The 69201-nt window shown below is 40.8% G+C and overlaps 1 protein-coding gene and 2 pseudogenes across 1 annotated transcript; 2 read left to right on the top strand and 1 right to left on the bottom strand.

The window, feature by feature from the left end:
- Positions 1-8896: 8896 nt before the first annotated feature.
- On the top strand, positions 8897-10258 carry LOC137758661 (TLE family member 5-like; annotated as a pseudogene).
- Positions 10259-13664: 3406 nt separating this feature from the next.
- On the bottom strand, positions 13665-43470 carry LOC137758570 (NADH dehydrogenase [ubiquinone] 1 beta subcomplex subunit 8, mitochondrial pseudogene; annotated as a pseudogene).
- PTGDR (prostaglandin D2 receptor) lies at positions 43469-50881 on the top strand. The gene is given in 3 exon segments (XM_068527714.1): positions 43469-44467; positions 44469-44512; positions 50785-50881. Coding segments are annotated over 3 exon segments (1140 nt in total).
- The last annotated feature ends 18320 nt before the right edge of the window (positions 50882-69201 follow it).

Here is a 69201-nt window from a genome sequence, read left to right as displayed (position 1 = left end):
CATGGACAAATTCTTAGAAAAGCACAACCTTCCAAGACTGAACCAGGAAGAAATAGAAAATATAAACAGACCAATCACAAGCACTGAAATTGAGACTGTGATTAAAAATCTTCCAACAAACAAAAGCCCAGGACCAGATGGCCTCACTGGAGAATTCTATCAAACATTTAGAGAAGAGCTAACACCCATCCTTCTCAAGCTCTTCCAAAATATACCAGAGGGAGGAACACTCCTAAACTCATTCTATGAGGCCACCATCACCCTGATACCAAAACCAGACAAAGATGTCACTAAGAAAGAAAACTACAGGCCAATATCTGATAAACATAGATGCAAAAATCCTCAACAAAATACTAGCAAACAGAATCCAACAGCACATTAAAAGGATCATACACCATGACCAAGTGGTGTTTATCCCAGGAATGCAAGGATTCTTCAATATAGGCAAATCGGTCAATGTGATACACCATATTAACAAATTGAAGAATAAAAACCATATGATAATCTCAATAGATGCAGAAAAAGCTTTTGACAAAATTCAACACCTATTTGTGAGAAAAACCCTCCAGAAAGTAGGCATAGAGGGAACTTACCTCAACATAATAAAGGCTATATATGACAAACCCACAGCCAACATCGTTCTCAATGGTGAAAAACTGAAACCATTTCTCTAAGACAGGAACAAGACAAGGTTGCCCACTCTCACCACTATTATTCAACATAGATTTGGAAGTTTTAGCCACTGCAATCAGAGAAGAAAAAGAAAAAAAAGGAATCCAAATCGGAAAAGAGGAGGTAAAACTGTCACTGTTTACAGATGACCTGATACTATACATAGAGAATCCTAAAGATGCTGCCAGAAAATTTGTAGAGCTAATCAATGAATTTGGTAATGTAGCAGGATACAATATTAATGCACAGAAATCTCTTGCATTCCTATACACTAAAGATGAAATATCTGAAAGAGAAATTAAGGAAACACTCCCATTTACCACTGCAACAAAAAGAATAAACTACTGAGGAATAAACCTACCTAAGGAGACAAAAGACTTGTATGCAGAAAACTATAAGACACTGATGAAAGAAATTAAGACAATACAAACAGATGGAGAGATATACCATGTTCTTGGATTGGAAGAATCAACATTGTGAAAATCACTATACTACACAAAGCAATCTACAAATTCAATGTAATCCCTATCAAACTACCAATGGCATTTTTCACAGAATTAGAACAAAAAGTTTCACAATTTGTATGGAAACACAAAGGACCCCAAATAGCCAAAGCAATCTCGAGAAAGTAAAACGGAGCTGGAGGAATCAGACTCCCTGACTTCAGACTATACTACAAAGCTACAGTAATCAAAACAGTATGGTACTGGCACAAAAACAGAAATATAGATCCATGGTACAGGATAGAATGCCCAGAGATAAACCCATGCATATATGGTCACCTTATTTTTGATAAAGGGGGCAAGAATATACAATGGAGAAAAGACAGCCTCTTCAATAAGTGGTGCTGGGAAAACTGGACAGCTACATGTAAAAGAATGAAATTAGAACACTCCCTAACACCATACACAAAAATAAACTCAAAATGGATTAAAGACCTAAATGTAAGGCCAGACACTATAAAACTCTTAGAGGAAAACATAGGAAGAACACTCTATGACATAAATCACAGCAAGATCCTTTTTGACCCACCTCTTAGAGAAATGGAAATAAAAACAAGAATAAACAAATGGGACCTAATGAAACTTAAAAGCTTTTGCAAAGCAAAGGAAACCATAAACAAAAGAAAAAGACAACCCTCAGAATGGGAGAAAATAGTTGCAAATGAAGCAACTGACAAAGGATTAATCCCCAAAATATACAAGCAGTTCATGCAGCTCAATATCAAAAAACCAAAAAACCCAATCCAAAAATGGGCAGAGGACCTAAATAGACATTTCTCCAAAGAACATATACAGATTACCAACAAACATGAAAGGATGCTCAGCATCACAAATCATTATAGAGAAATGCAAATCTAAACTGCAATGAGGTATCGCCTCACACCGGTCAGAAAGGCCCTCATTAAAAAATCTACAAACAATAAAAAAAAAAAAAAATCTACAAACAATAAATGCTTGAGAGGGTGTGGAGAAAACGGAATCCTCTTGCACTGTTGGTGGGAATGTAAATTGATACAGCCACTATGGAGAACAGTATGGAGGTTCCTTAAAAAACTAACAATAGAACTACCATATGACCCAGCAATCCCACTACTTGGCATATACCCTGAGAAAACCATAATTCAAAAAGAGTCATGTACCACAGTATTCATTGCAGCACTATTTACAATAGCTAGGACATGGAAGCAACCTAAGTGTCCACTGACAGATGAATGGATAAAGAAGATGTGGCACATATATACCATGGAATATTAGCCATAAAAAGAAATGAAATTCAGTTATTTGCAGTGAGGCGGATGGACCTAGAGTCTGTCATCCAGAGTGAAGTAAGTCAGAAGAAGAAAAACAAATACTATATGCTAACACATATATATGGAATCTAAAAAAAAAAAAAAGGTTCTGACGAACCTAGGGGCAAGACAGGAATAAAGATGCAGACATACAGAATGGACTTGAGGAGATGGGGAGGGGGATGGGTAAGATGGGACGAAGTGAGAGAGTGGCATTGACATATATACACTACCAAATGTAAAATAGATAGCTAGTGGGAAGCAGCCGCATAGCACAAGGAGATCAGTTCAGTGCTTTGTGACCACCTAGAGGGGTGGGATAGGAAGGGTGGGAGGGAGATGCAAGAGGGAGGGGATATGGGATATATGTATACATATAGCTGATTCACTTTGTTATATAGCAGAAACTAACACAACATTGTAAAGCAAATATACTCCAATAAAGATGTTAACAAAAATAAAAAATAAAAATAAATTAACTTATGTGAAATTCAAAAAAAAGACCAAAAACAAAAACAGTGAGACGGATAATGTAGTTCCACATAAACAATTTAATTTCATCTGTTGTGTCTCTAAATCAAAGAGTAGATTTCACAAGATTGTGTGTATTTTACCCTGCCCCTGTTATTATATGTGCATAATGTCATGGTTAAGAATATTCAAACATTGCTATTTTAATTCTATCACCTCTAGTGTCCTTTTATTTTTTCTTAATTTACATATAGTTAAATTTATTTTTTTCAGTTTTGAGTTCTTTGAGCTTTGACAAATGCCCAGAGTTGTGTAACCATGGCCTGAATCAAGTCAAACCCTTCCATTACCCCCAAAATTCCTTTGTGTTGGACTTTGTAGTCAACCCTTCCCTCTCAGTCCCTGGCAAAGATTGATCTTTCTATTCTGGCAGTATTGCCTTTTCCAGAATGTAATATAAATGGAATAACCCAGTGGATAGTCTTTAAATCTGGCTTTCTTCCCTAGTATAATGCACTTGAGATGCATCCATGTTTTGTATGTATCAATAATCACTCCTCTTCATTGCAGAGGAGTAGTTTATCCTGCTTTTATTGCTTGAGTAAAGTGTTTATCCATTCGTCAGTTGAAAGACTGGTTTGTTTCCAAGTTTGCTACTCTAAATATTCACATATAGGCTTTCATATGAATATATTTTTTCATTTCTGGAGTAAATTTTAGTAATTTTTCAAAACATTGCATTGTTTTAAAATTTTTATCCTTTAGTTTACCAGGTGAAATGCAGAAAGCTCAGACATAAAGAGGACAGCTGTGAGGATAGTTAATTAAATTTGTTAATTTTCCCCTTCGCTCTGTCCTGTGGCAACCTTTTAAAGCTCTCCATAATTGACCTCTGATTTCCTTTAGGATTAAACCCCCTGTCTCTTTTAGAAACAGAAAACTATAAGACATATTTTATTTTTTGTACTTAGCAGCTTTATTCCTAATAGCCAAAAAAAAGGAAACACCCAAATGTCCATCAACTGATGTGTCATATCCATATAACAAAATGTTATCTGGCCATTAAAAGGAATGAAGTACTGATATATGCTACATCATGGATGAACTTTGAAGAGATTGCTAAGTGAAAGAAGCCAGTCACAAAAGGCCACATGTTCCATTTATATGAAATACCCAGAAAAGACAAATTCATAGAGCCAGAAAGCACATTAGTGGTTGCCAGGAGCTGGAGGAAGGGGGGAAAGGGAAGTGTCTGCTAACGAATATGGAATTCCTTTTGCGGGTGATGCAAATGTTCTGGAAGTAGATAGTAATAATGATTGCACGACTTTGAGACACATATTTTTAAATTCAGCCTTGGCTAGAAATCGTAGTTGAAGGCAAATAACATGTCTCAATCTGCAGTTTATTGGAGAACTTCAAGAAAGTAGACCCTGTAGACAGCTGCTTTGAAGAGACAAGACTGAACCAGTCATTTTGTCTTATTCAATAAGAGTAAAAACTGGAGAATATTTAGAAGACTTTTACTTTGAAAAAATTGTGAATGTAAATATTAAACTACATTAGAGTAGTGACACCATATTGTCAGATATATACATATTCTGTAAGTTGTTTACACATTTTTTCTATCGAGTTATGATTGTAAGAGTTCCCTTTAAATCATGTCTTAAGTAATTAGTGTTGTCTTACATAACCCTAATCTTGTGGCTAAGCTACCTTTAATTATTTGTTATGGAAACATTAAATTTACTCATTATATGTTCATTATAGGAAACTAAATTTGTTAAAATATTGTTTTGTACCATACTAAGTTTAAATAAGATGCTATAAGAAAGTGACCCAGATATGTAGTGATTCAAATGAGAGAAATTTATTTTTCTCTGGTAATAGTCCAGAGGTAGGCAGATAATGTAGGCAAATAAGCGACTCCATTCCATGGGGTCATTTGGGTATCTAGGCTCCTTCTCTCTTGCTGTTCCATAATCATGTAGAACAGGAATCAGTAAGCTTTTTCTGCAAAGGGCCGCATGGTAATTATTTTAGGCTTTGTGGGCCATACATTCTACGCCATAACTTCTCAAGTCTTGCATTGTAGCATGAAAGCAGCCATAGACATAGAAATGAGTGGGTATGGCATTATTCCAATAAAACTTTATTTACAAAAACAGATGGCAGGCCACATCTGGCCCATGGGTTAAAGTTCGATGACTCTTGTCCCAGAGTGTGATCTTCGTCTTTGAAGCTCCATTCATGCTCTGGTTTGTGGGAAGGGATAAAGAGGCAGTGAAAGGCAAGACATTACTTACAAGTGGACACATCATTTCTGCTAACATTCTATTGACCAAAACTTAGTCACATGGCCACACCCATCTAGTTCCAACTGAGGCCTGTGAATGTCTCTACCTGGGCAGTCATGTACCTAAGTAAAAAGTGGGGGCTTCATTATCAAAAGAAAGAAGAGAGTGGATATTGGGGAACAATTATTAGGCTCTGTCACTCACCTCAAGTTGTAATACACAGCTAGCGCTGTGGTCTTTAATGATTTATAGCTTCTCTGAATCATTCTGGAACTTAAATCTGCGACTGCCTTTGCTTATTAGTCAGAGGTATTCAAGAACCTCCCTCTCTTCATTTTCTCCCTATGAGCATCAGCAAAATCAGAATCCCAGTCAAGCCAGAGTCTGAACAAAAACTGAAAGACTCACAGAAGTGGTCTACATTGAAAGGAGAAAGAAGATGTGCAGAGGTAAGAGACCACAGCTCCAGAAAGGAACAGAAAAAGGTGGAGAAGCTTGTGGCCTTAAGACTTTCCAGTTCCCATGAGGCCTAGGTGCTTCCTGCTTTCAGTTCTGTGCATCTTCCTTGAACTCCCTTTGTGCTTGAGCCTCCTCAGGTGTGTGACAGGTAAAGTTTTTGAAAAATTGCATGTCTAAAACTGCTTTTATTCTATACTCATACTTGATTGATAGTTTGGGGATGAAATTCACTTCTCCTCTGTAGGTTGAAGGCATTACTCCATTTTCATCTAATTTCCAATGTTGAAGTCAAGAAGTCAAAAGCTTTCGCTTTATCCTTAGTGATCTAAAACGCCACAAGTATGTGCCTTGATGTGATCTTTTTTTCAACCATTTTGCTGGGTTCTCAGTGAACTCTTTAAATTTGAAAACTTTTATCCTTCAGTGCTGGACAATTATCTTGTATTCTTTCTCTGATAGTTTCTTCCCCTCCATTTTCTCTTGTTCTCGCTTGCTGTGGCACCTATTAGACTGATGTTGGACCTCCTGGGTTGATCTCTTATTTTGTTTTATTTTCTCTCCTATTGTCTATCTCCTAGTCTTTTTGCTCCACTTACAATTTAAAGTCGATGGTATCCTCAATTTTAAATTCCAACCCTTTAAGTTTTTATTTGCTATCTTATTTTTAATTTCTACAAAGCTTTTTTTGCTGTTTCTGAATATTCCATCTTTATATAGCATCTAAATAATTTTATTATGGATAGCATATCTTCTTATTCCAAAGTATTCTGCTGCTGCATCGCCTCTGCTTCCTCTGAGAGGTTTCTCCTTGATTATTTTGCTTTCTGTCTTAGATGTTGGAGGACATCCTCAAATATCTGGATGTCCCATGGATTTCCATTTCATGCACTCACTTTAAATAGTCCAGGTGACATTATCCCCATTGTAAGAGTGGGAAGCCTGAAGCTCTCTAGGACACCTGACCATGCAGAGGGGAGCTGAGCCTGGCACTCAACCATCTCATTCTTAGTCCAAGCTAAGCCCACTGTATAATGAAAGCACCTCTGAAAGTCAGTGCCCTGAAAATGTCTGTGGTGTCCCTATACAAGAATTAATCTTAGGCCACTTGCTTAAAAGCTGCTCTCGAAAGAAAATTCACTCGAAGAAGGCTCTTTCTATGTTTATTCTTTCTCTAGAGGCAGCATTCATAGGACAAGAATAGATTTGTCTCTAGCAGAGAAACCCAAGGATGGGTCACAAGATGTCCTGTTTACAAGGAAACTCCTTCAGGGGGTGACCAGAGGCTGGAGTCTCTAATTGCCAGAGCAGCCCAGTGTGGCTTCAGGATGGGGAGGAGCGGTTCTCTGGCTGAGACATCTCACTGTAAGTGGAGAAGAGATGGTCCAACTTGGAGATGCAGATACTGTAGAGAAAACCCTTGTAAAGCATGGAACCTTCCTCAACTGGACAACAGGCCTGTTTAGGTGGAACGAGACCAGCATATACTTTTCTTTAACATTAATAGAGATTTCCTTCTTCCCAGAGACAAAGAACCAACAATGGTAAAGCAGGAATTACCCAGACAGAAGGAATAACCCAAACCACAGTTCCATTCTCCGAATTGGCACAACTCAGTAAGGAGGGAGAAGTTGACTTTGTGCAAAGTTTCAGTGTTTCACCAAAAATTAAAGAGACCAGATAAAGGCAACCCAATCCAGGAGCTATGGCAGCTGAGATGAAAATAAACAAGAAAGCTTCAGGTTCTAAGAAGAAAGGATTACAACATGTCAATTTTAGGATTGTTGATTACATGGAAACCACTGAAAGCACTGATATTTTCATTCGATGTCCAAAACACCTAGGAACAAAAACCTTTTAAAGTATGAAATTATCTCCCTGGGGAATATGATGTGAAACATTTCCATTTCCGGTTCTACAGTGCACTTGTGCATGCAACTTTCTCCCAGAGTAGGATAGAAACAAATGCTCATTAGACCTCTTTGGGCTTGCTTCCAGCAGAGGAAAATGTTCTGGGTGAAATGGCATGCCAGTAAACAGCACTGGACCTGGCATTTATTTATCCTGAAGAATTGGGGTGGGAAGTTGCTTTCCTTTCTCAGCATAAGCAACTGCCCTGGGCAGCCAAAGAGGAAATAGGAGGGCGGTGGGCTGGAAAGGGTCTCTAAGTTCTGGTCCTGTTGCTGTCACTAACTAGGTCTTATTGGGCAAGTCACGTAATCACTCACAACCTGTTTCCTTATGTATAAAAGGAGACAGTTAATAGTTCAAAGCCTTTTTTCACCTCCAGTTGATCTGGGAAGCTTTGAAAGAATACAGATGCCTGGGACTGAATCAGAACTTCTGGGAGTCTAGGTTTTTAAGGCTTCCCCAGTGGTTCAGATGAGACCACTCCATAGGCCAGTATTTTAGGAGTAACTAAACAAGATGTTCAAGATCCCTTCCAGGTCTAAAATTCTCTGATGGGAAGGTAGAGAAGAGAAGGTCAGGGAGAGGTGCTCTTCTGCAGCCTCTGCACCACCTGGGAGCTTGTTAGAAATGCAGACTCCAGGGGGAGGAGCTCAAGACGGCTGGAGTAGAAGGGGTGGAGCTCACCTCTCCCCCCGCAAACACATCGAAATGCAGGCTCTTGGGCCCTATTCCAGAAGTTCACTGAATTCTTATCCATACGTTAACAAGATTCCCAGTGATTCATAAATACCTGAAAGATAGCCCTGCTCTATTCTACATAATCAGGAGTGAACCTGCCTACCTATAGGCCAATGGGTCGTTTTCCTGCCCAGTCTCTGTGGCTTGGCCAACCCAGGAACACAACACGAGGGAAACATGCAACTTCAGGTGGTAACTCTTACTGGGGGCCATGCTCCTCAAAGAATGAGATTTTAGGACATTGCCACCTCAATATAAGTCCCCTTTCCAACTGGTCATAAATGCCTGTGAAAGCAAAAGTGAGGCCAAAGGGAGAGCTAGGCTGTGTGTGTGTGTGAACATGTGTGTGTGTTGCATTATTCTTCCAGTTTATCAACCAGATAAAATTTCCCAGAAGAATTTCTAGAAGTGAGGTTGACAGTGTTGAGGAGAAGGAAATTTTAACTTGTGTTTGACTGCTAGTCCTTGATTATGGCAGAGGGAAATAAAATATATTGCAGCTCACTTTCTCAGAGGTTTGCTATTCTTACCCACATCCTGTCTTGAGAGTTGATCCCCAATGGAAGAAAAAAAAACACCTCCACACAGAAAAGACCTATTTCTGCTCTTTGGGGAGGGAGAGAAGTCTGATTTACAAAATTTGGATAAGACATGTAAAAGACAGAATTTAAAAACCAGGAAGCAGGAAGCGGGTGAGGCCGGGCACCGGAGGCTGCGGCGGCGACCCCAGGAGCTGCGGATCCGCGCCGCCTGGACAGAGGCCCGGCCACCTGGCGCCACGAGCAGTCCTAGCCTGGGCGCACAGCTGGGAAGCATCCCGCGCCCCCCACCGCGACTAACAAGGTGTTTCCACAAAGCAGGCATCCGGCTCATCGCACCTACCCCAGCAACTCAAATTCACCACCTCAGACTCCCGCCAGCGTATCAAAGATGAGTTTCAGCTGCTGCAAGCTCAGTACCACAGTCTGAAACTCAAATGTGACAAGCAGGCCAGCGAGAAGCCGGAGATGCAGAGTCATTATGTGATGTCAACTACAAATTGGCATTTTCCATTGGCACTTGCCATCTACCTCTACAAGGATTAAATCATGCGCCGCTGCAGCTGCTGACTTTCAACACCCCCTGAAAGGAGTTCAGGTGGAGAGCAGAAATGAGGCACTGGGTGCTCTGGGAAAAACTGGCAGAACAGACCTTCAGATAGTTAGATATTTTCAGGAGACAATTTTATGGGCCCAGATCTTGTATCTCCTCATATCTAGAAAAGCACTAAAATCCTTCACGGTGACAACTGCTCCTTGTGACCACCAGTAACCTTCACGAGACTAGCAGCAACCTTCTACAAAAATATGTGCTTGATTGCCTGTATTCCCCCTCCACCAAAATCACATATATACTGACCTTCCCGCCTGCCTCTTTGAAGCAGTTTCTCAGAGCTATCTGGGATGCTGTCTTCCGGGCAGCAGTCCTCATTTTGCTCCAAATAAAACTTAACTCGCAACTCTCACGTTGTGCATGTTTTTTTTTTTTTAAGTCGACAGTGAGGTACTACGAAATGTCCTACGGCTTGAACGTGAAGACGCACAAGCAGGCTGAAATCTTCAAGGGGCCGAATGGGATATGTGCCCAGGTCCTGCCCTACATTCCCCAAGAGCAGAGGGCCAAGCAGGGCACTGCTCCTGAGCTGAACCCCATCAGCTGACAGCAGCTCCAAGCCCACCAGCTGTCCCAGCTGCAGGCTCTGGCCCTGCCCCTGACCCCACTGCCTGGGAGGCTGCAGCCCCCTTTGCTGCCGGCAGCTAGCGCAGGCACCGGCCTCCTCTCGCTCTCTGTGCTGGGCTCCTCGGCTCACCTCTCCAAGGAAGATAAGAACGGGCATGATGGTGACACCCACCAGGAGGATGATGGCGAGAAGCCGGATTAGTGGGTGGCTGGGATGTGGAGGGTGGAGTACAAAGGCGAGTCAGATACAGAGAGAGAGAAAGGTTCAGCTCAAGACACGTTATAGCTCGGGATTGGCTAAACTCTGGTAGTATTTATGGTAGCCGCCTGCCGGGGCCCTCACCCTGCTTGTGTGCCACCCGCTGGCTTTGCTCCTACCCCTGACTCCCGGCCTCCCTCTTCCTCCCCTGCAGCCTGAAAGGGTGAATACCTGCTCATACCACAGATTAGGCAAGCTGAGGCCTGGAGGTGCAAGTGGGAGGCCAGTTCAGAAGGGAGCAAAACCGCAAGAGGTCCAACACCACCTGCACTTCCCCGATTCACACATGTGTAACTGACAGTCCTCCTGCCGGGCCCCTCTGGGCACACCTGGCCTCCCACCCTGGCACTGCATGGAAACACAATGCTAGCTGCCCCTCCCCGCCCTGGACGTCCCACATCTCCCCCTCCCGCCCACTCACCCTCCACTAGTTCCCGATGCCCACACCCACCTGGTCCTCCCCCCTCCCCCACGAAAGAAAGAGGGGCTGGGGACAGCAAGCTTAGCCCCCAGAGCAGGGTGGGGTGGGTGACGACCCAGAATTCCCTTTCTCCCCTTCCCGAATAAAGATGAGGGTACTCTAAATAAATAAATAAGTAAATAAAATAAAAATAAAAACCAGGGGGAAAATGATTCAAAAAATCTTCCCACAGACGCATAGCACAGGAGATCAGCTCAGTACTTTGTGACCACCTAGAGGGGTAGGATAGGGAGGGTGGGAGGGAGGGAGATGCAAGAGGGAAGAGATATGGGAACATATGTATATGTATAACTGATTCACTTTGTTATAAAGCAGAAACTGACACACCATTGTAAATCAATTATACTGTAATAAAGATGTTAAAAAAAAAAAATCTTCCCAGACAGAAGAAAATCTATTGCTATTTTTTTCTTAAGAAAAAAGCTCCCAGGGACTTCCCTGGTGGTGCAGTGGTTAAGAATCCGCCTGCCAATGCAGGGGACACAGCTTCAAGCCCTGGTCTGGGAAGATTCCGCACGCCGGGGAGCAACTAAGCCCGTGCACCACAACTACTGAGCCTGCGCTCTAGAGCCCGCAAGCCACAACTACTGAAGCCCGCACGCTTAGAACCTGTGCTTCACAACAAGAGGAGCCACCACAATGAGAAGCCGGTGCACCGCAATGAAGAGTAGCCCCGCTCACTGCAGCTAGAGAAAGCCCACACACAGCAACGAAGACCCAACGCAGTCAAAATAAAATTAAAAATTAAAAATTTTTTTTAAAAAGCTCCCAATTTCATCCTTTTATGGCATTCCACTGAAATAAATTTCTTAAGAGAAGCCGTAAGCCCCATGGGTATTGCAAGAGTGGTGTTCATTACAGGAAACAGATGATGTCCTTCCTATGAATGCAAATATTTCTTCTGCTACTTTGAATATGTGCCATTTTTACTTTGCCTTCCAAGCTAAAACTGAACTTTTTATGGGAATTTTTTCATAGTTATTATTCATAGAAATTATTCCTGATATAACACAGGAACAATGTCTATAACTCTCCCAGTTTTGTAAAAGAAAGAAACCCATGTCTAAGAAGGGTAGCACTTTTTTATCTCTATACCCATAAATCAAATCAAAATTTGGCAGTCTTGCAAATGGGCTTCCAGGTTGCCTGGCCCTAGGATTGAGGACAAGAAAAAGGTTCTCCCCAGGTCCACGCACAACCTCTACCCTCCAAATCCACCACACATATCCCTCCACTTACATTACCTCCACTTACATTCTTGCTTCCTAAGGATAGGTGAGCCAGTGGCCGTTCAAAACACTAATATTGATATAAATTTCTCAGATCATTATCTTTGGAGATTGAACAGACTGGAAAGTTTGGAGAGGAGGTTGGAGGGGGAGGGACTGAGTAACAGGCATGAGACAGATGGCATTCTGCAGCAGACACCCTGAAGGTAAGGGTCAGGTTTGGACAGTAGAAAGGCAGCATGATAGTTTGGAGATTCGAGGGTCAAGGAATAGGGTTCATGCAAGGCAGCAGAATGCTACAGAAAGGTTAGAGAACATCAAGTTCACACTGCGTCGTACCTCAGTCTTCTGATGGCTGACCCAAGCCCCTCCTCTGTATGTACATGGTAGATTGCCAACCCTATCCTAGGCCACTTTTCCTAAGTGACACTGACTGAGCAGTGTAAGGAATAGAGATGTGAAGAAAGACCCTTACCCATGTCCTGACTTTCATCGGATCCAAGCCTCAACCTTGGCTGCATTCTCTTTTCTCATTTCAGGTTTTATTTTTTTTAATAAAGAAAAATCTAAGTTCTACACTGTTAAATATGTGTTACACATATGTACATGTTTAAACAGGAGCATTCACATCACATTGACTTGTGGATGTCATGACTCTTCCTACCATCTCTCTAACATATACACATCTCTCACAAACAGAATAACCAATAAAAGACTTTGCAATCTTGGATTTAATATTTCGTGAGTCAAGAATGTCTCTACCTCTTGGGGCTGCCCATTTCACTACTTGGCAGCATTTTGAAAAGATAACATCTCTCCCCTCATATTGAATGTAAATATGCTTCCATGTAGCATTTCCTTTTTGATCCTCATTCTTCCCTCTGGCTCCAAACAATAAATTTAATTTTCATTCTGTGACACAACCCTTCAGCTATCTGAAGAAGGCAATCAAATCCTCATAGGACTATCTGTCACTGTTCAATGCATTAAGCTATCTTTTGTTCACATGCCCAAATGAAGGAAATGATTAAATCATATAAAATTTCTCATAAAACCCTGGGCAAGCCCTCTCCTGGTAAGTCCAACATGATAATGCTTGTTTACAACTCTTCGCCTTACCTTATGCCAACTTCCTTGATTGTCATAACATGTCTTAGTCAGCTTGGGCTGCTAAAATAAAAGTGTTACAGACTGGGTGGCTTAAACAATAAGCAGATACTGAAACCAAATGGATACTGGTGAGAGTCCTCTTCTGGGTTTCAGGCTGCCATCTTCTCATTGTATCCTCATATGGCAGAAGGAGGGAGAGAGAGCTCTTTGGGGTCTCTTTCATAATGGCACTAATCCCATTCGTGAGGCCTCCACCCTCATGACCTAGTTACCTCCCAAAGGCCCCACCTCCTTTTACCATTACATTGGGAGTTAGGATTTCAACATATGAATTCAAGGGGGACAAAAACACTCAGTCGATGACACCACCACAGACTTAACACTGTACTGCCTCCTTCTTGATTTGTTTCTACAAGACAACTCCACAGTTGTATTAGAACCTCTTTTAGTCTTTTTCTTTTCTTTTTTCTTTCCACACCACTGTTTCATTAGGGATTTCATTAAGGTTCAATCTCTAAGGATGAGGGAGTTACTTAGGGTGCACAAAGCCTCCCCAGATCTCATAGTGAACCACCAGCTCAGGCTCTTTGGTGGGATTGTGGACCCCTTCCAGGTGCAGATTAGTATAAGGATGCTGCTTTGGCTCCACGCACGGGCTGGTGGGTGGGGTAATTCTCCCCCACCCAAAACATGAACCACATGAAGGCCACGAAGCTGAAGAGCTGCTTACACACAAGATTCCAAGAAGCAGGCCTGGAGGACGTGTGCACACAGTTCCTGATGTACACGTCCAGGTCCCAGTGACTTGGTTCAACCTCAGGTCTGGGTGGTCCCAGACACACCATGGATCCCTCTCCTGCTGTGAACTGTCAGGGAGCTTTGGGTAGTCACCATACCCCATGCCATCATCAGCCAGGGCTCATAATCTTCCACCTGCATATTATACTTCTTGGCTGCGGCTGCCCGTTCTTCTGAGGTCTTGGGATAGGGCCCTGGGAGCACGTCCTTTATAATGTGGGAGGCTGTCTGTGCTCCCAATGACACCACATTTCAGCCTGCCCTCTGCAGCCCTCAGTCTCCCAGGACCAACCCCCAGCCGCTGCCATCTTCATCTTCTTCCCTGGAAACTCTTTATAGACAATAGTCCTAAACCAAATGTCTATTTAAGACCCTATGGTTCAGGGGCTTCCCTGGTGGTGCAGTGGTTAAGAATCCGCCTGCCAATGCCGGGGACACAGGTTCCAGCCCTGGTCCGGGAAGATCCCACATGCCGCAGAGCAAAAGCCCGTGCGTCACAACTACTGAGCCTGCACTCTAGAGCCTGTGAGCCACAACTACTGAAGCCCACATGCCTAGAACCCGTGCTTCGCAACAAGAGAAGCCACCGCAACAAGAAGCCCGCACACCACAACGAACAGTAGCCCCTGCTCGCCACAACTAGAGGAAGCCTGTGCGCAGCAACGAAGACCCAATGTAGCCAAAAATTAATTAATTAATTAATTAATTAATTAATTTTAAAAAACCCTATGGTTCTAATTTAAGCTGGTGATTTTTTTTTTCCCCAACAAACACATGAACATGATTAGCAGTGCTCTCTTTCTTTTAGTGAATTAGATGGTGCACTGATCACATTATTTTTTAGACTAACGAGTCTCAACTTTGTTAGTACATTATAGTTACTTCAGGAGCTTTTAAAAATCATGATGCCCAGGCCATATTTCAGCCATTTAAGTCAGAATCTCTGGGATGGAAGTCAAGTATCAGTATTTTCAAGTACCCCCCAGATAATTCCAATGTGCATCCAAGGTTGGAAACCATCCAGAAGGGGAAAGAAATGGAGGAAGAGCTCGATGAGAAAGGCCAGCCAATGTGAGAAACGTGAGGTTTTGGCTGATTGACTTGATGCCTGCTTGAATGAATGGTTGGTTGAGGGGAGCTAAGATCTCACATGCCTTGTGGCCAGAAAACCAAAACATTAAAAAAAAAAAAAAAGAAGCAATATTGTAACAAATTCAAAAAAGACTTAAAAAAAGAGAGAGAGATAATGACTTAGTAGTATGCTTGAAATACTAATGACAAGTCAAGAGAAATTGATTAAAACAAAGAAAAATAAGTGTTTTAAGATATGTATATTACTGTGCAACACTATGATTGAACTAGACTCTCTGCTGAGAATGGTGGCACTTTGGTTCCTGACATGCATGGAAAGTCCCCAAAATGTGGGATAGCTTGCATTAAAGGTTAACATTCATGTAATCCTGAAGTTAGAAAGCCCCTTAAGCAATCAGCAGGGGTTCGTTCCCTTCCCCTCCACAGGACAAGATTCTAGAGAGAAATAAGAGAGAACCAGACATTCCAAAATCCCGAAAAAGTGTTTATCATTTTCTTTGGAAGTATGCTTCATTCCCTAGCCAGACTTAACGTGTTTTTTTTTTTAATTCTTTGTTTTTGTTTAACTGAAACCCATGTTGCAATTTAAACCTATTTCCTCATTTGGTTCTCAGAAGCAATGGAAAATAACAAGTTAATTTCTTCCTCATGATACATCAAGCCAATCCAAATAACCCTAAGCCATTCAACTTTTTCTTTGAAATCCATTGTCTGCAATCTTTTCTTAAAATTCTGAATTAGAATTACATTCTGAATACTAAAATCCTAAGTACTAAATCTCAAAATACTAAAAAACATTAATATGCTTTTATAATAACTAATGACTTAAGAAAAGGGAACAATGAAAAGCACTGTTATATGTGCAATAAAAAAGATGTTTAAAATTATTTACAAAAAGTTAAAGTCCACACAAGGGATTTTGCCTATTAGATAATAAAATACTCTATCAAACTACAAAAGATTAAAGCAGTACAATCCTGGCAAACAAATCAACAGAATAAAATAGAGTCCAAAAAAGAAAAAAAAATCCATTAGTGCTACTACTACTAAGCCATAAAGGTGCCCAACATGATGACATTAGTAAATTCCCCTTGGGTGCCAGTGCCACACATATACTGTCTCCATTAAAACCTCACAACATCAGGGAAGAGGCAGAGCTAGCACTCAGCAAGCAAATCCAGACCTCTCTGCCCCCCAGCTCTGTGCTCTTAATGAAAATATGCCAGTGCCTTCATTTTGAATCAGTAATATTTAAAATTGGAAAAAGGGCGCTGGAGCAATTCACTAAAAAATGTGAGAAAAAGTAAAGTTAGATTACTTTCTTACATTAAAAAAAAATTGGGTGGACTAAAATCTGAAATGTAAAAAAAATAATAATAAAATGTACTATGTTAACTGTAGAACAGTCTTATAATCTTAGACCTTAGAAGAAGGTCCTTACTAGAATGGCACCAAGGTTGGAAACCCAAAAGGATAACTGATGTATTTGACCACTGGTACAGAAGAAGACACTCTAAAGAAAGTTAAACAAATCTAGAAAAACTCTTGCAATGCATGTGAGAAACAAAGGGTGGATATCTTTAGTTATAAAATGCACTTACAAATAAATATGAAAAGTATCAACATCCCAATTAAAACTGGGAGAAGGATATGAACAGACATTTCAAAAATGAAGAAAGCTAAATTGCCAACAAACATATACAAATGTACTCAATTTACAATCAAAGATATGACACTGAAAATACCCCTTCTAGGGAGAAAGTGTGAGCAGATAGAGGCATCCTCATACACTGTGGGTAGACACAGAAACTGGTACAAAGAAACATTTCTTCATCCAGAGAATAAAGGAGGTGAGTTAAGTAATCTCTAGATTCTTTCCAGATCTGAAATTCTAACAGTCTTTATTTCTCTGAGTTATGCCAGTGCTGTATAAAGGCTTTAGCAATCAATAAAATATATTTTATAAAAATAAATTATCAAGATATATTTCCCTCTCCAGCGATTTGAATCAATTTTGTGACCCATACAGAAAACCTAATTGCACCCAATACAAACATTTACCAAGGTATTTTATGCCAAGGATGTGGAAGCACTGCGAATACTAGAGGCAGCCAGGAGCTGGGTGGACAGAGGAAACCAAGAAGTAAATAGACAAGGATTCTCAGGGTGAAAAGCTTTCCCAGAGCTATGGGTGTGGGAGCACATGAGACAGGCATTTAAACTAGCCTCCGGGATAAAGGGAGTTGGAAACATTCCTCATAGGCTCAGCTCCCAAAATGGATCTTAAAGGGTAAGCAAGCTTTAAACATATGAAGGGGGGATGGCTTTCCAGGGAAGAGAGCAACATATGCAAAGACAAGGGGACACTGGAGAGCATGGTGAGTCTTAGGACCTCTTAGTGTTTCCTGAGGCTGCAAGACGTGGACAGCTAGGAGCCAGAGAGGAAAGAAACAGGTTTTAAATGTCATCATAAAAAGCCAGGATCTTATTCCTATGGTAACTGTAAACCATCAAAGCAGTACCCTAATAAGATCTACACTTGAGAAAAAACTCACTCCAGGAGATTCCCATTTCCAGTAAGATAGCAGACTGAGATAACCAGAAAAAATTCCAGGTACAAAAACGTAAAATGGGTTAAAGTTTTAAAATTAGTTTAAAAGTATAGTCAAAAGTCACAAAAGACTAAGTGAAATCGCTAGATAATAAACACGAAGAGGGAACTGAAAATTCAAGTGGTGAGTGCCTCAGCTGATGCAACACTCAGTTAAAAGGGTGGGAAATTTTGTGCTATTTCAGGAACTTGAGCTTAACTGACCCCAGGCGAGGTGTGGGCCTGGGAGAAGCAGGGAGTTGGAGCAAAGACTCTTTGAAGAGCTTCCCCCTTCAGTGACCTCATCCTTTCTCACCTACTCAACAGCACTCCAGCAGTGCTTCACTCTCTGCTTACGACATCAATGTTTTATCCTTACTGGGTCATTCCTATCAGCACACTAATAATATGCTGTTATCTCGAACATCTTAAGAATCCTTTCTTTGACCTCAGTTCTCCTGCCACCCACTGCCCCATTTCTCAGTTCCTCTGTGCAACACACCTCCTCAATAAAGTTGCCTCTACTTAGCATGTCCAATTCCTGAAAAAATTCTAGGTACAAAAACTTGAAATGGTTTTTGTATTCTCTCTTAAACCCAGGCCAATCAGGCGGCATCCACACCCTTCACTAAAATTGCTCTTGTCAAAGTCACCATGAGCTTCATCTTGCCAAACCCCTGATCCTTAGTTTACACAATCTGGCAGCATCCTTGACATAGTCAATCATTCCTCTTCTCGGGTACACTTCCTTTACTTGGTTTCGAGAACACCGTATTCTCTTGGTTTTTCTTCTACTTTGCTAGCCACCTCTTCCTGGTCTCTGTTGTTCACTTTCCCTCTCTTTCACTCAGTGCTGGAGAGCCCCAGAGTTCAGTTCCCTTCCCACTTCTATCTGCACTCACAACCTTGAGCATCTCACCCAGTCTTATGGGCTTAAATACCAAGAAGCAGACACCAAGATGGGATTAGATGTGCAAGAGATTTCTATGCTGTGAAGCATAAAGGAAGCAGGAGTAGGCTGAGAGAGGCTTCAGATCATGATGCCACCCCTATGAAAATAGAGGAGGAAGGAGGGAGGTTTGGGTAGGAAGAGTCTCAAACTGCAGCTCAGTTCCAAGAAAATTTGACCAGGCTGATGGGGAGTCCTTGACTTTCCCATTAGAGTTAGTCCATGCCCTACAGGAATGGGTCTGCACTAGTACCCAGCTGTGCTCCATTACAGCTGGAACAGCCTCTGTGTGAACATGGTGGTGGATACGGAGGGGTTGTCAGTCAGGAACATTCCCCACAGCAGGAGATCTGAGTGGTCTGTTCCCATGGCAGCCACAAGTCCACCCTTTCACCTACATAGGTCTACTTTTCCAGGTAGGTTTGGGGAGCAGCTCTTCCATGGTTCCCATGGCCTCCAGTCTTAAGGGAAAACTTAGAGGAGAGGGAATTGTTGGAGTAGTTTCCAGGGCATAACTGGTACTCATCATCTCCTTCCTCCATTATCCAGTCTAAATTTCCCTCGCCCTCAGCTATCACCTTAGCAGGTCTTGGTGGCTTCCCTGGTGGTGTGACCCAAACCTTCATTCCTGAGGCATCTTCTCAGGTTGGGGTAGCTGCACGTGTCCATTCACAAGTAACAAGGAGCCAGGGAGCACCCAGAGGCTCCCTAGTGGATCATCTAGCTCCACATGTCTTCCTCCTGCCCCCTTGTGTAACAGCAGCTCCACTTCCTGCCAAGATAGCGACACCTCTCCTTGCCTGCTTGGCCCTGGATACAAGAAATCCAAAGGGCTTTGACGGTGGCCATAGTCCCTGGCAAGGGGGAGCCTCTTTGGGAGACCAGGATCTCTAACCCTGCAAATCCCAGAGTTGCAGCGTCAGGAAGGACAATACCTGCCAGTGGATCATTGGGAGTGATGGGGTGGGGGGGTCACTCATGCTTCCACCCTTTGGTTCCCCAACCCATATATTATTTCAAATGGGGACACAGTGCCATACAGAGGTCTCTGATTTAATACATACGCTGCATCCTAAAGGATAACGCCCCATCCTCTCAGAGTATTGTTTCTGAGCTGATTCTTCAGCTGTGCCTTTGGAAGACAGTTTCAGAATTCTCTGAGGCCTGCTTCTTCTGGGAAATGTGGTTTGTGATACAACCAATGGATTCCATGGGCATGGGTTCACTCCCATATGTTCTTCACTATGAAATGATTCCCCTATGCTGCGTGGGATCCTATGCCTGTGGATCGGACATTCTATAAGCCCCCAAATAAGGATGCTGGCTGAGGCTTTCTCTATGGGCAGGCGAGGCAAAGCATGCCTAGAATAAGCATCTAACCCTGTGAAAACCAATCACTGATCCTTTCAGGATGAAAGGAGCCTAATGTAATTGACTTGCCACCAGGTGGCTGATTGGTCTTCTCAGGTAATAATACCATATCCAGGTGCTCAGCACTGGTCTCTATTGCTAACAGGTCAGACTTTCAGAGGCCACAGTAGCTAAATCAGGTCAGTAGCCCTCATCTCGATCACTGTGGCACACTCCATTTGTGTGCCCATCAGCCAGTTCTGGGGTGGCTGATTATGAAGTCTGCCTAATGCCATCTGGCTGAGCCAACCTGTCTACTTGATTGTTCAGAGTCTCTTCCATGGGGGATGCTTTCTGGTAGGCACTACATGTGACACAAAGATCATCACACTTTGTGCCTCCTCCCGTCAGTCCATCCATACATCTTACACCAGATTTTCCAGTACATTTCCTGTCCAGAGAGCCAGCCCATTGGCCACTGCACAGGATCTATGTGCATCCTCACCTCAGGCCATTCCAGCACAAAGTAGATGAACAGGTGCACCTCTCACATTCCATCCTTGGGAAGATTTTCACTCTCTAATGTCTTTCAAGGCGACTCCTGAATGTGGCTATAATTTTCAGCTTACACAATATTCCAAGCCAACTCATTTGTAAAACAAGCTTGGGATTATGCCTCCACCTTTGGCTGCTCACAAGGATCTCTCCATATGGCCACAAGTATGAGCTGGGGCAGAAGCATTGGTGCAACTGTGGGGTGACATGGGGCTCTGGACTATCTGCTCATACAGCTTATTCATGCCCTCTGGTCCTACCTGGACTTGATCCCAGATGTACCATTGCCCTCTCACTATGCACTGCTGCTGGGCTCCTCTGAATTTAAGACTTGATGGGTTTGATGACAGGAATCTTGGTCACTTTTATTCATTGATTTATTTATAGCACCTAGAAAATGCCTAGGATATAGTAAGAGCTCAACAAATATTTACTGAGGAAATAAAGAACAGAAATGAATGTAATAGTGAACAAAGAGTTAAAAGAATTTTTTTCAAAAGTTAGTTCCTTGAAAAGACTAAGTCAATAAAACTTTAGTAACATTTATTAATTTAAAAAGGGAGACAGTAAAATAAACAATGTTAGGAATCAAAAAATGAGACAGAGGTACAGACATGGTAGCTGAAAAAATTAATCAACTACTTCTCATCTTTACTGCTACCACCTTTACTCTTCCAAACCACCTTTCTTGAACTGCTACTTATTTTCACTGTGTCCAGTCTGTCCCCACCCCCAGTCTATTTTCTACATAGCTACCAGAATCATCTCTTTTTTCAACTTTTTACTTTAAAATAATTTTAGACTTACAGAAAAGTTGCTGAAAATAGAAGAGTTCCTCCACCAAGCTTCTCCCCATGTTACATAACCATAGTACAATTATCAAAACTAAGAAATTAACATAGGTACAATACTATTAACTAAACTGCAGACCTTATTCAAATTTCACCTATTTTTCCACTAGTGATCTTTTTCTGTTCCAGGATACTATCCAGGACCCCAAATTACATTTAGTTGTTGTTTTTCCTCAGTCTGCTCCAGTCTATGACATTTCCTTAGCCTTTACATGTCTTTTATGATCTTGACACTTTTGAAGAGTACTGAGCAGTTAAAGAAGTAAAATATATCACATTCAGAGAGAGAAAGCCACTAAGAAAACTTTTATGTTTTTTAATTTGAAAGCTTGGATTTGGGAACAATTCCTATAAAAACTAGTCAAAGCAAACTCAAGAAGAAACGCTGAATAGGCCTAGAGCTTTTCAAGAAATTAAAATCTACCTCCAAAAAAAAAAAAAAAAAAGGAAACAAATAAACAAACTTTAGATCTAGTCAGTTTTATAGGTGAGTTCTAGCAAAACTTTAGGAAACACATATATAATCTCAACCTTTCAAACTGTTCCAATGAGTCAAAAAGGGGGTCAACTCGCCCATCTCATGTTATGAGGCAAGTAAATGCTTGATACTAAACCTAGACAAGAGCAACAGGAGGAAAGAAAAATCTAGACCAACCTCCTAGTGAATAGAGAAGAATGATTCTTTCTGATTTATGTGGGTCCAAAAATATGATCATCTCAAGATATATAGGAAAAACATTTGACAAAAGATGTATAGCCTTTTTAAAAATCTCTTGGCAGGCTAGAAATACATGGGAATTTCCTTAACTTAATAAAGAGTATCCACCAAAAACCTAGAGCAAACATTATACTTAATGATGAATCATTAGAAATATTTCCTTTCAAAAAGGAAATAAGGCCAAGATGCTGGCTATCACTATATCCATTTAACATTTTACTGGCAGTCTGAGGAAAAGATAACAAGGCATACTTATTGCAAGGAAAGAAACAGAACTGTCATTACGCACAGATGGTATCACTGTCTGCACAAGAATTCAAGAGACTGAATGGATAAATTATTTGAAATAAGAAAGCAGACTAATTTTAGAAATTAAGAAGCAGATCTGATTTGGTGGTTGAGTAAGAGAAAGAAGAAATAAGGATGATACCTGGTGTTCTGACTTGGGAAAATACGTAATGTGGTACCATTTACTTAGATTGCTAATTCTACAGGAAAGTGAGCCTTGAGTCAGGGCAGAGATATTCTAGGTGGGTAGCTTCCTGAAGAACTTATCTATAGCCCTAAAGATCACTGGAAATACAAGGAGATGGAGGAAAGTGTCATCAGAACCTCTACTGAAGAGATTACTACATGTAGTTGTACAGAATACTCTGATAAGCCACTTGAGATGTGGGAAAGACTCCTCTTCCCGCAATGGAACATTCTAGTAAAAGTGGCAACTCACGGGACTGACTCCTAAGGAGGGAGGTTCTGATTAGCCCCATGGGTTTTGCTTTTCTTAATGGGATATACAAGTTTGGGACAAGCTGATTTGGTCAGGAAAATAGAAGAGAAGCTGGGGCTTTGGAACACTGACAATTCTTTCTCTGCCCTTCTCAAAAGTTCTCAGTCTCTATTCTAAATAAAGGTTGAGGATATTAGCTAGACTTATTGTGGTGGTCATTTTGCAATATACACAAATCATTAGGTTGTACCTGAAACTAATATATGTTATAAATTATATAATCAATCAATCAATATTGAAAGGGTGACATGGAGGGACAAATTAATAACTAGCTAAGAGGCTCATGTATCTCAGTCTCATGCTGGGTGGTGGAAGCCGATGAGTTCTGCTCAGTATGTGACAAGTGAAATGTGACAACTTCACATAGTTGGTTGGATATGTGTGTCTGGAGCCTGGAAATGCATATTTGAGAGTTAACAGCATATGAAAGAGAGTTGAAACCATGGGCATGGATGGATGGATCATGTAGAAAGTATGTAGAGAGCAAAATGAGAAGAGACACACTCCAAGAATGGAATGCTGAAGAAGAGAAACTGAGAATGTGTAGCCAGAGAAGTAGGAAGAAAACTATTTCAGTATCTTTTTTCTTTTTTAATTGAAGTACATTTGATTTACAACGTGTTAGCTTCAGATGTGCAGCAAAGTGATTCACCTATATATATTTATAAATATATATATTCTTTTTCAGATGCTTTTCCATTATAGGTTACTAAAGGATATTGTATATAGTTCCCTGCTATACAGTAGGTCCTTGTTTTTTATCTATTTTATATATAATAGCATGTATCTGTTAATCCCAAACTCCCCCTGCCTTTTCTCCTTTGGTAACCATCAGTTTGTTTTCTATGTCTGTGAGTCTATTTCTGTTTTATAAATAAGTTCATTTCTATCTTTTTTTAAGATTCAATATATAAGTAATATCATATGATATATGTGTTTGTCTGACTTACTTCACTTAGTACGATCATCTCTAGGTTCATTACGGCAGTATCTTGAAAGGATCCAGGAGAAGAGGGAACATTGAGGAGAAAATGTGCATCAGTGACAAATATTTGCAGAGTGAAAAGAGCTCACTGTCAAAGCCACACAGGCAAATTAATTAAATTCGTTCTACTCTTGTTGAATATGGTGATCTTAAAGCAATAAGATTTAACCCTGACAGATTCATTTCCTAACTCATTTGTTCACTCATATTTAACAAAGACCCACTGTGTGCAAGATTTGTACCATTATCTCTCTTTCCTTCTCTCATATTGAGCCAAATTCAAACTCTCTCAGTAGTTTCCTGAGATTCTGAGAACAGGCACGGACTCAATATATAAATTTTCCTTTTTTACTTGATTAATTCCTAAACAACTTCAGCTCAGCACTTCATTCTTATGTGTGTTAAAATCAAATAGCTTAAAAAAAAAATCAAATAGCTTTTCTGAGGTTACAACCTCTGGTTTTCTATATATTTCCCCAGTGTTTTATATTCATTAAAAACATATGAAGAATCCATGTGCTCATGCTTTAGCTTTTCCCATGCAATCTTATTTCAGAATCATCGAAGCAAACTCTGCTCAGTATTCCCTTGAGATCATCTATATTCTTTATAAAGATATTTCCACTGAATCTAATGTAATGCCTTCCTCACTGGATTAGGATACATGGCCCCATATTAATGTTTTCATGACCACCTACTACTCAACACCTACTAGGTATCCTTTTGCAATCCAAGAACTTAAAATATTGTAAGGAATATAAATTATAGAATTATAATACAAGGCAGAAAATGCCAGGAGAATGAGCAAGAGACTATGAGATTTCATTGGAGGAGAAATTAGCTTTGGCTTGAGTGACCTGGAAGAGTTTCACAGAGAAGGTGGCATTTAAGTGGGTCTTAAAGAAGCAGAGGGATTTCAATAGGTGAAGTTGGGAGGGGCAATGGTGTAAGCAAAATCAGCAAAGCACAAAGAAAGTCCAAGAAATGATATGTAGGTACACCTGGTGGAAGAAAATATATCAGAGACAAGAGGGGAGAGATATAAGTGCTGACAGCTAACTCAGTACTTATTAAAGCCAGGCAGCCTGCAAAGTGCTTTACGTTCATCATACCATTGAATCCTCATACAACTCAAAAGGGCAGCTACCATTCCCACTTCTGTTTATCAGACAAGGAAGCCAAGGTACAGCAGGATCCAATGACAAATAGGAAGTGCCTGAGCCAGGATTTGAACCCAGGAAGTCTAATTCCAGAGCTGCACCCTGGGCCCAACATTGCTGGAGAAGGGAGAGGGACTATAGGAGAAATGGGCAGAGGTCCAGGAGAACACTGGGTCATGGATGTGAACGGAGGAGTTTCAAGAAGGCAAGGGTTGTTCATAATTGTAAATCTCTCAGATAATTCACAACCCCAGACTGAGAAAAAGTTTTTGAGGGGCTGATTAGTTGGCTCCAGGAGACTTCGGGAGCAATGTCAAAGGAGCCAAAACACAGGGGAGTAAAGAGGGAGTAGGTGGTAGGATTGCGAGGCAGCGACCATGAGCCATTTTTTTCTAGGCTTTTGATGCCCAAGGTAAGGAGCGAGAGGACAGCAGCTGGAAAAGAGTGATCAGTCTGTGATTTTGTTTTTTGGGATAATTTATGTGAAGGAACGTTAGTGGAAAGTGTTAGAGAGAGAAGACAACTGAAATGCCAAAGTCCTTTTGGGGAATGGGGGGATAAAGAGATCAAGGATGCAGGGGAAGGCTCGGAGAGCCATAGAGAGGAGGAGAGAAAACTTTTTCTCTGAGCCAAGAGGAAGGGAAGACAGGAAGTGAGGTAGTGAGGAGAGGTTAAGCAAGCCTACTTCTGATGACCCCAATCACCCTGGTGAAGTAGGAGCCAGGTCCAGCGCTGAAAGAGGTAGGTTGGGCTGGAGGCAGAGACTTGAGAATTGTGGTCGTGATTGGAAACAGTCAGTGGAATGTCAACAAAAGTTGTGTTGCGGCTGGCCTGGCATAATGAACTGAGGAGGCTGGCACCTCTCTTCACCCTGCTGTGATGCTTGCTCAGGTAAGAGCTCACCTATAACAACTCACCTCCTTTGTTCTCCCTTCCTGAATGAGACACTCCCACCACTCCAGCCCTCTACATCCTGCTTATTCCTGCTCTCTTTCTAACTCCTTCACTCATTCCTCAAATGGTCTCATTCCATAGATTTGGCTTGGTATTGCTTCTCTAGCCAGCTCTGACTTCTAGCTTCCACATTCAATTATAGCTCCTCCCTTTGCGGTCCCTGCTTTGTAGCTCATCACCTTGTCTGTCCAGCCCGAGCCCTGGAACCTTGAATGGCATATGCTCAAGAGGCAAGCTCCAACAAAGGCTAGCATGTGGAAGGGCTGCGAACAGCTACGATGGCCTGATTTAGAGAGCCTCTGTGCTAGATGATCTCAGGTTGCCTTCCAGATCCCCTCTCCACACTTTTCTACCTGCCCCAGCCCCCAGAAGGGATCCTGTTTACTATCCAGAGGTCACTCTATGGAGCGACCTCTGGATAGTAAATCTATCACTCACTGATTTCCAGTAGGGTTAGGCCAGTGGATAAGTAGGAGAGAGAGGGCAAGATATTTATTCCTTCGGCTCCCTCCTGCGTGGTTGCAGGCTGGCAGCGGCTGCATCCCTCCACCAAAGAACACAGCTTTTCTCCAGCACCTTCTCCTACAGCTATAACAACAACCACAACTCCAGCTCCACTCTTGTAAATTCCAGTAACCGCTCCTTGTCTTTTCAGGACTAAGAAATGTATTGGTAGGATGTGCTTCAACGTCCCTGTTATCTTCCCCTAATGTCTTTGAAAGCAGTCCATTAACCCCTCTTCAATTTTCCCACTTAAGGATGGTGTCTTTTTCTTTTCTTTTTTTTAACATCTTTATTGGAGTATAATTGCTTTACAATGGTGTGTTAGTTTCTGCTGTGTAACAAAGTGAATCAGCTATAGGTATACATATATCCCCATATCTCCTCCCTCTTGTATCTCCCTCCCACCCTCCCTATCCCCCTCTAGGTGGTCACAAAGCACCAAGCTAATCTCCCTGTGCTATGCGGCTGCTTCCCACTAGCTATCTAGTCTCCATTGGGTAGTGTATGTATGTCCACGCCAGGATGGTGTCTTTTTCTTGCCACAACCTAACTGATACAGTTCCAAACCTGAATGGGTCCAATTAGCATCATTTTAAGACACATGTAGCAGCCACTATGAATCCTGGAGGGATATCAGCGATAACTTAGACGATGGAGAATCTTTACCTGGATGTCCCACTGGTATCCTCAAATTTAATGTATCTAAAATCAAATCCATTGTTACCATCCCCTTATCTAAATTTGTTCCTTTTTTCCCACTCATTCTTTAATTTAAGTATTCTCTGTTTATAGAATGCTCTCCATGTGCTGGGCACTATGCTATGCACTAGGGGTTCAAAGAGGCCCAGAACAATGTTCCATCTCTCTAGGGGCTCACTTCTATGGGGGAGACCCATCCCACAGTTGTTGGGCTGGCCATAAATAATCTGATACATACCTTTTTTTTAACAGTAGGAACTACCTGCTGGCAAAGCATAGAGGAAGAATCCAGGATGAGGCACAGGCCAGAAGACTTCCCCAAGGAAGTCATATATCAGCTGAACCTTAAAGAATAAGTAAGCTTTCAGCAGTGGAGAGAGTAAGAGGGTGAAAGAACACTCTAGGCAGAGTCAGCATGAGCAAAGAATACAGGTATGAAAGTGCATAGCATGCTCAGGAAATGAAAAGCTGTCCTATACAGCTGGACCAGAGGGTACATGGTGAGGGAGCAGGCAGGCTGGGGTGGGGATGGCAGGGTAAGGGAAGGCAGGGAATAAGTGATAAGGTTTAAAAAAAAAAAAGTAGGCCTGGTCAGATTATGAAGGGTATTAGTTGTAAAAATATTTGTAATTGTTATGACACCTAATGTGGTATCAAAGGTCTTCTGAAGTCTTGTACTTCTGGCCCATCCCCCAGAACAAACAGACAGGGCTTTCTATCTTTGCCTTAGGGAAGAGATGTAACAAGGAGAGCCAGGAAACAAAGAAAGTAACGCCTGGCTTTTGGTTTCTACTGAGGATTTTGAAAGTGTGTTAGAGCTTATAGTTCTGAGGAAAAATGTCTTCTGAATTTCTAAAATCTTGGGCCCTAAAGGATTAAGGGTGTAGCTTTTACCATAAACTATACTTTAGATAGAACAGTTGGAGAGTCATGTTGGCTGCCCTTAGGGCTTTTCCTTTCCCATTTCAGATGCCAGACCTACAGGTCACAGTTGGGAACAGGAAAGAATAGAAGAACGGAAGAGGCCTAATGCGAACGAGTATTCCCACTTACAGTGACTTAGTCATCAGGGGAATATCCAGATGAAATAGCGCAGGGCACAGGACAAGACCTCTGGATAGCATACAACCACATACATTAAGGAAGAAGGAAAAATCATGAAAGAGACTTTTTTTGCAGACTTCTTTCATATTTAGGTATGTCTAATTGGAAATTCATAAATTACTGGTATGAACTTGCATCAATGTGCAAGTATACATGCTAGAAGCTACCAATAAATATCTCCTGAAAATAAACAACTGAAAAACGCAATAGAGGCTACAGCACCTTTCTGTTTCTGCTTCATGTCACCTACCCTAATTTACTAACTCATGGAAAATATTATATAATTGCAAAGTTGTTTGGGGTGAAATCAAGTGGTGCTTCCTTTAGTCAAAACATACTGCAGCTGTTGGTGGGAATGTAAATTGATACAGCCACTATGGAGAACAGTATGGAGGTTCCTTAAAAAACTACAAATAGAACTACCATATGACCCAGCAATCCCACTACTGGGCATATACCCTGAGAAAACCATAGTTCAAAAAGAGTCATGTACCAAAATGTTCATTGCAGCTCTATTTACAATAGCCAGGACATGGAAGCAACCTAAATGTCCATCGACAGATGAATGGATAAAGAAGATGTGGCACATGTATACAATGGAATATTACTCGGCCATAAAAAGAAATGAAATGGAGGTATTTGTAATGAGGTGGATGGAGTTAGAGTCTGTCATACAGAGTGAAGTAAGTCAGAAAGAGAAAAACAAATACAGTATGCTAACACATATATATGGAATCTAACGAAAAAAAAAAAAAAAAAGGCCATGAAGAACCTAGTGGCAAGATGGGAATAAAGACACAGACCTACTAGAGAATGGACTTGAGGATATGGGGAGGGGGAGGGGTGAGATGTGACAGGGTGAGAGAGTGTCATGGACATATATACACTACCAAATGTAAAATAGATTGCTAGTGGGAAGCAGCCGCATAGCACAGGGAGATCAGCTCGGTGCTTTGTGACCACCTAGAGGGGTGGGATGGGGAGGGTGGGAGGGAGGGAGATGCAAGAGGGAAGAGATATGGGAACATATTGTATATGTATACCTGATTCACTTTGTTATAAAGCAGAAGCTAACACACCATTGTAAGGCAATTATACTTCAATAAAGATGTTTAAAAAAAAACATACTGCAAGAATTACTTCTAAATAATATCTTTGATTTGGGGGCCCAAATGTCCATAAATAAAGTGATTTAAATAAGGAAAGAAGTCATTTGAACAATCGTATGTCTATTGTGGGCCAGGCTGAAAGCACCATATTAGATAAGGCAGCCTGGTTTCTAGCTTTGGCAGAAGTTTTAAGTATTTACTAGGTCTGCTACTCTCTTTGCTCCCATCATCTTGAAACCAAGAAGGTTTATAAACGTCCACTGAACATACCTGTGGGATTTTAGAGAAAATTTGCCTATCACTCTTCAGAAAGCATCTATTCTGTATCCTGGCCCCTTTGTCTTGATACTTGCCACTCCGTACTGCTCTGAATTAATTAGACATCTAAACATCCCAGGACAATGTTTTTGTTTTGTTTTACAAAATTATTATAAAAGTGCAGACTTGATGCATCACAACGCCACTTTCATGTTTTTTTTAATGGACTGGTGCTTCTCTTTTCAGTTAATTTGCCTTATAAGTTTCTTGGAATTTCAGAACTACAAGTTTTGGAAGACCATAACCATAACTGAGGTTGCCATAAGAGACCTACTCGTTTACATTCCCATTTTCCCTAAAAGCGACAGTAATGAGAACAGCTGAAAATGGGCAACTACTTAGCCCATATGCATACCTTTGTATGAACTGAAAAGATCATGGTTTTTTGGGCAGAGGTAGAGCACAATAGGAATCATGGCTTAGGGAGCAGAGTTACAGGCTAGATTTCAGACCCCACTCACTCCCTCAGCCAAGGTTGCTTCAAAAAGACTTCAACCCAGCCTCAAATCAGCTCAGTCCCTGATGGATTAAGGTAATTTGCCCTCGTTCTAATTATCCTCTAAAAGATAGGTGAACCCTCCCTGGAGAAAGATAACTTCATTAAAGCTTCTACAGTATTTTTACACAATGCTCAGCATTTAATAAAAAATTGTCAGGACCAAGAGAAAAAGAGGACCATAGAAATGTACTTACAGATGACTCAGATATTAGAATGATCTGCCATGGACTTTAAAGTAACTGTGATTAAAATGTTCAGTAAAATACATGATAGGATAGAGAACTTCACAAAAGGACTGGAATGTATAAAAATCACAAACATAAGTTCTAGAACTCTAAAATTTTGGGTCAATATATGTAGATTGCAAATTACCAATATTAAGGACTATTAATATTAGTGGAAAAGTTGTAAAGAGAAAAGGGAGGTAAAGTATCTGGCAGAGCATAGGAAGAGGCCTTTGGAATGCAGCCATGGGAAAGTAAAAGAACCTCAAGCAAAGCCCTCCTGGGTCTTGCACCTGCATTTCTGACACCACATTGGAGAGACAGCTGAGCTGCCTAAGCAGCAGTGTGCTGATGCATGCTGGAAGGAAGTTTTCAGGGGAGTGCCAAGTTTTTTTAAATCCTAGCAACAGCAAAAGAAGTTTGAAACATATACCTGAGTCGACATAGAGAACTGTTAGAGTCCAAAACCAAATCTCTCAGGCCATGATGGGGTCCAGAAAGAGGCTGTGATCAATTCCAACCATAACACACAAAAGGATCTGAACTTTTGAATAAACAACCAGATAGGCAAAGAAAGCATCTCTGTCTCAAAAGCAAGCAACTTCTCTTTCATTTCACCAACTAAGTTGTGTTTGTTTGACACTCATGTTTTTAATTTCAGAAAATCTTTTCTGAGCTATACCCAAATCGCCTGAAGTGCTGTTATTATTTTTGTTATCACCATTCCCCGTCTGTGTCTCTGGTGTGTTAGAGCCTGTTTTACTTGTTCTTCCTCTCCTTGAAAGTTTGGCTCTTTAGGTTTATTGTTCTTTTTCTTGGAGTTGGTCATAGAGACTCAGTTTACCTACATGCCTTAAATAGTTTGCTGCTGTTCTATAGAAAGCAGCTCCCAGGAGGAAACATTTTTGTTTCTTGGTTTCCTTGACCTCTCAGGGTTAACAAGGTTTCACCCTTCTTCAATCTCCTAAGGACCCAAAGAGTCTGGGCATACTCCCGTCAGCTGATCTTGATCTTCCCTAGAACATCAAGGATTCCCTTGAGTCCAGATACTCTAGGCATGAATGCTTGTGGTTGCTTGCTTGGGACGTTCTTACGGTTGTTGCCTAGCTCTCGTATGGACCATAGAGAAGGGAGTCCAGCTATAGCTCCCTACAACTTTGCTTTCAAGGTGATGAACCATTATCATCATTATGTTTTGTTTTTTCTTTTTTTTTTTAAAGGTGATTACCTTTTATTTCAGTACTTTTTGTTGTTGTTGTTTTTTCCTTTTTACAGTGAACTCATTTTAAGCCACAGATCTATTATTTTGATGGCTCATTTTTTTGTGTACCCTAAAATACAAATTGAACAGAGAAGTCTTCATTGGGTTTTTACTACTGCATTTACTGCTGATTGAATTTGCAAAGTTGGTATGCAAGATCTAGTGTACAAAAAACATCTGTTCAAAATATGAATATGGAATTGACTATTGCCTTGAAGGTTCTATTGGATTCTGTGGGCCTATATCACTATGTGCCATGTGGTAGAGGGATGCTTCCACAGCTTTTCTTTATTGGAACAAGTGTGAAACATTTCTTTTACACTGTGCCATGACATCATAAGGCCTTGGGACCATGTGATTATGAACAGAAACATATTGGAACAGTACTAGGTCACACTGACTAGCCAGAATAGATTTATATAAATGTTTTAAATTATTTAAATAAAAATGTAAAATTAAAAGTTCTTACAAGCTTGTTAATCTTTGGGCATATGAATAGGAGTCCAAGTTTGAGAAACTTGCAGTGAAGATTGCTCCCAAATGGTCTCTGTCTAGCCATGAGTCCCAGAACCTACATTCAAAAGCCTTACTAATAATGTTCATTTAACTGATGTGAATTGATGTGCTAACTTCTAATTTCTTTTTTTTCAATATCTTGAAAATATTAGTTACCTGGTTTTTATTCAATATTTAAGCACCAGCCTTTTACAAAAGCTACAGAAGTCAATTTTTTAAAGAGTTGTATGTAAGTCCTTTCCCTTTTTTGGTGTAGTGTCCTCTCATTCATTCTATCTCTTCACTGCCAGTTGATGTTTCAAAACATGAAAGACCTAATTTGGAAAAACAAGAGGCAGAAGAGATGATTGATTTATCTGTAGTTTCCAAAAAAAATTTTACTTTTAAATTCATTGTAAATGATGCACAAATAAATTCCTAATTTGCTTAGTTCCACTGTACCTACTATGTACTGTGTGCTTCTATTCAGTGAGAAGCAGCTTAATTTTTTTCAAAATTAAAAGTCTGTAATGACTTTGGTTCACTTACATTTAATATTATTGATGGTATATTTGAATTTGTATCTACCATCTATTTGGTTTCATATTTTATATTTTTTCTTCTCTTTTCCCTTCTTTTGAAATAGATGAATATTTTGTTATTGCATTTTCTTCTTTATTAATTATATATTCTTTTACTATTATTTAGCTGTTACTCTAGAAAGTATGACATGCATTATTGACTTATTATTGTATAGTGTATATTAATACTTTTACCACTTCCTAGATGATGCTAAAACCTTAAAACATTTTAACTCCATTTATCCCCATGCCTTTTGTGCTATTGTTGTCATGCATTTAGTTCTATATGTATTTAAACTACAGAAGGCATTACAATTGTTGTTTTGTATAGTGTGTATTTATTTAGATTTACCCAAGTGTTTACTCTTTCTTTCCTGCATTTCTGTTTTTTCTGTCTGTGATCACTTTCCTTATGCCTGAAGAATTCTCGTTATTACTTCTTTTAGAGTGAGTCCTCTGGCAATGAATTAGATTTTCTTTGTTGAGAAATGTCTTTGTTTTGTCTCTGATTTCGGGAATATTTTCACTGGGTATAGAATTCCAGGTTGGCACCCAGGAGTATTTCTCAAACTCCTTTCCCTGTTCCTAGGATTTTAAAAACTTAGCACTCCCCTGAAAACTTCCTTCCAGCATGCATCAGCACACTGCTGCTCAGGCAGCTCAGCTGTCGCTCCACTGTGGTGTCAGGAATGCAGGTGCAAGACCCAGGAGGGCTTTGCTTGAGATTCTTTTACTTTCCCATGGCTGCATTCCAAAGGCCTCTTCCCAGCCTTTGCCAGATACTTCACCTCCCTTTATTCTTAGCAATATTTCTATTCATCTTCAATATTAGTGACTTGAAATCCACATATACATTATCCAACATTTTCATAATTTTAGGACAGATATTAAGTAAATTGTACTAAAATTTCATGTAAAGAAATCGGAGGTTGGGAAGGGATTGCTATACAGTTGGCCCTTTGTATCTGCAGGTTCCCCATCTGTGAATTCAACCAACCATGATCGAAAGTATTTGGAAAAAACAAATTTTTTCCCAGAAAGTTCCAAAAAGCAAAACTTGAATTTGTCATGTACAAACAACTATTTAGATAGCATTTACACTGTATTTACAACTAGTTATATAGCATTTACATTTGTATCAGGTATTATTAGATATCTAGAGATGATTTAAAATATGAAGGAGGGTGTACATAGGTTATATGCAAGTAATGTGCCATTTTATATAAGGGACTTGAGCATCCTCAAATTTTGGTATCTGCAGTGGTCCTGGAAACAATCCCCCATGGATATCTAGGGATGACTGTATTTCAGACTACAAAACTGCATTATTATTAAGTAATCCAACTTCTCATCTGATTGATAATTTTATTAGTTAGATGAAGCTAGGTGCTATCACCAACAAGCCTCAGAATCTCACAGGCCTGACACAGTGGTTTACTTTGCACATTTACAGTTCAGTTGGGTTTTCAGCGGGCAGCCTTCCATGTGGAATTCAGGAGCCCTGGCTCCTTTAACCCCTGGGCCTCAGAGTCCTCCACTGGATGTTCTGCATTCAGCCAGTAGGCAAAAGAAGAAAGTAACTGGAGGATCATGGATGGCTAAGTTTTCATAGGCTGAATCTGCAAGTAGCGTACATCACTTCCACCTCCACTTCATGGGCCAGAACTCAGCCACCAGCCACATCCAAATTTAAGGGAGGCTGGGAAATGTCATTTAGCTGTGTGCCTGGGGAAAAGAGGAAACTGGTATAGTGAACAGTTCATCTCTACTACAGCAATTAGTGGGAATTCAATTTAAAATCATTAACTTTTTCCAAACCAAGCTCAAGGAGCTAAGAATTCTTTAATGGACTTTTAAGTTGTGCTCAAATTAACTCATGTATGATAAAAATTAATGTTTACTAAATTCTAAAGTGTAATTTATCCTTACTAGTGTTTTTTTTCTCTTTAACTTATAAAAAAATAATAAAACTAATGGCTTTTAACTAGGTTATTGTATAGAATTTTCACTTATTTGGACCATTATTCCAAAATTTACTACACTTAACATTGGAGACAGAATACTCCCTGGACTGACCCATGTGTTTCCTCTGCTTTCCTGCCTTGGGGTCACAGAGTGTGAACGCTGAGAAAGTAAAGAACTGTGCTAAAGGACCCACCATGAATTCATGCTAATTTCAGCTGTGCTCTCACTCTTGTCTGTCAACCACCATCACCATGACCACCACCCCATCACCTCCTAGTGGTGCTTTAGGGCCTTCCCAACATTGGTTCCTCCATCCTTCTCCAAATTCCTCATACCCCTGACATTCCTTACTTTCCAGACAAACTCCTCACCTCACTCTTCTTATTTAATTGTAAGTTTTTGCTCATTGGTCATCTATTCTCATTCCATGTAGGCAGGGACCATATCTTTCATGTTCACAGCTTTATTTCCAGTGATATTTGGTGAATGAATGAATGAGGCTCTCTGGGGTCAGCTCTATCTTGTACCCTACTTTTCATCTCAAAATATCTCTGTCTCCATATACACCACCTTCAGATTCTTAACTCCCATCATGGGAGAAGATCTTATCTTTCTAGGGCTCACTTCTTCACCTCTATTTCCCATCCCAGTATCTTTGAGTCTTGCTCCCTCAATCATCTCCTCTTCTCCAGCAGCTTTACTCTCTCCTTTGTCAGCTCTCAAAATAGGAACAATTTTCCCCCAGCTTGAAAAAGGCTTTGTTTTCCCCTCTGCCTCTTTTAATTTCTTTCTTTCCTTTCACAGCCAAAACGAATTGCTGGCTCCAATGACTCATGACCCATGCACTCCTTCATCTTCTACAATCTGATAATTGCTCACTCTGGGCTCTTGAAGGTCATCAGTGACTTCCTACTTGCCAAATTCAATGATCTTTTCTTAGTCTTCATTTTCCTCGTTCACTCTGCAATATGTGAACTATTACATACCATGGCAGAGACTGTTGGTTGACCACCAAATATCCCATTCTCCCCTTTTCCTTACCAACACAACTTCAATTTTATTTGAAGTGGTAACATGTCCAACTAAAGGACAAAATTTCCCAGCCTTTCTTGTAGTAGAGATGGCCTTAGGAAACATAAGCTTACATGCTTGAATTCATTAGGTTAATGTCAGCTGCTGTAAAAGATAAATTCTAAATTCTCATCAGCTTAGACAATAGTACTTTCTTGCTCACATAATACTCAAAATGTATGTTCCTAGCCAGCAGAAAAACTCCTACATGGTCATTCTGGGACCCAGGTCCCTTCTACGTATTGGTTCAACTTTTTCTAGGACCTCAAAGTCCTCTACATTCAGCTAGTAGATGGAGAAAGAAGATGAAGGATAGCATTTAGGAGGCCAGAACTCAGCTATATGATGAGACATAACTGCAGAGGAGGCAAGAAAATGTAGTATGTGTGACTGCCCAAGAGGAGGAAATGGATTTAGTGGGCAACTAGCTAGTCTCTGGCCTACCGTTACAGTTAAGCCATTCAGTAATAGATTCGGCCCTAACCCAACCATCAGGCATGAATGAAACAAGCCGTAGTCACTGCACCCTGACTGGGTACATTCTAGGGCAGAAAATCTTACTCGTTCAATCCTTTAAGCCAAAGATGAGCATTTCTTCTTTACTGTCTGCCATAACAAGTTTATTACTCTTAACATTTTTTTCTCTTATTGTTGTTGTCACAAAGCATGAATTAATTTGCATTCTGCCTTAATAAGAACCATTTCTAATCACAATTAGACTTGTTCACCTTTATAGCTGTGGAAAGTGAAGTTTGAAAAATACTGAGATAAAGAAATAGGTGAGATAAGATGTACTATGAGTTTGTACTTTAAATCCCCCAAGAAAGCCACAATTGCAAAATGTGAGTCATGTTGGTTGTTGTCAACAATAATGCTTTTTTGCCAAGTACAAAAAAAGTATCGATGAAGTTCATAAGATACACGGGGATCACACCGTCTTACTGCCCAGATTAATGACACCCTTGTTAGTTTAATTCTCTCTGTAGACTGTAAATCAGTCTTCCCCAGCATTTCCTTACCATGGTTACTGACAGATGACATTTACTGTCTACTCTTGACCAGCGGTTAAAAATGGCCTGCCTGTAAATTATCCTTCGTTCAGCTCAGATTATTCTCTAATAGGAATACATTTATCTGTATTGAAGTGCAAGGTGATCACAGAATGTTTGAACCACATAAATTTTCCTCCTCTCTCTCCAACCTTATTAACAGTAATAATAGTAATTCATTGTTAAAGTTGGAAGTTTCCAACTTTTCAATCGTTTGTTCTCAATGCTCTCGTGCTAAGAATGTGTGTTATTTCAAATAACTCATCTTTCATACAAATTAGCACAGACACAGAGGAACAAGTGATTTCAAAAGCCAGTCTCCATTTCTTCCAGAGCCACATACAGGTATACAAAATAATTTTGACACCCAGACTTACATTAGCATACAGCTTAAATTTGTTTGACCTGGGCTTTCTGCCTGGCAGTTGAACACAGAAGAATATCTTAGCTTCTTAGAATGAGAGATCAAAATTGTTTCTGACTCAGGATAGAGTCTTTCAGGAAAAGGAAAAATAGTATCATGGCTATTCGTTCATTTAGTAAATATTTATGGAGAGCCTACCATGTGCCTAGCAGCATGTGCTGGGACCTGGGGGAGAAAGTTAAATAAGACACAGCCTCTGCCCTTGAGAGATTCACACCCCAACGTGCAAACACACAACACAATATAATACATTAAATGTGATGGGGCTTTCAGCGAGCCCAAGAAAGTGGGCTTCTTAGGTTCAGGGATGAGGGTGAGGAACTTCTGGGGAGAAGCTGAAGAAGACTGTTGAAATAAAAATCCAAGACTATGCTGAGGAAAGCAAGATTAAAAAAAGGTATGAACAAAAAAACAGCATCGGAATGCTGTGACCTAGGCGTTGGCCTAACTTGCCTGAGGTCACCAAAAAGGGGTTTAGGGAGGCTTCTTTAAACCTGAGGTAAGTGTAGGTGGAGCTTAAGGGCCCACTACCTCTGGGTCTCAGCTGAGATGCCCACCAGTACCATCCTGGTAGTGGATGCTGGATGCACCACCCAGATCCCCCTCCAGACTAAAGGGCTTACTCCTCTGGCTACTGGCACACAGTCCTCACTATCAGCCCCCTCTAGCTGTTGCCTTGTCTCAAAAGAATTGCTGCACTCAAGGTCATGTGCCCTTCCCTGGGCCCCCAGTGCCTGGCCCACCCAAGGTGACAAGGCCCTCACCCCCAGCTCGGGGCAACTCCGAAGACCCCTTTCAGCTTCTGAGCTACCAGTCGGGTTGGTTCAGGCCTTTTACTGAAACTCTATCACAGCCTGACTTCACCCTCTGCCCAATCCTGCCTCTGTTCCTTCCCTTTCACAGGTGTTAATCGCCAAAGCACTCCCTAATAAATATCCTACACACTAGCCTCCAGCTCAGAGTCTGCTTCACAGGGAAGAAACCAGCCACACCTGCCAACAACATCCCTTAGAACCACAAGCAAACTGCTAGAAAATCTCAGTAATCAGTGAACCGTCAAACCTATAATTGGGTTGACAAATGTATTATTCCACCATTTATTTATTCCCAGGTCATCACCCAAAGGCATTTTCAAAAATTCATTCTGATCTTTAGGGTTTAAACTACAGCCAAGCTATAACTGAGAATACGTTTTCTCCAAGATCCAAGCATACAGAGATCCTGATCCTGATTTATATGTGGACGCTGAGGTCGGCCAGGACACACCCACTCCCCAGAATCTCTGGAGGATTTAATTACCTGCTACCTTTGGCAGCAAAAGATATCAAAATGAAACTCTGTGCTCTTGTCTTGCTGGACAAGAGTTTGGGGAACCCAAAAAGCAGAAATCAGAATGGGACAAAATGAAGAGTTTACTAAACCACCTGCAAACTTTAGCCAACAGATGCTAATATGATGTTTGTGCAGACTTGGCCACATGACATATGCAACCAGCAGAAATGTAGGCAACTGGCATGCTGTCTGACCCTGGGGGAGTTCTGCCTCCCCACCTCTGAGCAAATAAAGGAAACTGCAGGGTCCTTCCTTTGTCTCCCACCCTCTTGTCTTCTCTGCTCTTCTCTTCCTCCAAAGCAGAGGCCTGGGGAATCCAAAAGATCTGGATGCCATTCTAGCCTCATCATTTACTAATTATGTAAACTTGGAGAAGTTATTAACCTGAGTCTCATTTTCCTTGTCTGAAAAATGGGAGAAAAAGAAAGAAGACTTCTCGCGTGCTACTGGCAGGAATAAAAACATTGACATCACTGACAGAGCCATGCAGAGCAAGTCACAGCACTAAGCTTAAATTCCAGTCCAGTGGTTCTTACTGTAACTGCACAGTGGAGTGAAGCCTGGAGGGAGCTCCCAGAGAGTCTGATATAATTGGTTTAAGGTGTCGAATCATCAGAAATGTTTACAGCTTTCTAAGTGATTCTAAAGTGCAGCCAAGGATTGCAGCCACTATGGAAAACAGTATGGGGGCTCCTTAAAAAACTGAAAGTAGATATGATCCAGCAATCCCACTCCTGGGCATATATCCAGAAAAGATGATAACTCTTAATTCGGAAAGACACATGCACCCCAATATTCATAGCAGCACTATATACAATAGCCAAGACATGGAAGCAACCTAAGTGTCCACTGACGGATGAATAGGTAAAGAAGATGTGATATATATATACAATGGAATATTACTCAGACCTAAAAAAGAATGAAATAATGCCATTTGCAGCAACATGGATGGACCTAGAGATTACCATACTAAGTGAAGTAAGTTAGACAGAGAAAGACAAATATTATATGATATCACTTATATGTGGAATCTAAAAAAACTGATACAAATGAACTTATATTTACAAAACAGAAATAGACTCACAGACATAGAAAACAAACTTATGGTTAAAAAGGGGAGGTGAAGGAGGGATAAATTAGGAATTTGGGATTAACAGATACACACTACTATGTATAAAACAGATAAACAACAAGGACCTATTGTATAACACAGGAAACTACATTCGATATCTTGTAATAACCTATAATGGAAAAGAATCTGAAATATATATATATATATATATATATATATAAAACTATAAATGGAATCACTTTGCTGTATACCTGAAACATTGTAAATCAACTATACTTCAATTAAAAAATAATAGATAAATGAATAAATAAATAAAGTACAGCCAAGGTTGAGAATGATTGCTCCATGAAGATTATTTTCTATTTAAGGCACATAACTACCATATGAGTTCAGTATAAGTACTCTTCCTCCCTCCATTTCCACAGACAAGGAAACAGGTTTAGAAAGGTTAGAAAGTTGCTCAAGGGTACAGAGCTAGCAAGGGGGCAAAGCTGAGATCTGAATTCACACAGTACGACCGCAAAGACCCTTCCCATCACCACCACACTGCTGTACCACCACCTCACCCCCTGCATGTGAAGAGTATCTAGCACGGCTGCTAGCACACAGCAGATGCTCCAAAATTGGTAGCTAAGTTTGTTCTTTACTTTTTAGCTTTCCTCCTCTCTATTCTCTGCTCTTCACAATCCCTAGCCCAAAATATTGCTTAGGAGTGAGGGATGGATAAGAACAGTCAGTATGGATCCAGGAAATCCTATTCTTTTTCCTACTCTCCCCTTCCTAAAATCTGGCCGTGAGCATACACTTGTTTTCTGTTTAAAATATTTGTAGATAGTTATTACAGATACCAGACTGAAAATATCACAAATCCAAGGAGAAATTTTTCAACCATCCGTTCTCAAGTTTAAGTTAATGTTTTATTTGCCTATGTCAACTTCTAGTTCTTTTCCATGAGCATATATGGTTTTTATATTTACAAAATCATAATATAATTATATATTTAGATGTGTCTGTTCACATTATACCATATATATTTTTCCAGAAGATTTGTCTTATAACCCAATTAAGCAACCTACAGATAATGAAGATAACTTTACTATGTAACTGGGCCCAAGATATTTTCATTAGAAGTTTCCCTCTAGGGGGAATGGGGGGGAACCTTAGTCTTGTTACTATGAAAACTGATATAAAAGTGTATAACCATATAAAAGTCACATGACATGACATTTGCCTTCCCTTCTTTGCTGTAAGTTCCTCAAGGCCCACACACCTCACTCCCATGCCTGGCACAAAGTAAGAGCTCAAAAAATACTTGATGTATGAAAAATGATACTTTTCTGGGCTGAACAGTGAAGTTGTACAATAAGATTTCTTAGGCGGAGGGACAGGAGACTCCAAAGTTAACCATGAGAATAGGGCAGGGTGAACCAGAGCAAACAGGCAGGAAAGCAGCTGGAAACCCCATGGTAAAGGCTAGCTACATTGGCCAGGAGGAAGCATGTGGTTTCCTGAATTGTATCTGTTCAAAGCCATCAGCCTTGAAGCATGACATATATAGACCATGTCAAGGATCGACAGCTGCCCCTTCAGTCCCATTTGAGAGTTGTTTCTAAAAAGTTGTGTACATTCTTGGAAGGGGTATGAAGGTCAAGACAGCTGGAACAGAAAAATAAGACTGCAAAAAATGGGAGTCAGTACACTTCAGAGAACATCCCGATACAACGTCATTAGAGGAAGATTCTTAACCTAGAGTCTATTGGGCCTCCTCCAGGCAGCATAGCGAGACTTCAGGAAACTGTGAACACACTGAAATTGGTATAAATTGTGCATATGTGTGGCTGTCTGTCTAGAGAGGAGACCTCACATTCATCAGATTTTTGTGCCCTTTGGTTATCAGGCCTGCTACTTCTTCCTCTTCATCAACTCAAATGGAGCTCCTCTAAGTCCAGCATTATTCGTTAGGGGCTGGAGGTGGAAATAAGAGGTGGTGGGAATGAGAGGGAGAAGGGAACTAAGCCCTCGGAAGACCTTCTATTAATTGAGTCAATAGATGTGAAAGGATTAGACAGTGTTCAGCATATATAAATAGGGGCTTATAAATGTTAGCTCTCACTATTTTTATTACTCTATGGCAAAAGCCTTATGTTTTCTCAGCTTCACAATAACCCTACAAGGTCAGCATAAGTCCCATATCCTATTTATAAGGAAACGAACTCAGAGAGATTAAGTAAACTAACCCTCGGGTCACAGCTAGTGGTGGAATTCAGAAAGATCTAATACCAAAGCTTGGACTCTTTTGTCTCCACCCCAAGACCTGAATTACTGGCCAGGCTTTCAATCTGAAAGCAGCCTCTCCGGCTACCCTTTAGGCTTTTACACCTAAAGCCCGGTCTTACTCTCTCCCTGAGTCGTCTGTCCATCAGAACAGGCACTGAGCCACAAAATGAGCTTCTTCAAGCCAAGGCATAATCTACCTGCTTATGTAATAGGGTCCTGGTCATCCCCCTGAAATTCCACACTCAAGCCAGTTTCTTTCCCAGGGTATCAAGTGTTAATTAAAGAAATAAGTCACGCTAAGCACAATTAACTCCCTCCACTCTATCATGCAGCCAAGTGAAAGGCCAGAAGGGCAGAAATGTTTTCTAGTCGTCACAAACCAGAGTGAAAAAGCTCCAAACTAAGTCTCCTATTTTCTGGTTTCAAAATCCATGCTCAAAATTGCAGTTAAACATTAGCTACTAAAACAGCCTTCCTAAAACATGGGAGAATCCTGACAACTGTATGTACTTAGCGCTTCCTATGTGTTTGCACTTCACACGTGTTATCCCTATGTTTCAAAAGAGCCAAACAAGCTGGTTAGATGTTACTTCTTGCGAGGTTAAGCAAGTCTCTCAGGGTCACACAGTGAGTAACAGAACCAGGACTTAAACCCGGGTCTGATATCATCAGCACTCTTAACCATCCTCCTCCCACCATGTCTACACAGCCACCGTGATTCATGCTACCCAACATCTCCTGTTGGTTTTCCCTGGAGCCACTTGCCTGGAATCTTGAGAGGAGAAGCCACGGAAGCAAGACAGATGGACTCTATAAATAGAAGATCCGGGTTCCAGGTCCAGCTCAAGTACCAGCTCTGTCACCTTGGGAGATGATTTAACCGTCCAAGATCTCAGTTTCCTCACCTAGGCAATGAAGCTCATCGTTCCTGTTTCAGGATCTAGAAGAGAATGGAGCTAAGGCTTAGGTGTTATGCGAAGGTTGGTTACCTTTTCCCCTCCTTAAAGCACTAATGCGAAAACTAGTGGTAGCGCTTTCTCAGCCTCCCAGCCGCGCTCAACTTCAGAGTTCTTCTCGGCCACTACCAGAGTCCCACCACGCCACCACCTCCTCCTCGGGCCCCTCTCCTCCCAGTGGCTGTGGCTTAATTTCCCCTCCATTTCAGTAGTTCTCTTGCCTCGCAGGAAGGACTGGTCTTGGATGCTGGGAGTCTCCTTCCTCCCTTCCTCCCTCCCTGCTTCCGACTCTGGGCTTGAGGATCTGTCTCTCCTCAGGACCCGGCGCGTCGGGGCGGAGCTTTTCACTCGGCTGCTGGGGGTCTCTGCGAAGCCAGCGCGGGGTGCGCAGCCGGCCGTGCGTCCCGCCCCGAGGGGCGGGGTGTGACCCGAGAGTTAAGAGGCGCGTGCGGTGGGGAACACACCGCCATCCGCGGAGCTTCCTTGGCGGCGCAGCCTCTCCGGCGGAGCCGCGCGCGGGGCGCCCGGGGGGCCTCCTCTGCACCCAGACGCCGTGGCCCCAGCCCTCCCGCAGCCTCCGCTCCGGCTCGCCGCGCCTCCCGCCATGAGGCCGCTGTTCTACCGCTGCTGCAACACCACGTGGGTGGAGAAGGGAAACTCAGCGACGATGGGCGGGGTGCTCTTCAGCACGGGCCTCCTGGGCAACCTGCTAGCCCTGGGGCTGCTGGCGCGCTCGGGGCTGCGGTCGTGCCCGCGGCGCTCGCCGCGCCCGCCGCCCTCCGTCTTCTACGTGCTGGTGTGCGGCCTGACGGTCACCGACCTGCTGGGCAAGTCCCTCGTGAGCCCCTTCGTGCTGTACGCCTACGCGCAGAACCAGAGCCTGAGGGGCCTGGTGCCCGCATCCGGCAGCTCGCTGTGCCAAGCCTTCGCCTTCTTCATGTCCTTCTTCGGGCTTGCCTCGACGCTGCAGCTGCTGGCCATGGCCCTGGAGTGCTGGCTCTCCCTGGGGCATCCCTTCTTCTACCGACGGTACATCACGCCGCGCCGGGGAGCACTGGTGGCGCCTGTCGTGGGCGCCTTCTGCCTCGCTTTCTGCTCGCTGCCCTTCGCGGGCTTCGGGAAGTTCGTGCAGTACTGCCCCGGCACCTGGTGCTTCATCCAAATGGTCCACGAGGGGCGCTCGCTGTCGGTGCTGAGCTACTCAGTGCTCTACGCCAGCCTCATGCTGCTGCTGGTCCTCGCCATCGTGCTGTGCAACCTGAGCGCCATGCGCAACCTCTACGCGATGCACCTGCGGCTGCGGCGGCTCCCGCGCTCTGGCCCCAGGGAACGAGCGGAGCTGGCCGCCGGCGAGAGGGAAGAGACCCCGCCGCCCCTGGAGGAGCTGGATCACCTCCTGCTGTTAGCCCTCATGACTGTGCTCTTCACCATGTGCTCCCTGCCTTTAATTGTGAGTCGCTTGGCGCTAAGGCTGCGGGAGACTGAAGCGCGTCGGGCCGCAGCTGCCGGGAGGGAAGGGTGGAGCGCATTGGACGCGGTGCAAGAGGAGCTGCGCCCTGAGCCAGGAGGGTTTGTTGCTGCATTCCCCGGATCAGGTTCCCTCTCACGGCCCCCAGGAGATAGAACCCAATTTGTTGAGCCAAAACAGGTAAAGCCCAAGAAAGGTAGGGAAAGCCGGAGCCGGATGGTGTCCCCTTAGCCCCGCAGAACCTCTCCAGTTAGCAGAACCCCCTCCTCCCTGCTTTCCTCTGGGAGGATCTCGGGGTTATTTATGCACCTCAGGACTTTGAGGAGCAGACCTTGGTTCCTCCTTGGCAATACGAGTCCTTTACCACTTCTCGATGGCTACGCGAGGTTTTATTTCGTTACACCTGCCCATGATTTTAGTGGCATCAGAAATGGGCAAATGGCATCTGGGGGTTCTCCCCGGTGTTGGCGTGGAAAGGGAATAAGGGAAGGTGTGCTCCTGCCAAAGTGATTTGCATATGTGAGTGACTGAAAGCATAGGCTTAGGTTTTTGTTAACTCGTGCGTAAACTTTGAGGAGTGGCGGATGCCGTTTCTGGTGCTGCAGCTGCGGGGGATGGTGGCGGCAGAGGCGGAGAGGATTTGGATTAGCAGATGTGTAGGAACGTTTCCGCTGGTGGTGTCGTTCTGATAACCTGTCTCGACAGGTTTTGTTTCTATCTTTGCAAGCGAGGTGACCTGAAAGCCATTATCTTGGGTTTCAATCACTAATGGGGGTGGTGGTGCAGATTGAATTACTTCGTCGTTTTGCAGGTATTTCCTCTTGTGACCCCGGCCAAGACACCTAGGAGTGGCTGAGGCTTGAGAGAACTTTTTCAGCCTTGCTCCTCTCCCTCTCCAGACCCCACAGTGTACTTGTTCAACGTGAACAACATTTAAATAAATTCGTTGCCAAGTCCAGGTCACTGGAGTCCTGAGACTTATGTGAATAAGAAAGTTAAGTTTCTCATGGCAATGTAGCAGTTTTGGACATTACTTTAAAGGGTGGATGAAAGTTAAATATAGTGTGATTTTTCCCTTAAATGAAGGCCTTAATGTGTTGGGCAAAGAGCTCTCTGGGTTAGGATCAGAACTCCCCAAGATAAATAAATAAATCTATATCTATATAAACAGAGAGATAGAGATATAGGTATAGATATTTGGCAGTGGTTTTCAAACTTTAGCACGCTCAGACTCATCAGCAGTGCTTTTAAAAACAGAGCTGGCTGGGCCCCATTCTCCAGAGTTTCTGATGCAGACATTTTTGAAGAATTCAGCAGCCTCTTCTTCACCAGCTGATGTGGGGATCACATTTTGAGAACCACACTCTAAAGCAAGCCTTAGCAATCACAGCCCACAGGCCAAATACGTCCTGCCTACTGTTTTAGTGCAGCCCTGGAGTTAAGAATAGTTTTTATGAATAAACATTTGCCATAAATTTGATGATAGGGCACATGAACTCTGAACCCCAACTAAGTCAAATATGATTCCAAGAAAAAGACTCACACTTCTCCTTAATAGACATGTATTACCAAAAATTGTACTCAATTATTATTACTATTATTATTACATTTTTAATTTCATCAATTAAAATTGTAGAAATGTGTTTTCTCTCTTGTTAATAAGTACCTACTAAATATTCACTATTTGCCTCTTGGCTCATAAAACCTAAAATGTTTGCTCTTCGGCCCTTTACAGAATATGTTTTCAGACCCTTGCTCTAAAATAAGAGTCTTACTTACCTGTGCTGTGATAAAAGCAGAAATTAGCCAAATGCCTGGACATTATGTCCTGCGTTTGAATGTTTTAGTAAGAATAATGCAGAAAGCATAATACATTGGAAAGAACATTGCATTTGCCGAGTGTCTAAGGCGATTTGAATAACTCATAGGGGCTTGTGAGGAATGGATTTGAGAACGATTTTCTAAAAAACTTGTAAAGTTTCAAAGACATGCAATGCGGACAGCATTCTTCACAGGAAGTATCATTTCTAGAAAGGATAAGGGCTTTAGCATGGGTTTGAATCAGATCTCATCACTTACTAACTATAAAAGTGCTTACTTATCCTTTCTAACCTCAGTTTCCTCATCTGTGATGAGGATAACTATTCTTGCTCTGTAAGATAGTTATGAAGATTTGAAGTGTTATATATACATATATATATGTGTATATATATATATATATATATATATATATATATATATATATATATATATATATATAGACACACATACATACACACTAACCAGGTGCCTGGTGGCCTCAAAAATTATTATTACTAATTATTATCACTAATTATAACATCCATTTATTATAATTGCCTGCTAGACATAGAAAATTAATTAAGAAATATGATCTCCGAAGATAGTATAATATTTTAAGGCAGTGGTTCTCAAACTTGTTCTAGTCTAAGGACCCCCTTTTCACTCTTAAAAATTATTAAGAACCCAAAGATCTTTTATTTATGTGGATTATATCTATTAGTATTTACAATATTAGAAATTAAAAATAAGAAAAATTATAAATATTATTGTAAAACAAGTTACAATGTACTTATTGCTTGTGTTTTTGCATAGGTGAAAGAGAAGTTTGAGATTTCAAAATTATTTAATGAATGATAATGAAGTGTAGGAATATTAGCAGGTAACATGGGAAAAAGCATGTTAAGAGCACAGAAGCACTGAGAACAGTCTCTGAAAATGCACATATGTATACCCTATTACCTTAGAAAGGTCTAGAAAATGCAAGAGTACACAGCACATATTCCATTAGCCATGGGAGTGATGATGTCATTCATTACACATCAGGCAGCTTCTGCGAAACTCACTGTACACTTATGAGAGGATGAAAGTGAAAAAAGACAAGTAACATCTTTTTATGAAAATAGTTTTGACCACATAGACACACTGAAAGAGTATTAAAGACCCCCATTCTTTGAAAATCACTTTTCTAAGGAAAGGATTTAGTGATTGGAAAAAATAAGGCTGTATGTGAAGGTGGCTAAACTTAAAAAAAAAATCTTGCTCATCACATAAATATTGTATTTCATTAAGCCGGTGAAAAGTTTGTTGGAATATGATTTTTTAATTAACTTTGTTATAATGCTGGATTAGAGCAAGATGTTTAGATTGAATTCTCAAATTTCCAATTTGATACGGTAAAAAGAAAGTATAGAGAATATGGGAGGAGCTTTAGCGGCAGTTTGCAGCATGTTCTTTAACGTATACAAAGTATTTTCATCAAAATTATTTTTACCTTAGAAAACCACAGTGTTTTGGAGGTTGGTCGGGGAGCAGGAATGGCTGAAAGAGGGTTTTCACGTATAGATTCAACGTAGTAGTTGACAGGTTTAGAAGCCAGGTAAAGGTGTGCACAAGCTTGTGTAATCGCATATATTAGAATCCATGGAGTCAGAGAAGTGGTTAGAGGACCTCCTGCATGCATTGAGATAACTCTGTGTGAGTGTGTGTGTGTGTGTGTGTGTTTCCTTCTGTTGAGCAGAAAGAAGGGTGGGATCCTCCGTCCAAAGGAGGCTGTTACAAGTTGTGTAAGGGATGGTAGCAAGAGACTGGCCCAGGGAAAAGGGTCAGAAGTGGATTTAAAGCGCTAGAGCAGAGGGTGAGGTCTAGGGTGTGGTGATGGATGAACTGAATGGGAGAGGGCGTTGGAATCAACGTTGCTGTCCTAAGCAGGGATGTCCAGTCAAGCTGTCGCCAGAGAACAGGCAACAGCAACATTTTTTTGTGGACCCCTAATTTCAACAGAGGGCGCTCTTCTCACACCAGTTCTCTTTGTGTAATGCCCTGCGTGCGTTGAACAAGCCAGTTGTGTATTCTGAGGGTATTCCGTACTCAAGCCCTCTGTCAGAGGAGCAGTTTATAAGGTATCTTCTAGGGAATACCATTGATCATGAGAGGATTTTTCGGAAGTCTAGATTGTGTTCAAACGGATATCTTGTGAGAATTAATAGAATATGTACTTTGATCACTGTCACGAGGGAATAAATTTGTCATATTTTTAGTAAACTCAAAAAATAAATAAAATTAAAAGGCCATTTGTAGAATATTACATTTCTAATACAAGTCAAGTGACTTGAAAGTACAAATAACCTAATAATATGCAATAGAATTGATATGGATAAATAGTGTACAGAAATAAAAGTTGTCTTAATTATATAAACAGCATTCAGTTACCCAGATCCCAACTAATCAAGCATTCTCAAATAGTAAGAATTATATCTTGCTGCACTCCACTTTGAGGAGAAAGGAGCAAATATAAAGATTAAAGTCATATAAAGTGTTTGCTTTTTCAATCAACTCAAGTGTGTAGCTTGTTGTCATCCACTTATTCATTCATCTCAGATCTGGAACCTACAACATTCCAGTCACTGTAATTCATTGTGGGGATATAAAATGAGAAAAACATCACATCTGCCCACAGAGCTATAATACTGGGGGTGAGAGGGAGTGACTAGGGCCAGAAAGGAGTTAGAAAAGGAAAGGGATTGACTCCTAATTGATAAAATAATAATACTAGCTAATTATTGAATTATTATTAATGCAAGGACATGTTCCCAAGGTTGTACTCATACTATCTCATGCAAATTTCATAACAATCCTGAAAGATAGGTGCACTTATCCCCATTGTATAGATGAGGAAACAGAGTAACTTGCCTGAAGTAACACAGCCAGTGAGGCGATTCTATCTAACCTGGATGGTCGGACTCTAAAGCTGATGAGCTTAACCACCACCTTAACCATCACCAGAGGCTTCGTGATGGGGGTAATATTTTAGGTCAACCTGGAAAGAAGGTAGGATTTGGGCATGTAATCAATTTCCACATCTGTAAAATGGAGATAATGAACACACTTACTTCACAGGACTTTCATAAGGATGAAACAAACTTTTAAAAGTAAAACGGAATGGTGCCTGAGAATACGAAGCTCTGTGTGGACATTAGCCATTTTTATTACTCTTAGTGTTATTAAGCAGTGATGATGGGAGAGGGCTTCCAGATAAACTCTTGTCTTCCTAAGTGTACTAGATGGGCATATCTGAGCCTACAGTAAAGAGAATAAAAAGGTAAGGAAACACTTATGGGAACATACATCTTCTCATATCCCTGATTGCGTTGAATGGGTCTGGTCGGTGTACTTATTCATATCCCCTCCCATTAATGTTGAGTTCGCATATTTTCTGGTCCATTAGAGTCCATTTTGTCCCATTATGGATTTAGAATCTCAATGAGCATGGGCGATGTAAGAGCACGGAGAAAAAGTGGCTGGCCTCCAACCGAGTGGGAGACAGTTGTAGAGCTGGTCTAGACAGCAGTGTCGGCTGAATGGCAGGAAAGGGGTGAGGCAGTTTGCAGGGCCCCCAAGAGGCCAGAGAGCTCAAGGAAGAGCAAGACAATACAGGAGTGGCTGGGCACAGGTAAGGAGGCTTATCGCTCTGTGTATCTTTCTTTTTTCTTCCTAGTCTGAAAAGAGGATGACAACCACAGAATGATAAGCATCTGTGCTAAAAATGAGTAGTTTACACAAGTCGTGTCCTGTCTTTCCACTGGAATATGTCCTGCCTCTTCACGATGATTAAACGTTTCTGTTTCAGATGGACTCACAGACATAGAAAACAAACTTATGGCTATCAAAGGAGAAATCGGGGGCAGGGATAAATAAGGGATTTGGGATTAACAGATACACACCGCTATATATAAAATAGATAGACAAGGGCCTACTGTATAGCACAGGGAACGGTATATCTTGTAATAACCTATATTGGAAAAGAATCTGAAAAAGAAAAAATATATACATTTATATGTATATACATATACATATATATGCTGTATGCCTAAAACATTGCAAATCAGCTATACTTCAATAAAAAGAAAAATTCAGAGAAAGAAAAAACAAGTTTCTGTTTCATTGGTGTCTCCACACATGTGATATTTCACAAGTGTGACTTATTTCTGGGCTAACCAAGAATCGAGGATAGGAAGGAGGCAGAGGAAAAAGGGAAGAGAATCAGTATCGACGGGAGTGAGGTGACTCTGTAAACGACTCAGTAGACTAGATTTGTCCCACTTCAGCTCTTCCTCTACACCGCCAGGCAGGGAGCGGGCAACTCCAGCCCTGCCACACTCACCGCAGGTGGACCAGCTCCAGGGACTTAGCCAGGGGCTCCCAGGAGGCCCTGGCTTCCACTGAGCCTCCCAGGTCGGCCCTGCACCTCCCTGGCTTCTCACTTGCACCCATCCGCCGTGGTGGCCTTAGCTGCTTATAAATTTACCCAAATGAATACTCCAAGCCAAGCTGCCATACTCTTACGGAAAAGTAATGTTTCCTAAGTGAAGTAAGTGAATTTGTTGCGGCCATCGACCTTCCGCTCTCCTAATTGAATGTTTTTCTTTAAACAGTATCGTGCTTACTATGGAGCGTTTAAAGCTGTTCACGAGAAAAATGGAACTGCTGAAGAAATTGAAGACCTCAGAGCCTTACGCTTTCTCTCTGTGATCTCCATTGTGGACCCTTGGCTTTTCATCATTTTCAGAACATCGGTATTTCGGATGTTTTTTCACAAGATTTTCATAAGGCCTCTTATGTATAGAAACTGGCAAAGCAATTCTTGCGGAACTAACATGGAATCCAGCCTATGACAGTGTGTTAACCTCTCTGGTAAACTCAGGAATATATCACATTTTCTGGCAAAGAACCATGATCAAAAAAATCTTACAAGTTATATCCTTAAAAGCTATGTCCCATAACAAAACATCTAAATGTATTTTCAAAACTATTCGATCGATCTTAATAATGTGTTGTCACTCTATGTTCATGAACCGGTTCAGTGGGGTTTTTCAATAGCAACTACAGTTTCATATATTGTAAACAATGTTAAAAGTCTTAAAGCAATGATAGTAATTGTTCCAACATTTGTACTTGGTGTCCCTAATTTTTAAAGGCAGTCTTGAGACCTCTGGGTCTTTGTTTAAATTCAGTAGAAACAACACAGTTTACAATTATGTGATCAGTGTTCTTAAATTTTCTTACCCTCTTTATTTCTAGTGGAACCTGATTTGTTTATTTTGCATCACAATTGCCCCTCTTTGATTCTTTCCTTTGCCAACTGATACAAGTATAGCCTGAATTATAGATGCTCCTCTGAAAAGGGTGGTAGAAAATATAACTAGGTGAGGTGTTTGGAGGGTCCTTCCCCAGCCACCCGCTGGGAAAACGCTCACCACCTTGTGTGAAGAGGCGAAGCTGTAAATAAGTAAACGAAAGGCAAGATGTGACTATGGTCTACACCCTAGAGAAGAAAAAATTCTCTTTACCCTTTGAAGTCCAGTTTCTTGTGTGTTGAGGTAGGGGTGTCAGTAGGCATGAAAATTTGGAGTGGGCTACAAAATGTTGTTTCAGTTTTTGGAACCTCCATCTTGTAGGTTTATCAAAATAATGGATTCTTTGGTGGGGAGGGATTTATGGTCTTTGGAAGACAGGGATGTATGACTTCCCAGAGAGCATGTTTACTAAACATGGCTGTGTCACAGCCGGGCATTCAGCACAGGGACAAACTCACCCGTGACTCAGTCAGCTGAGAGCAGTGGCAATGACCTTAACATCTACATGTTAAAGCCATATTCTGCCCTTGGTGGAGACAGTAAGACCTTATTGAGGTTCCTGAGAGATACGCTTTCAATCTGGAGCAGAATATGGCTCAGTTGGAGCACCACCAAGCACTTTAATTGTACATAATGTTTACAAAGGTTAGCAACACTATGACCAAAAGGGAAAAGTGGGGAAAATACAGCTGCAGCTGTTAAACTAAGCAAGAGACTGTAGACCCAGCCTGCAGGGAAGAACTTTCACCTTGGGTAAAAGATGAAAGTTTTTTCATGGGGGCGTCAGAGGGGTTTCAGCATCTGTGGGGTACCTGACACACTCAGACTCTGAGCTGGAGAGCCGGCTGCATCTGAAGAGCCTGAGACCCCCATTCAGCCATCCCTTCCAAAGATCAGAGTATTTGCCTTATTTTCGGCTTAGCAGCAGCCCCATTTTTTCACCTCTGGTTTATCGCAGAGGTGGTATTAACCTGGAAATATGTGTGTAATTTTTGTGTGTAGCAAAACTGTGAAATGGCCAAATTAGGAATACAGGAATTATAATCTGAGACTATGATGTGATGAAAAATGCACTTCTTTTCAAGTTTAACTCTCGTTTGTATATTTAATTTGTAAGTACCTGTATGTGTTTCATTGTCAGAGGAAGTGCATCTGTTTCATGCTCTCCTTTTGGAAGGTGTGTTATGATCATTGTCAAGATCATTTGAAAAGTTCCCAGATACATCAATAAACATAACTTTATGATATTTTGCAAAGAAAATTACTTTTCTTCAAACGAAATAAAAGGGTTTAGTTTTTTTATTTTGTTTTGTTGTTTTGAGTAAAGGGCTACCAGCAGCCTTTCATTCTCTAGCAGTTTAATAGTGACGATTTTTATAGGCTGTTCTGTTAGCATATGTATTCCTTTAAACAAGTTTGCACAGGTTTATCCAAGGAGTTAGCGGTGCTTTTCTGTTTAACACAGAATATAGATATAACATCTGGATGAAATCCATGTTAAGTTAAAAGTCAACTCTTCAATGATCTTCATTGATTTACTCATTAGATCATTAAACATTAAATAAGTGTTAATTGACACATACCTTGGGTCAGGCAATTAGTTAGGTGCCGAGGAAAAAAAATACATAAGACTCAGTTCTGGTGCATGATTTGCTTATTGTTCAGTGGGGGAGACAAGCACGTAAACAGTTACAATAGAGTATGGAAATCCCAGTAATAAATGTGCACACACAGTCCCATTACAGAAGAGGAAACCTGAACTAGGGGTGTTGTGTAGGGTTATCAGAACTTCACAGTGAGAAAGATGCTTAAGTGAAATATTGAAGATGAGTAGGAATTTTGACTCCAGTTGAAAACTAAAGAAAGGACTAAAATAGTCTACATAAGAGGAAATACATATGGTTAATAAATGTAGGAAAAATTCCTGTCTAATCAAAGAAATGCTAAATTAAAATCAAATTATCAAGGACCACACACAAAAATAATTATGACTGTCAATAACAGAAAGGCTGTTAGTAAATAAAAGGAACACTTGTGCTCCCCTGGTGAGTTTGTAAATTTGTCCCCCTTTTCTTGATAGCAACCTGACACTGCATATCAGGAGCCTACAAGTGTTCTTTTCTACCATTCCAGTGACTTCACTCTAGAATTCTCTTCCAGAGGGGCTGTCACAGTTATGTGCAAAACTCTTCTTTGTAGCATTATTTATAATAGCAAAAGATGAAAAGGAATCCATCTACCTGATCAAAACGGGTTAAACAAACTCTTCAGGTATAATATAGATACACACACAAACATATATGAAAATTATGTAGCCATTAAAAAAAGACGTTTTCAAATAATTTATAAAAATTGAGAAGAAAGCTTACAGTGTAATACGAGGTGAAAAAAGCATGATACAATGTATTTTAAGGTATGATCCATAATTAAATATGCCTATAAAATACCTTGAAAAAATAAACCAAAGAAAGTGTGAACCACAGTTATCTTTTTTATGGACGCTTTTTCCCACAATTCTTCATATTTTCCAAGTTTTAAAATAATACGTCAAAATTTCTTTTATGTGAAATTCTGTTTTTAAAAGAATGAATAGAAATGGACTGAGAAGACAAGGGGGAAAGGCACGAAGGGAAATCTTTCACGTCTATAAAGGACCAGTATGTGAAAAGCCATGCAGGAATAAAGGAGTGTGGCATGTCCAGGCTTAGTTAGTAGCTTCATTTGGCAGAAGCTTGGGAATTATAAGCAGAGGTGGCAGGAAAAGAAGCTGAAAAGAGAGGCAAGTTTCACACCATCAGGGGTGTTTGTTGCAGGCGGTGGAGGTTTGGAGCTCTCGTGGGGCCCGTATACACGCTGGAGACTTTGAAGCCAGGGTGCATTCGGAATGGAGTTTGAGGAAGTTCGTGCTGGTGGTATGGATTGTGGATGGTCAGGTGGGAGGCCTCGTGTGGTTGTGCAGTCCGTGCACTAGACCAGGGTGCTGGTTAAGGAAGAGAGTGGGACTCACTTGCCCGGCTGCCTGCCTGGACATGGAGTGCATCACCTCAGAAGAAAGGGCCCCTTTTGATGATCTTTCTACTGGGAGGAGGCACAAAAATGCCAAATAGGCAGGCCCAGGAGGGCCCTGCTGCCAGGGAGGGAAAGAGGTGAGAAGGAGCTGAATTCAAGCAGTGCCAGGGAGAGGTAAGTTGCACAGCTTTTTAGTAGGTAGAGCTGATAGCGAGGATTCCAACTTATGACTCAGTTGTGCCTTTATTCTTCTTTCAATATACTCAGGCACAAGTTAGGGAAGGGAAAAATTCTGAAAAAAGCCTCTGTTTCTTTTTCTTTTCTTCCTGACATTCCCCGTATACCTGGACAGAAGATTGCAGTTATGACTCTAACGAACTTTCTGGGTCATCTATGGATTTTAATTATATGCTACCCAGCCACGTTAATAAAGGGCCAATGATTAGGACTGTTAATTTAGTTCCAGAAGTCTATCAAAGGCTGACTGGGCTAGATACTCCTGAAGCTTTAGGGGAGAGAAGGGATCCCACAAATAAAACCACTAGGATGATCCAACTAGTGGATTCGCTGGTCCACCAAAAAAGAAAAAGAAAAAAGAAAATACCAGCCAGAAGACCAAAAAATGTGCAAAAGACTCCATTCATAATGTTTCTCTGAACTCTGATTCTCAGATCTTTTCAATTGCAGGTAATCACTGACACCTAACTCCCAAAAGCATATTGTCTGTAATGTTCTCAAGACAGTTAACAATATTTCCATACAGGCAGCCATCACAGATCATTGTTTCACATGCTCATAGTACTAATGGCAGTGAGGAGCATTTGGCCCATGCAGGGAAAGATGCTCCCCTAGACGTGCTGCTTCCTTCATCCTCTTGCAGATGCTTATTGGGCCTAAGCATGCCAGTTGTTCTGTTGTGAAAGAAAGCCAACTAAAGGGCATTCATCACAGAGTAACATTACCAGAGATTATGTCTGAAGGTGAGCTTTCATTAGGGGACTGATTATATAATTTTAGCTTATATATAGAATAGAAATCTCCATTAAAATATGTAAAGTTATTTTTTAACTTTTGTAATTTGACCTTTTTATAAATTTTTGGAACTACATTTTATGTTTCATCTTCTTTTCCAGGCTTCAAAATATTTGAGGACTAGATATTCACCTATTTTTTTTTTTTTTTGGCTTTTCCCATAATGGCATGAACTGTGGAAGGGCAAAAATAGATTATAAATATATGTTGATTAAAAGGTTCTCTCTCCCATGATTTCCCCAAAACATAAGTGTACTCAATAAGAGGCTGCTATAACTTGGTCAGAGATTCCGCTGTATCTGAGAGGAATGTTCTGACTGCAGCATATAAGGACTTTTTTCATAGGTTACCCAAAGGCGAAAATAATAAAATGCAGGAGAAAATATTTTTGCTCCCTATTTTTCCTACTGTCATAGACATTGCGGAAATTAACATGTTTCAGTTTCATCCAGGACCTAGAAATTCATAATTAACAAAATTAACAGTATGAAAAGTTTCTTAGGCAATTTAAAAATTGTAAAGACAACTTTGTCTTACTGGCAAAGAGAGTTTGGGGCCTTCTCTTGTAATTCCTCTCAGGAGTGAGGCTGGGATTGCCGGTCTGGGTATTCCCAGTATGGCCTTTGGGTGGAGGAACGCTGAGCCTACAGGTGAGGAGTGGTATGTAATTAGGGCTTGCTTTCCCTGCCTCTCCACAATTGCCTAACTTGTTGAAACAAATCAGCAGATCTCACCTGATATCAGAAAGGTAAAAATTTCAATCTGCCACACAGTTTAACAAAAAAAAGACTGCATGTACTCAGGAGTCAGTCCAGTCTTAAAAATATTTGCAATGAATCCATCCATGCTCTGGTTACAGAGTAAAAGAAATCAAATACAAAGAGAAGAAGAAATGAACTTGGTTGGTTTTTTGTTTTTTACTTTTTACTACTTAAATCCTAACACCAGTGAGAATAATAAAGCATAAAGTCAAATCTTATAAGAAAGTATACTTTTAGGGCCTCAAGCTCATAGGGCCTTATAATGATTCTTAATTCATAGAAACCTCTTACAAACCAATCAGAAACCCAGGACAAATTAGAATATAAAAATAATACAATTTAGGGCAAATGTTACCAAGTGCTGCAGTATGGGGCAAAGATCTAAAAGCAAAGCCCCAAATCAAAGATAATTGACATTCAAGATTAGCCTAGTAGTGCATTATATAGACACCCGGACAAACAATGAAGTTGATAGTTTGCTGACATCAATTTCTTATTGGTACAAAATAGGATATGGAAACAGTAAGTGCCACACAGCACAATTCATTATGAATTGGGAAGACTTCTTTAATTCCCCCCAATTTAAAAATCACTCAGAGTTCTCAATTATGTTAAAAAGACAAAGTGCGATGATTTACTCGTTATGATTGACACATCCAAAACAAAATGACCTCCCCCCAAAACTAAAATGGGAACAAAGAGCTATGGAAACAAATAGTAGTATCAGGCAAAGTAGAATTTAAGGTAAGTTTTAATTGGTTAAATGGTTAAAAAGTTCATCTGTGGCTGTAAGATACAATCAGTAGTGAATACCTTACAGCCTTGACTCATTTTTACCAAACAACATGTCAAAAGTACAAAGGAAAAAACACTAGAAACAGGAGAAATTGAAAAATCACTGTTGTCATGGATGATTTTCATGCCCCACCAGCAAAAATAGATCAAATGATAAAGACATCTGTTTAAATATATTTCTATTTCTGTTATCACATCATTCAAAACTCAGATGGATTTTTATTCAATAGGCAGAGTATATTTAGCATGGTCTGTTTTTAAGCATAGACTATGACTTAGTCCTGTAATTCACTTTGGGGGGGGCCTTAGAAACACCTCCAGAAAGGCATACTGTGGTCCTCCAGAGTAGCTCAAACCCACGCTCAACAAGAGGCTTGGACGACTGCAAAAGATACAGTCCTTATGTATGTGCGGGCAGAGAAAAAGGACAGTGTTTCAAACATGAACCCCATACTCAAAATCATACTGTTACCACCCTTTTGAGTCAGACCTCAACAAGGTCCTCCTGACCCATATCACTGGAGCCAATAGAATGAGACCAAACTTGGTTCAGAAGCACAGGAAAGCTTTATTCTTTGATGGAAGAACTGAGAGGTGCGAGCTCCCATTCTAGAGCATGTGCTCTCCTGGATAGGCTGTGGGCGGAGCTTCTTTATCCGGCTCTTGACAGCGGGGGAGGGGGCGAGTTCTCCAGAGGCTTAGGCAGGTGTGCTTCTCAGGCTCCAGACTGCAGTGCCTCGGGCAGCGTCTCTGCACACGGCCCGCCACTGCCATCTTGAATTGTGTCGTGTGCAGCGCTTCTTGCACTGCCCAGTGAGACAGCAGAGCATTCAGGTGCATGGGTTTTGTGCTGGTAACTAATCCGACGTGTTAGGTGCAAGGCCTCTGCATATGGTCCCTTATAGGCCAGCGAAACTAGACTAAGCACAAAAGAAGAGGTTAGACCTTATCACCTGGATTCCATCTTATTTTTCCTGGGGATGCCAGGGGGCTTTACTGGTGACAATAAGGACGGATCCTCTGTCTGTTAGCTGTTCATTTGTGATCAGCTGCTTTGTGCATGCAAACTCTGTATACTGCGAGCCAGGATGAGTATCAGTCAGGATTTTATTTATTTGATAATAGCGATTCACCAAAGCAGCAAAGGAGAAGTCAGCTGGTGAGTTATATCATTGTAACAGGCAGCGTCTAACAGAGCTGCCAGTGACTCCTGTCTCCTGGAATTCATGCCTTTGTGAAATCTCTTCCCCTCCGTGTGAGCTGGACCTAGAGACTTGCTCTTAAGGAGTGGAATACAGCAAAAAAACATCTGGGATGTTACACTCCAGCTTTGGTAACAGAAAAGACTGTGGCTTCTGCCTCACGTGCTTCCTCTGATGGAAACCAGCTGCCGTGCTGTGAGAGGCTCACATGGGCAAAAAACTGAGGGAGATCCCTAGCCAACAGCCCATCCAGAGCTGGAGGCCTCAGTGCAACAACCCACGAGGAACTGAATCCTCCTACAGCCGCATGAACCTTCTTGGAAGTGGAAACTTCTGAATCCAGCCTTGAGATGGCTGCAGCCCCCTCCAACGCCTCTGCTGCAACCTTGAGAGAGACCCAGAGGACCCAGGTAAGCGGTGCCCAAACTCACCCAGAAACCGTGAGAGAAATGTTGTTTTAAGTCACTAAATTTGGGGGTAATTTTTTCTGCAGTCATAGATAACTAATGCAATCATGACTATTAAATTAATGGATATACAAATTATACACAAATCCATAGCATACTTTGTTGATAAATACGATACATGAAACAGTTATAAGCCTTGATGTTATACTAGGCTACAAGGGAAATCTCAACAAGGCAGAAATGGAACATTTCATCTTCTCTGGTTAGGAAACACATTTTTATTTAAGTGGAAACCAAAAAAACTCTCTAATTACTTGGGAATGTTAACTTTTTTGTATTATATTAAATGGTGCATAAAACGTGCATATACTGTTTAAATAATAGTTATAAGGTGAACATTCAAGAAAACTCCATGCAGGTCAAGAAACGGAACCAGAGGTGAACACTATCCTGACGTTGGGATAACCATGTCTTCACTTTTCTTCATTTTACCACCTAAATGTGTATCATAACACATGTACTCTTTTGTGTCTTTCTCCCTAGCTTAGCACTGTCTCAGATCAGATTCCTCCCATGCAGAGGAGAGACAGGGATTCAGGTGTGTGTGATTTGTGGAGCTCATGCCCTCAGGAAAAATGTGGTAAAGGACACAGGGACAGGGCAGTGACAAGAGCTAAGCAAGGATGAGGTGTCAGCCTGATCCCCAAGGGACCCTGGAGCCTGGAAAGCACCACTGTGTTGGTACCGCGTGTCATAAGCAATCTTTGGCCTGGGTGTACGGGCGGTGGCCTTCAGGTCGGGCAATTTTCCAGAGCAGGGGCCACCTGTGAACCGTGAGCAGCCAATACTCATAGGAGCTGAGGAGTGGGTGCCCTGGCCTGGAAAAAGGGATGTGGGCAGCACCCACTACGTATTATGTTTGAGATTCACCTCACTGTCTGTGTGGCTGCAGTTTGTATGATATCATTGCCGAATAATATTCTACTGTATGAATATATCATATGCTGCCAATGAACATTTAGGTTGTTTCCCGATTTGTTTATTACAAACAATGCTGCTTTGGCTGTTTTATCATGTATTATGTCAGGCAGGTAAAAGAGTATGTCTAATACCTAGGAGTGGAATTTTGGGATTGTAGGGTATGTGCCTCTTCTATTTTATTATATTATAAAAAAATTGTTTTCCAATTTACAATACCACCAGCATTGTTTGGTAGCATTGCTCCACTTGTATTTCTGGACTTTTTATTTTAGCCATTCTGGTAACTTTTAACGGTATCTCACTGAGGTTTTAATGTGTTTTCCTTTTTATTAATGATGTCGTACACCTTTTCATGTATTTATTGGTTTGGAAATTCTCTTTTTATAAAACTTTTGTTCAAGTCTTTTGCCTAGGTTTATCATATAATGTCTTTTTTTTCTTATTGATTTGTAGATGTCCTATCTACTGTTACTTTGTTAGTTATATGTGTTGCAAAAATATTTTCCCATTCTGTAATCTGTCTTTTCAGTCTCTCTATGGTGACTTTTAATGAATAGAAGCTATTATTTATTGGAATCTAATTTATTAAGCTTTTCTTTTATGGTTAAGCTTTTTATGTCCTGATTGAAAATTTTTTTCCTAACATGGAATCACGAAATATTTTTCTACATTATTTTATAAAAGCTTTATAGTTTTACCTTCACTCTTGGGTGTTAATCCACCTATAATTTATTTTGTGTATGGTGTGATGTAGATATTCAATTTTATATTTTTTTACCATATAAATAACCAATTGTCTCCAATTGAACTTTTAATCAAAAAATTCATCCTTTCCTCATTGGTATTAAATATTATCTCTGTCACATATCAGGTTTCCAAATTTGTGTCTTTTTCTAGTCTCTCTATACTATTCCATTGGCCTGTTGTCTTAGTTACTGTAGTTTTACAGTACCTGGTACACTAATTCTTCTACCTAATTCTTTTTCAAGTGGACCCTGCTAATCTTAGTGCTTTGTGTTTCTGTATAAAATTTAAAATAAGCTTGCCAAGTTACACGAAAAACAGACAAAAAACCTGCTGGGAGTTTTACTGGGATTGCACTTGATCTTTTGATCAATTTGGTATATCTCCCAATTTACTTTTTATTAAATTATACATACAGAAAAGTATAGAAATTATAAGTAGACAAATTAAACACACTAAGTAACCAGCACCCAGATCAAGAAACAGAATACCACCAGAATCTCAGGCCTCTAAAGATCCCGTTTTAGCTACCATCCTCACCCACAACAGGTACTAATATCATGTATTAATTTTGTCTGCTTTTGAACTTTACTGAAATAGGAAAAAAAATCACACAGTATGTACTTGGCTTTTTTTTCATTCAGCGTTATGCTTATGAAATTCATCCATGTTGTTCAGATAGCTATATTTTGTTTACTCTCAGTGTTGTAGTGTGTAGTCTTCCACAGTATGAATTTATCACAGTAGGTTAATCCATTGCATTGTAGATAGACATTTCAGTTATTTCTAATTGGGGATATTACAGATAGTAATATACATTCTTGTACACATCTTTTAGGAACGTAAGCATGCATTTCTCTTAAGGAAATAACTGGGAATGTAATTGCTAGGTCATAAGTTTTGTCTTTGGTACATACTGCAAGCAGTCTTCCAAAATGGAGTGTATTAATTTATACTTCCATGGCAGTGTGTGAAACTTCTAGTTGATCTACAAGCTAATCAATACTTTACATATTGTCTTTCTATTTCAGTTTAGCCGTTCTGGTACTGTATAGTGGTATCATGTTGTGATGTTAATTTGCATATTCCTGTAGGCACTTTTTCATGTGTTTATTGGCCTTTGGATATCCCTGTCTGTGAAGGCTCTGTTAAAGTCTTTTTCCCATTTATAAAAGGTTGTCTGCCATTTGCTTATTGACTTATGCCATCTCGTCATCCAAATCTATTAGGTTCTTAAATTTAGGCAGTATGTGGCAAAATTTTGTACAGAGAAGGAATTCTATTAAATCCAATCTATTTGTTTTCTGGAATTCAAAATAAGAATTTAGATAATGAAGGATACCTGAAGTCACTGTAAGTGTGTTTCTGCTGAATCTGGCTTCTGGTGTCTCATCTCCTGATGAGCTTGATAGTGTGCTAGCTGCTCATATTACTGAGATTCTCTGATGCCTAAGATGATGGTCCCTTCCTCCAGAGAGGTTTTGTATTTGCCGGGCACTTAGAGTCAGTCCAGGATGACTTTAAACCAATTCACGGCATAAAGCTTTTTTGGACCAACCAGGAAAGGTGAATTGGGGTTACAAACTCACAATCTCTGCCAGCATGTGGTTATAACTACCTGGAGAAAGGGTTTTTCTTTTCTTTACTCCTGCACAGTTCAACATCAAAGGACTTTATTTTTCATGTGTCTTTTGGGGATGAGGATTAGAGAGTGACAGCAGGTTTACTTCCTTTTATTTATTTTTTAAAATTTTTGAATTTTTTTTTTTAAACAATTTAAATTTATTTATTTATTTATTTATGGCTGTGTTGGGTCTTCGTTTCTGTGCGAGGGCTTTCTCTAGTTGCGGCAAGCGGGGGCCACTCTTCATCGCGGTGCGCTGGCCTCTCACTGTCGCGGCCTCTCTTGTTGCAGAGCACAGGCTCCAGACGCGCAGGCTCAGTAATTTGTGGCTCACGGGCCTAGTTACTCCTTGGCATGCGGGATCTTCCCAGACCAGGGCTCGAACCCATGTCCCCTGCAGTAGCAGGCAGATTCTCAACCACTGAGCCACCAGGGAAGCCCCAAAATTTTTGAATTTTATTTTATTTATTTTATTAAACAGCAGGTTCTTATTACTCATCAGTTTTATACACATGACTGTATACATGTCAGTCCCAATCTCCCAATTCATCACACCACCATCCCCCACCCCCTCTGAAGCTTCCCCTGCTTGGTGTCCATACGTTGGTTCTCTACATCTGTCTCAACTTCTGCGCTGCAAACCAGTTCATCTGTACCATTTTTCTACGTTCCACATACATGCGTTAACATACGATATCTGTTTTTCTCTTTCTGACTTACTTCACTCTGTATGACAGTCTCTAGATGCATCCACGTCTCTACGAATGACCCAATTTCGTTCCTTTTTATGGTTGAGTAATATTCCATTGTATATATGTACCACATCTTCTTTATCCATTCGTCTGTCGATGGGCATTTAGGTTGCTTCCATGACCTGGCTATTGTAAATAGTGCTGCAATGAACATTGGGGTGCATGTGTCTTTTTGAATTGTGGTTTGCTCTGGATATATGCCCAGTAGTGGGCTTGCTGGGTCATATGGTCATTCTATTTTTAGTTTTTTAAGTAACCTCCATACTGTTCCCCATAGTGGCTGTATCAGTTTACATTCCACCAACAGTGCAAGAGGGTTCCCTTTTCTTCACACCCTCTCCAGAATTTGTTGTTTGTAGATTTTCTGATGATGCCCATTCTAACTGGTGTGAGGTGATACCTCATAGTAGTTTTGATTTGCATTTCTCTAATAATTAGTGATGTTGAGCGCCTTTTCATGTGCTTCTTGGCCATCTGTATGTCTTCTTTGGAGAAATGTCTATTTAGGTTTTCTGCCCATTTTTGAGTTGGGTTGTTTGTTTTTTTAATATTGAGCTGCATGAGCTGTTTTTTGGAGATTAATCCTTTGTCCATTGATTCATTTGCAAATATTTTCTCCCATTCTGAGGGTTGTCTTTTTGTCTTGTTTATGGTTTCCTTTGCTGTGCAGAAGCTTTTGAGTTTCTCTATGTCCTATTTGTTTATTTTTGTTTTTATTTCCATTACTCTAGGAGGTGGATCAAAAAAGATCTTGCTGTGATTTATGTCAAAGAGTGTTCTTCCTATGTTTTCCTCTAAGAGTTTTATAGTGTCCAGTCTTACATTTAGCTCTCTAATCCATTTTGAGTTTATTTTTGTGTATGGTGTTAGGGAGTGTTCTACTTTCATTCTTTTACATGTAGCTGTCCAGTTTTCCCAGCACCACTTATTGAAGAGACTGTCTTTTCTCCATTGAATATCCTTGCCTCCTTTGTCATAGATTAGTTGACCATAGGTGCGTGGGTTTATCTCTGGGCTTTCTATCTTGTTCCATTGATCTGTGTTTCTGTTTTTGTGCCAGTACCATATTGTCTTGACTACTGTAGCTTTGTAGTATAGTCTGAAGTAAGGGAGTCTGATTCCTCCAGCTCCGCTTTTTCCCTCAAGACTGCTTTGGCTATTCAGGGTCTTTTGTGTCTCCATAGAAATTTTAAGATTTTTTGTTCTAGTTCTGTAAAAAATGCCATTGGTAATTTGATAGGGATTGCATTGAATCTGTAGATTGCTTTGGGTAGTATAGTCATTTTCACAATATTGATTCTTCCAATCCAAGACCATGGTATATCTCTCCATCTGCTGGTATCATCTTTGATTTCTTTCATCAGTGTCTTATAGTTTTCTGCATACAGGTCTTTTGTCTCCCTAGGTAAGTTTATTCCTAGGTATTTTATTCTTTCTGTTGCAGTGGTAAATAGGAGTGTTTCCTTAATTTCTCTTTCAGATTTTTCATCATTGGTGTATAGGAATGCAAGAGATTTCTGTGCATTAATTTTGTATTGTGCAACATTACCAAATTCATTGATTAGCTCTAGTAGTTTTCTGGTGGCATCTTTAGGATTCTCTATGTATAGTATCATGTCATCTGCAAACACTGACAGTTTTACTTCTTCTTTTCCAATTTGTATTCCTTTTATTTCTTTTTCTTGTCTGATTGCCGTGGCTAGGACTTCCAAAACTATGCTGAATAATAATGGTGAGAGTGGACATCCTTGTCTTGTTCCTGATCTTAGAGGAAATGCTTTCAGTTTTTCACCATTGAGAATGATGTTTGCTGTGGGTTTGTCATATATGGCCTTTATTATGTTGAGGTAGGTTCCCTCTATGCCCACTTTCTTTCTGGAGAGTTTTTATCATAAATGGGTGTTGAATTTTGTGAAAAGCTTTTTCTGCATCTATTGAGATGATCACATGGTTTTTATTCCTCAATTTGTTAATATGGTGTATCACATTGATTGATTTGCATATATTGAAGAATCCTTGCATCCCTGGTATAAATCCCACTTGATCATGGTGTATGATCCTTTTAATGAGCTGTTGGATTCTGTTTGCTAGTATTTTGAGGATTCTTGCATCTATATTCATCAGTGATATTGGTCTGTAATTTTCTTTTTTTGTAGTATCTTTTTCTGGTTTTGTTAGCAGGGTGATGATGGCCTCATAACATGAGTTTGGGACTTTTCCTTCCTCTGCAATTTTTTGGAAGAGTTTGAGAAAGATAGGCGTTAGCTCTTCTCTAAATGTTTGATAGAATTCATCTGTGAAGCCATCTGGTCCTGGACTTTTGTTTGTTGGAAGATTTTTAATCACAGTTTCAATTTCATTACTTGTGATTGGTCTGTTCATATTTTCTATTTCTTCCTGGTTCAGACTTGGAAGGTTATATCTTTCTAAGAATTTGTCCATTTCTTCGAGGTTGTCCATTTTATTGGCATAGAGTTGCTTGTAGTAGTCTCCTAGGATGCTTTGTATTTCTGCAGTGTCTGTTGTAACTTCTCCTTTTTCATTTCTAATTGCATTGAGTCCTCTCCCTCTTTTTCTTGATGAGTCTGGCTAATGGTTTCTCAATTTTGTTTATCTTCTCAAAGAACCAGCTTTTAGTTTTATTGATCTTTGCTATTGTTTTCTTTGTTTCTATTTCATTTATTTCTGCTCTGATCTTTATGATATCTTTCCGTCTGCTAACTTTGGGTTTTGTTTGTTCTTCTTTCTCTAGTTCCTTTAGGTGTAAGGTTAGATTGTTCATGTGAGATTTTTCTTGTTTCTTGAGGTAGGCTTGTATAGCTATAAACTTCCCTCTTAGAACTGCTTTTACTGCATCCCATAGGTTTTGGATCATCGTGTTTTCATTGTCATTTGTCTGTAGGTATTTTTTTATTTCCTCTTTGATTTCTTCAGTGACCTCTTGGTTATTTAGTAACATATAGTTTAGCCTCCATGTGTTTGTGTTTTTTACGTTTTTTTCCATGTTATTCACTTCTAATCTCATAGTGTTGTGGTCAGAAAAGATGCTTGATATGATTTCAATTTTCTTAAATTTACTGCAGCTTGATTTGTGACCCAAGATATGATCTCTCCTGGAGAATGTTCCATGCGCACTTGGGAAGAAAGTGTAATCTACTATTTTTGGAATGAATGTCCTATAAATATCAATTAAATCTATCTGGTCTATTGTGTCATATTAAGCTTCTGTTTCCTTATTTATTTTCATTTTGGATGATCTGTCCATTGGTGTAAGTCAAGTATTAAAGTCCCCCACTATTATTGTGTTACTGTCGATTTCCTCTTTTATAGCTGTTAGCAGTTGCCTTATATATTGAGGTGCTCCTATGTTTGGTGCATATATATTTATACTTGTTATATCTTCTTCTTGGATTGATCCCTTGATCATTATGTAGTGTCCTTCCTTGTCTCTTGTAACATTCTTTATTTTAAAGTCTATTTTATCTTATATGAGTATTGCTACTCCAGCTTTCTTTTGATTTCCATTTGCATGGAATATCGTTTTCCATCCCCTCACTTTCAGTCTGTATGTGTCCCTAGGTTTGAAGTGGGTCTCTTGTAGGCAGCATATATATGGGTCTTGTTTTTGTATCCATTCAGCAAGCCTGTGTCTTTTGGTTGGAGCATTTAATCCATTCACGTTTAAGGTAATTATCGATATGTATGTTCCTATTACCATTTTCTTAATTGTTTTGGGTTTGTTTTTGTAGGTCCTTTTCTTCTCTTGTGTTTCCCACTTAGAGAAGTTCCTTTAGCATTTGTTGTAGAGCTGATTTGGTGGTGCTGAATTATCTTAGCTTTTGCTTGTCTTTAAAGCTTTTGATTTCTCCATCGAATCTGAATGAGATCCTTGCCGGGTAGAGTAATCTTGGTTGTAGCTTCTTCCCTTTCATCACTTTAAGTATATCATGCCACTCCCTTCTGGCTTGTAGAGTTTCTGCTGAGAAATCAGCTGTTAACCTTATGGGAGTTCCCTTGTATGTTATTTGTCATTTTTCCCTTGCTGCTTTCAATAATTTTTCTTTGTCTTTAATTTTTGCCACTTTGATTACTATGTGTCTTGGCGTGTTTCTCCTTGGGTTTATCCTGTATGGGACTCTCTGTGCTTCCTGGACTTGGGTGGCTATTTCCTTTCCCATGTTAGGGAAGTTTTCAACTATAATCTCTTCCAATATTTTCTCGATCCTTTCTCTCTCTCTTCTCCTTCTGGGACCCCTGTAATGCGAATGTTGTTGTGTTTAATGTTGTCCCAGAAGTCTCTTAGGCTGTCTTCATTTCTTTTCATTCTTTTTTCTTTATTCTGTTGCGCAGCAGTGAATTCCACCATTCTGTCTTCCAGGTCACTTATCCGTTCTTCTGCCTCAGTTATTCTGCTATTGATTCCTTCTAGTGTAGTTTTCATTTCAGTTATTGTATTGGTCATCTCTGTTTGTTTGTTCTTTCATTCTTCTAGGTCTTTTTTAAACATTTCTTGCATCTTCTCGATCTATGCCTCCATTCTTTTTCCGAGGTCCTGGATCATCTTCACTATCGTTATTCTGAATTCTTTTTCTGGAAGGTTGCCTATTTCCACTTCATTTAGTTGTCTTTCTGGGTTTCATCTTGTTCCTTCATCTGGTACATTGCCCTTGGCCTTTTCATCTTGTCTATCTTTCTGTGAATGTGGTTTTTGTTTCACAGGCTGCAGGACTGCAGTTCTTCTTGCTTCTGCTGTCTCTCCTCTTGTGGATGAGGCTATCTAAGAGGCTTGTGCAAGTTTACTGATGGGAGGGACTGGTGGTGGGTAGAGCTGACTGTTGCTCTGGTGGGCAGAGCTTAGTAAAACTTTAATCCACTTGACTGCTGATGGGTGGGGCTGGGTTCCCTTCCTGTTGGTTGTTTGGCCTGAGGCAACCCAACACTGGAGCATACCTGGGCTCTTTGGTGGGACTAATGGCAGACTCTGGGAGTGTTCATGCCAAGGAGTACTTCCCAGAACTTCTGCTGCCAGTGTCCTTGTCCCCATAGCGAGCCACAGCCACCCCCTGCCTCTGCTGGAGACCCTCCACCACTAGCAGGTAGGTCTGGTTCAATCTCCTGTGGGGTCACTGCTCCTTCCCCTGGGTCCCGATGCGCACACTACTTTGTGTGTGCCCTCCAAGAGTGGAGTCTCTGTTTCCCGCAATCCTGTCGAAGTCCTGCAATCAAATCCCACTAGCCTTCAAAGTCTGATTCTCTAGGAATTCCTCCTCCCGTTGCCGGACCCCCAGGTTGTGAAGCCTGATGTGGGGCTAAGAACTTTCACTCCAGTGGGTGGACTTCTGTGGTATAATTGTTCTCCAGTCTGTGAGTCACCCACCCAGTAGTTATGGGATTTGATTATATTGTGATTGCACCCCTCCTACTATCTCATTGTGGCTTCTCCTTTGTCTTTGGATGTGGGGTATCTTTTTTGGTGAGTTCCAGTGTCTTCCTGTCGATGATTGTCCAGCAGCTAGATATGAATCTGGTGTTCTCACAAGAGGGAGTGAGAGCACGTCGTGCTACTCCACCATCTTGGTTCAGACTGAGAGGATCACTATATTTTCATGAACAATATTTATTCTTTACATCATCAGACTTGACTCCAAAAGCTTTGAGAGTCATCTCAGACTCATATAGGATGGCAAAGTATATGCAGGTTTACTTCTGGTTCATTCCTTTTTTTAATAAACTCATTTATTTATTTATTTTTGGCTGAGTTGTGTCTTTGTTGCTGTGCATGGGCTTTCTCTAGTTGCGGTGAGCAGGGGCTACTCTTCATTGTGGTGCACGGGCTTCTCATTGTGGTGGCTTCTCTTGTTTCAGAGCACGGGCTCTAGGCGTGCGGGCTTCAGTAGTTGTGGTATGTGGGCTCTAGAGCACAGGCTCAGTAGTTGTGGCGCACGGGCTTAGTTCCTCCACGGCATGTGGCATCTTCCTGGACTAGGGCTTGAAACCTGTGTCCCCTGCATTGGCAGGCGGATTCTTAACCACTGCGCCACCAGGGAAGCCCACTTCTGATTCATTCCTAACATGAGGAAATAACCCTTTGGGATCCTAGCCTTATGTGGGAAGGTTTCCTCTTAAATTCTCCACGTTTGCCACAGCTAAACCTTTAATTTCCAAACTCATGTGCCCTCAGAGGACTTAAAAAATAACAACCAAGTTTCCTTAGTTGGCACATGTCTTCAGAGGCAAAAGCAATGCCAGTGTTCTACTTTTCCCTACATATTTCCATTTTCATTTGGATTTTGGCCTGAAATATCCTTACTATCTTTTTTATGCTTTTCAGACTTTTGAAATCTTTGTACAACATTTTTTAGTTGCTTTCATCTGGAGGATTAGTCTAAATAGTCTAGTCTGTTACAT

The sequence above is a fragment of the Eschrichtius robustus genome, chromosome 1, assembly GCF_028021215.1.
Source record: "Eschrichtius robustus isolate mEscRob2 chromosome 1, mEscRob2.pri, whole genome shotgun sequence".
Lineage (NCBI taxonomy): Eukaryota > Metazoa > Chordata > Mammalia > Artiodactyla > Eschrichtiidae > Eschrichtius > Eschrichtius robustus.
Note: the sequence above shows the minus strand (reverse complement) of the source record. Positions and strands in the feature narration are given on the sequence as shown.